Source organism: Theobroma cacao, chromosome 6, assembly GCF_053813885.1.
Source record: "Theobroma cacao isolate CCN51 chromosome 6, ASM5381388v1, whole genome shotgun sequence".
Lineage (NCBI taxonomy): Eukaryota > Viridiplantae > Streptophyta > Magnoliopsida > Malvales > Malvaceae > Theobroma > Theobroma cacao.
The window spans coordinates 25,755,580-25,825,453 of NC_142644.1; the positions used below are offsets into that span (position 1 = coordinate 25,755,580).

Sequence of the window (69,874 nt, forward strand, 5' to 3'; positions counted from 1 at the left end):
TGAAATGGTAGCATTTGGTGAACTGACAGTGTATAAAAACCTACACACTGTATATTGTTAATGTATCAAATATTAATTCTATCTTTATTATTAATGTAAATTAATTTTATATTTTATACATACATCAAATGATTCTATGCTGAACACATAGCACGGATTACACTCTAGTAAAATTAAAGTAGTTGTCCACCGTGAAACCAAATCCTAATTATGTATTTTTGAAGCAAAGATAATTGAAACACACAACATATTGTCAATGAGATTCAGAAGCATTTTTTTTCTTTTTGTTTTTTTTACTAGTATTTTTTTGAAGGACCAAAAGCCAAAATAATGAGTCTTATATCAAGGTCTTGAGACAATATTATTATTAATATTAGGTATAATACTTTTAAAAAAATTATTAAATTATTTAAAAATATAAAAGAAAAATATTTATTTTTTATTACATTTAATTAAATTTTTTTACATATTTTAAGTTAAATAAACCCAATTGATCGACTCAAGTTTTAAAAAATCCATAAACTGGATTGATTTTATTTGGTGAACTTTAAAATCGATTCGATCTAGTTTGATGAACCCTAAAACCGATTCAACAAATCTTAAAATCAATTCAATTCAACAAACCCTAAAATCAATTTAATTCAACTCAACAAACCCTAAAATCAATTCTATTCAATTTGAAAAAACCTTAAATAATTCAAAAGTGTTTTTTTTTATATTATACTTAAAATAATAACTTGCCATATCTCTTGGACTGGCGGGCCCAATAAATTAGTAAAGCCCTTTCAGTTTGTTAGAGCACAACCCAGTCTTGAAAACTTAGTCAGACGATTTGTCACTTAAGCCCAAACTTGGGCTTAGGGCACAAGATAGGTACAATCTCATGGGCCATATCCCATCTTTTTTTATATGACGGGTCGATTCCATTTGAACGAGTTTTAGTTTTTTTTAAAGAAGTGAAGAGAAGGTTTTTATTTGTAATTTTTTAAAATTTTGTTTTTTTTAAAGTTGTTTATTTTTTAAAAAACTTCTTAAAATCCTAGTTGATCTTATCTTTGCTTATAAAAGATAAATGAACTGAAAAAAAAAAAAAAGATCAAACAGATAACCCTACTTGCATCCATCTCCACGAATATCAATCATTCTAATGGCTGCTTTGCATGCATGCACAGGTATGTATGTGTCTGTGTGTTTTGTGACATCCATCTCATTTTTGGTCTAATCAATAAGATACTCTCAATCAAGATACTAGTCTCTCTGTGTAAATCCTCCAGTCATAATGAACCCGGAGCACAAGGCAAAGGCAGACAAAAGCTACCCCAACAAAGTCAATCTGAAAAAAGCAGTGTCTGTCTTACATTGAGTCGGAAGGCTGAAGTGTGAACCAGAGTGACACAGGCATAGCAGTCCAAGGACAAGGAAAAATGGGCTCAACTCTCCAATTAAAACGGATGCCCTACTCTTTCTCCATCTGAAACCCCGACAATACTTGATAAGATGTGAGTAGGAGAGCTAGTCCTAGCGTAGATATTGTGGGTCTGGATTGGATTTTTGTGAATGTGATGAAGCAAATAATATTACCATATTATATACGCAATTACATCATGAAAGCCATTTGGATATTTTTTTTATTATATATTTTCCCCAAACTAATACTTTTAATTACCCACTTGCTCTTTTATTCTTATATTTGGGACAGGGTTAGCAACCAAAATAATTAATTATGTTGTCCGGAGGTGGAATGTGATCTTGCTTTGTGCTTGTCTTTTGTTTTAAGCATGAGATTAATTTTTTGTATATAATTTATTGTATTGATATGGAATGAGAGCAATAAGAATAAATAACTATTATTTAAAATTGAAAACCATGCTAAAGTTTATTAAAATAGTGTTATTCTCTCTCTTTCTCTTTCATTATTTTAAGTGGGTGCAAAGAGTCAATTTTAGACACCCAAATTTCTTCTTTTCCTTAGCAACGTGAAGACTTAACAATCAAAAAGGCAAAGACCAAAATAAAGTAACGCAATTCATTTCACATTGCAATTTGCAAAGTTAATGTGGTGATGTTTACTTCGCTTTTGACAACTGATTAAACAACTGGTGGCCCAAAAATAATGCCACATTGTACACATTTCATCATAGTAATCCACTCCTGTCAATTTTGGAAGCAAGCCAACCCACAGCATGAAAAAGAGGCTTTAACCTACAGCCTAGGTCCAGAAAGAAACAACAAGATCATAATAGTATATAGTGCATGTATGATGTCTCTACTCAAACTCATCAATTCATGCCTGGCTGTGTTGAGGCAATCTTCAAGCCAATTTCTTCTATACATCATGTGGGTCCTCTAGAGTTCTGATATTCCAATCTCGATGATGATCCGACGGTTGACATGAGGGGAAGTATCTAGCTAAAGCCGTTTTCACCTTTCCTATTTTCAACAAAATGTTTGGCATCATAGGACCACAATCATCAGGACGGTGGTGGTCCTGAGAGTAGCAGATTGATTAGAGGCCCCTTCGTATTTATTAGGTAGCCGGAAAGCATGGCAGTAATTTTCTGTTTCATTTTCATGTCAGTAAAGTTCACAGTTCACTTAAACTCTGGAGTCAAGTTTCTTTCGAGGAGGTGGGATAATCGTATGTGTATGGTCCCATGCAAATTTTCATGGGATCAACAGCGGATTATTTAGAAGTTAATTATAAAAGTAATTGTGTTGTTCAAATGCTTGTCAAGTTGGGAATTTAACACTGTTAACTCTATCTTTTCCCCGTAATCAAAGGAAAACAGATCTCATGTTGCCTACAAATTGATGAGTCATGCCGCCATGGCTTTTTCCATAAATTAAAGACTCAAAAGTACGTGGTCAAAGTCTAGCACTGTTAGATCTAATAAAATAGAAAAGAAAAAAGATTTAACATATGGCTTCGATGCACTTCAATTATTTAATTTTAGCACCGGAGCAATCATTTTCTGCCTATGCACGTAGCAAACCCAAATAAAGTATGCAGTAAACCCCAAGCGACTACTAATAAACTATGGTCAATCAAAATGATTAAAGTTAATTAATCCATGTGATGCGTGACAGAACACATTGGAATCCCATGGACGGTTCAATCAGCCACTTCATTAGCAAACAAAAAAGTTATTGATTAGAAAAAAAAGCAACATGAATCCCTCCTTAACTTGCCAGCATCTTATTGGCTCTCGTAGAAGTTATAATTTTCCTTAATGTACAGGATTTCTACCCGAAAAAGTGCATCCGTAGTCGTGTAGTCATCTGCTGAAACACCCACCTCAACACTTCTGCATGTGGCGATGTGTAATTGGTTTTATTTCCAGTTTAAAACATTAATTTCCGAAAAGTCACTGCTCATAACTGCATTTCAAAAATTTAGCTGTTACTTACCACCATCTTCATTTAAAGAACTCTCCAACTCTCTTTCTGATCCATTTTCATTTTTTTTCCCTTTTCAATCCCTACATCCTCCTTACTTATCGGAAAAAAAACCACCATGGCGGGCGAGTTCTCGACGTCTGTCACTTGCGGCATCATGTTATCAAAGCGACTATACTACGGCAGGGGAGCTTCACCGGCGCCGCCGGTGATGTCGAGGTCGTTGTCGTCGACGGAGAGTTACCGTCCGACGGGGGTGATGGCGTACGCTGTGGTACCCGAGCCAGCGGCGGTGGACAACCCCGACGTCCCTAGCTACCAGCCGTACGTGCATGGCCGGTGCGACCCACCGGCGTTGATTCCGTTACACATGCACGAGGTTTCCATGGAAGTGGACTGTTGTATGGACACTGCGTTCGTTACTGTTAGAGGCGCGTGGCGCGTGCACTGTATAATGTCTAGTCGGAGATGTGACTGCCGGATTGCTATTCCCATGGGGGAGCAGGTAGCTAAAGCAAAACCTTTTTTATTTTTAAAATTTAATAATTATAGTTTATTAGTGCATGGAGTAGTGAAAAAGACGACGTTTTTAGTGGTTAAGTGAAATGGTGGGGGTTAGATGAACTAATAATAACAGTTAAATAAATAGTGTGATTTTCTTTTCTTTCGGTTGGCTTAATATATAAGTGGAGAATTTGTTAGTGGAAAAATGGTTATTTTAATATTTCCAAATCCTCCCCCCACCCCCCTTCCCCAAAGAAATTGCATAGTCTAGAAAAAAAGATATGCAATTGTCTTTCTACTGTTCCTTAGTCTTTTCATGTCTAAATTATGAATAGTGTAGATTCATGTATATTCATAAGTGCCCATATATATCAGATAATGACAAGTTCATGTTATTTAAAGATTTGATGTAAACTTTTTCTTTTTATAGATTCTCAAGATAAACATGATGTGGCTAACAGGGTTCAATTCTAGGTGTTGAGGTGGACGTCTCTGGGAGGTCCTATAATTCGAAATGGGTCACATTAGCTGATTCAAAAGATACGGAAAAAGTTGCCAGAGCTGGAGATGGATGCTTCTTGACACCCCATACATATACTTTCAAAATCCCACAAGTAGTTACTCTACTTTTCTTAATTTATTACTATTACTATTAATTATAATTCTCTTCACAACATTAATATGTTCTTAATACGTGTTAGGTTGATGGAGGGTCTAATGTTTCAATTAAAGTCAGTTGGTCACAAAAGTTATCATACCAGGATGGTCAGTTTTGCCTCAATGTACCTTTTAGTTTTCCGGCATATGTCATTCCGGTTGGGAAGAAAATCCCTAAGCGAGAAAAGATTCAGTTGAATGTTAATTCTGGCACTGGAACGGAGCTTGTGATCAAGTGTACTAGCCATCCTCTAAAGGTATGACAATCTTAAAAAAATAGTATCTGGCTTCTCGATTATGAATGAAAGGTAATGCTGTTATAACTCTTCTAGGAGCTAACTCGGGAGGTTCGTAAACTAAGTTTCATTTATGAAGCAGAAGTGCCAGCATGGTCAACTTCCGACCTCAATTTTGCTTATACTGTAAGGCCTTTAACTGATAGTATTTTGATTGACTATTCTGTTGAAGAAGTTGTTTTGGACTTTTGAAGGTCATATAACATGTGATGGTGATACGTAACTAAGTGATCCTTGCTTAACTGCTGCTGTTGTTTACAGGTTTCTTCGAGTGACATTTTTGGTGGGGTTCTCTTGCAATCTCCACCCTTGCGTGATTTTGATGAAAGGGAGATGTTCTGCTTCTATCTTTACCCTGGAAATAACCAGAAGACGAAGGTTAGTTAAAAATAATCACTTATCAATGGTTTAAAATTCTTCAATTTCTATTTTTTAAGCAGTTCCTGAAAGCATCTTTTCTAGGATTTTGATCCCTTTTAGATGGGTACAGTGATGTGGTTTTTTTATTGGAAATACATCTCTGATAGGTTGCACTTAGTTTCAGACTGAGTCAACATAGATTTTGAATTCAAGCATTGGCTTTTATACTTTCTTTTCTCTTCCAGAGGAGGATTTGCCAGTTTCTTTTTAGCTAATTATAAGGAGAAATTCCACATTCCCCAAGAAAAGGAAGGTGGCTTCACAAAATCAAACAATGCTAAAATGTGGACAATTTTCTTTAGAGGATAATTAAGATGAGTAGAGAACTTATCAATCAGTGTTAAGGGGATTAAAATATAAAACTTTCTCGTACGTTGTTAAACCTGCCCAACCTGCTGTAGCTTTAATTCCATTTGAATCTTTGAGGTTGCCATAGGCTAGAGTTCTTACCATACTTGTTCAAGATTTCATTTTATTTATATCATGGCAATTCTTATACCATGGAGTGATTCTGATAGGTATTCAGAAAAGAAGTGGTTTTTGTCATTGACACAAGTGAAAGCATGCAAGGACGCCCAATTGAGAGTGTAAAGAATGCACTATTGGCATTGCTCTCCAAGCTCAATCCACAAGATTCTTTTAACATTATTGCTTTCAATAGTGAGATTCACTTATTCTCGTCAACAATGGTGCTGGCTACTCATGGATCAATCCTAAATGCTACTCACTGGCTGAGTAATAATCTAACTGCAGATGGTGGTACAAATATGATGCTGCCCCTTAAACAGGTACTTAATATTTATCAGCATTTCTTAGGTGACTGATCAATACTATCAGTTAATGCTTAATACTTCATACTTACAGCTGCCAAATCTATACATCTTTTACTATTTAATGACTCATTGAAGGATTTTATCGTCTAATTTTGTTATATTGTAGGCAATGAAGTTGTTATCTGACGCAAGCGATTCAATTCCTCTTATTTTCCTTATAACTGATGGGTCTGTTGAAGATGAAAGAGAGATTTGCAATGTCATGAAAGGTTATTTGTCAAGTGGAGGATCAGTTTCTCCTCGTATATGTACTTTTGGCATTGGTGAGTTTTTAGCTGTTTGGAAAATCTTTTCCTCTTTTTCATACTGCTTTGGCCTCAATTGTCTTTTTCAGTTGATTTGGTTTCTCATGGCATAAAAATGGAGTCTTTCTTTACATTGTAATTACGTTTCTATAAATAGGTGCTACAACACTGTGTGTCAAGTATTGAATATGCCATGTGTTCATGCCATTAGATATCCAGAGATCTGGAGACATGATTCATTTCTCCAGTAGTTTACGCTGCCTTGTAGCTAATCTGTATCCTGTGGGCCTTAACACCAAAGTGCTCGGGAGTTCCATTCAGCCTGTTTAGTCTATGCCCTATTTAGACTTTTGTCAGGCATTGGGCAAAGATCAAGTCTACACCTTCTTTCTGAAAAATCTAAAATCTGAACTTTTTATTTCTTGCTTTGTGCTACAACTGGTCTTCACTTTCTCTTCACAGTGCCCATAAATTTGGTTTTTTGCTGTAAAATATATTTCTCTGCTGCAAATAGACATGTTATGGTGGCGGGCTTAGTAGTTTTCCCTTATCTGGTCTCGTTTTGGGGTCTAGCAACCAATGCTTTGTCAGTAACTCTTTCATATTTTGTCAACTTAATCAGCCTTTTGACACATCTGAGCCATATTTGTTTGCCCATTGCATTCTTGCAGCATTATTACTTAAAAATGGTTTTTGTGTTTAATCTTTTTCTAGGTCTATATTGTAATCATTACTTCTTGCAAATGCTGGCTCAAATTGGGAGAGGCCATTATGACTGCACTTACGATGCAGGTTAGTATGAAAGAATTTGTAGTCTAGTTGAAGGAAACATCAAGAAACTCAATGCTAAACTATTGTGAACAATGTGGTCAGACTTTACGACTAAATTCACTGCCTTTCAAAAAAAAAATGTATAATAAGGGATTCTAGCAGTATCCATTCTGATTTCACCTTTTTATTGGCCAGATAACATTGAATTGCGAATGGAGAGATTATTTACAGCAGCTACTTCAGTCGTTCTAGCCAATATAACCATGGACATGCCAGGAAATCTTGATTCTCTCGAGGTACATCAGAGCTGTTTGTAGATTTCCCTGCTCATCTTTTTATCAAATATTTGTAAACTGTTGTAGGTTGATCGAAATATTACTGAATATTTTACTACAAGGTCCTTAATATAGCTTGCCCAAATATAGTATCCTTCTAGCCATGTCAGTAACATTTTTTCTCTTCGTGGTCTCGCAGTTGTTTCCATCTTATATTCCAGACCTTTCATTTGGAAGTCCTTTGATGGTGTCGGGCAGATACAAAGGAGACTTTCCAGACAATATTAAAGTTACTGGAATGTTAGCAGATATGAGCACTTTTGTAACTGACTTGAAAGTGCAAAATGCAAAGGACGTGCCATTTGATAGAGTTAACTTTTCTACTCCTGCAGTTAAAACTGCTGAACTTTTCAGAGTTTATACTTGATTTGACAACTTGTTATGATCATTTTGTTTACGGCAAGCAGTGGTTAACTTCAGTTCCAAAGAAACATATTTTTAATGCAGAAAGTACCATCTTCTTTGTGCATTTAACAAGTTTGCTTTAATTTTACTTTATTTGCCTGTGCCAGCTCTTACATGTTAAATGACCTGTCTGTATACAACTTGCGCAGTTTGCTTTAAATTTTCTTATATGCTTAATAGGCCTTCTACATGATATGATTGAAATATTTTTTGTATCCATGTAAAATAATTGTTATCAAATATGAGGGCTGTTGTCCATAAGAGTCAGTGTTGGGTAAATTGATGTTTGACCCCCTTGGTTAATTTTTTGTACTTAACACATCGTGTTTACTCCCTAGGCAGTTAACTTGTGGTTTGATTTGTTATCATAGGGAGTATGGTGTTAGTTTACTAATAATAGGACAGACCCCCCGCAATAGTAGATATATCTTTTTAGAAAGTACCTTCTAAATATGAGGGTATCTATGTGAACACTCTTCCAGTTGAAGCCTTATTTAACTATAGATCATCATCATCATTAAAATGCAGATATAGAAGGTTGGGTGGTGATGCATCTATTTTTTCTAATTGTTATGTTTGTTGGCAGATGCTTACAAGGAGGCAAATTGATATTGTTACATGTCATGCTTGGTTTTCAGAGAGTCAAGAGCTTGAAGAGAAGGTATGCCACTTCCTGAAACTTCGGTTGAGCTTATATAACAAATCAGGCCTGTCTGGCATATTTAGGCTAAGTTTGACATTGTGGGTGGGTTGTAAAACTATTGTTTGGCCTGCAAACATAATGCCAAACAAGGAGGCTGAGATGGACTTTGTTGTTATGATCATATTCACACCCTGATGAATACATATAACTTACAGAAATTATTAAGCTTTATTTGCCAATCATTCTTGCAGTCTGGTTTACATTTTTGGTCATACACCTAATTATTTTTGAGCTGTTTCTGGTGCAGGTTGCCAAAATAAGTCTTCAAACTAGTTTTCCATCCGAGTATACCTGCTTGATTTTGCTTCAAACTGATAGTGAAAAGAAAGTGCAAGAATCAATTCGCGTACAGGAGGTACGTACTTGTCTAAGGTTCTGCATGAATTATAGAGGCAGTTTCAGCATTCCCCTTGGATTCAGTTTTATAGTAGTAGTTATTACTATAACCCCCTAGCTCTTTAATTGATTACATTGATCTCATTTCCTTTATATCGCACAAGTTGAGACTCACTCTTACCATCAATCATTCTAAACGACATCAGATTAAAATTTGATAGTTTGGCTGTGGTTTTTCCAAAAATTGAAGAAACTTTCTGAATATAAGAATAGAAGTAGATGATAAACTTGCTAATTCCTGTCTGTTATATAGTTATATGTTTAAGGAGTAAAAATATGCCCATTGACTTAGTTTCTTTTAAATTTAACCAGATATTCAAAAAAATAAATATGCCAAAAAAGGGAGATATGAATGGCCAGAAGCTTGTTTTCCTGGGATGCATGGGGGTCGGCTTTGGTAACTTGACCGCAACGGCTAAGAATATCCCTCCAGGAATTGAGGAACCAAAGTCACCCGAAGGTGCAGAGATTTTGGTTCGGGCTGCTTCCAACTGTTGCAGCACGCTGCTTGATCGCTGCTGTTGCATGTGCTTCATCCAGGCTTGTTCCTATATGAATAACCAATGCTCAATCGTTTTCACACAACTCTGCACCGCTCTCGCTTGTTTTGAGTGTGTCAACTGCTGTTATGAGCTCTGCGCTTGTGTCTAGAGGTACTGGGAATGGTAGTTGAAGTCTTAAAGACGAAAACTAAGAGGAAAGGAATATGATTATTATGGGTATTGTATATAGACTCTGTTGCAGATCATGATGTTAATAGCAACATTTCAATCATAGTTACTTATACGAGCTTGCCTTATCCAGAAGTGATGACTCCCACATCATGCCAATGCCATCTTAGTCCTTGGGTGATACTCATTGAAATACGGGATTATAATATTCTATATCCACTGAGATGGAGATGTAGTTGGATTGGAGTATACACACTTTTGGAGATGAAATATAAATTAATTTTCGTCGTCCTCCTCTAATCCACTCATAATTACATGAATATATTCATAAACATTTCAAAAATTAAAATTTTTGAAAGATTGGTAATTTTTTGTTCATCAACATATAACGTCACACTAGAAAAATCTCATGCATTAACTTGATGAAAGTGTAACCATTTTCGAGCAACGATTTCAATATAATTTTTTAATTCTGAAATTTTATTATTTTTAATAAATCTTGGAGCATTATTTTAGAAAAAAATAGCCTTTTAACAGCAATCTTTTTGTTATGTTTAAAAATTTTATTAAAAGCCGATATGCTTTTGTTGGAGTGACTAAACGGGATAGTCAGGTAAATTTGTAGTGAAGCAATGAATAGATGCAATGCAAAGAATTAACACGTGATGGACAAAGATAAAGTGAATAAAATTAATTGGGCCAAATCAGGTTAAAGCCCAACCTAAAATCCGGAACGGATGACGGACCATCAGTCAATGACAACTTTAGCCAAGCCTTTTCTTTAAAAAAAAAAAAAAAACCTTTTTTTTAAGATTTTTTTTAATTTATAAGTTATTATGAAATTTTTATGAATAATAATAATTTTTAAATTTAATTTTAATTTTTTTTAAATTTACTTTTATAAATTCTTTTTATCAAATAAGCTATTTGATAAAACAACTTATATAAATTTAATTTTGATTAAAATTATTATAAAGGGTATTTAATCAATAATGTTCTATTAATCACGAATTCTTTTGTTCATAATAAAAAAAAAGTTAACTTTTTTTTATTTATTTAAAATAAAATTTTGAAAATATACAAAATATTTTTATATAACACAAAGTTTATAATTAATAATAAATTATATAAAAAATGAAAACGGATAATGTTGAGATTATTTTAATAGATGAGAACATTTTTGAAACAAAGAGAAAAGTTTTGCTAAAAAGTTGATGTGTTTTTAAAAGAAGAGAAGAGAAAGTTCTTTTTTGGAACTTTTACTGATTTTTTTTATTAATTTTTTTTCTTTAAAGCTTCTTGAAAAAATTTTTGACTGGTTTTTGTTCTTAAGAGATAAATAAGCTGAAAAAAAAAATTAAACTACTAAAAAATGTTCTTTAATTTATCTTTTTGTTTTCTTTTAGAGTTTTTATCTCATAATTTTTTGGTAAAATTATATTCTACCACATGATGAAATTAGTTATGAGCAAAGATTATAAATTGTGACGATAGATCTAAATTCAATGGAATTAACACTTGTATCCTCTTGAGAGTGTGTAATAAAAAATTGTTTTGGTGAATAAATAAATCTATGAAAACTACTTTTTAGAAAATTATAATTGATAATTTATTTATATTCATTAAGGTAAATATTTGGAAGGATAAAAGGGAAAAGAAATAGGGTTATGCAAGAGATTAAGTACACAGGGAAGAGAAATGATATTAGGCCAAGTAATAAGCCAGGCGGTCAAGTTCGGCCCACTTCCAAGGGGGATTGTAGCTATCCCCCTCTGCCTCAAGCTGCAGTGGAAGATCCGTCATCCGAATGTGCTTGCTCAAACCAAGATGTGCCATCAAAAGAGCAACGTGAGTGAGCAGCTCTTTGCCATGCCGAAGCTGCATTGTATGATCTTTCCAATCGCAATGGTTGGCAGCAGAGACCAGCATCTCCATCCAAACACAGCTGATTATTTCCCATACCTCGTCTTCATCCATCCGCTTCTCGTCTTCCCTTGACAACCATCTCAATCTTTTGGCAAGCGCACTGCCTGCGAAGAACACCGACTTCCCCTGCCCCTTCATCTGAAAAAGGAACCCTCGCCACTCTGCATCGATAGCCAGCAGCGTCGTGGCAGCCAACCGAACGCCTTTGATTTGCATTTCCTGGTCGAGAAATTTGACAGCTTCCCTGCAAGTGTCTCTGTATCTCAGCTCACCAATACCTTTCCGAAGCATAAATGGAGCCTTAACCAGGAGGTACAACATGTAATCGGACAAGTGTTTACTTATTCGGCAGCGGGCACTGAAACTTCCTCGTGGATACCTTCTTCGTTGATCATAGTAAAGAATATCCGTAGCAATATGCCAAATAAGGAGGCTGTGGGTGAACTCTAGATCCTTTAAGCTCCAACCCACCTCCTCGTGGAGTTCTTTGCTGTGTAGCAACTCATAAGCTCCCCCGTTCAGTAAACATGAGAGTGACTTGAAATCAAATTGCTTTTGTTCGTATTGCGTACGTTTCTCTTTAAGATGAAGGAAAATGAAATCCTTCAGTTCAAGGTCCACATCTATCCAATCAGGACGACGCCAATTCTGATCTAATTGATGCAGGGACTTCTCTAAAACTGTGTTTCCCAGGCGAAGTTTATTTGCAACTGTACTAATCGTGGTTGCCTTGGACTTTAGGCAATATTTTAGAAGGCTACTTTGTGCCATGGATGTGATTCCTTTCCCCTTCTTTCTATGCTTTAACCAACGATTAATAACTCGATCAACACATTTAGGAAGCTTCTTGCCGCCTGGTTTGGTCCACTGGCGCACTGTCCACTTGGAGAATAGCTGCGTAACAAGTGCAAGGGTGTCTGCAATAATAGCTACCACCAGCAGCAAGTAAGTTATGGCAACGTCGACACGTGGGTAGGGACGCTTGCTAATGAAGACTGAGAAGGCAATAAATCCTGAAATACAAGACAGTAAGCTGATGGAGAGGAGGATGAGACCCGTGACAGAGTTAAGGATGCTGGTCTTGGTGTAAAGCATGTCGTACAAGAATTCTAGTTCAATGTCTACCAACATGAAAGCCTCTTTAGCGGACATGGACTTCTGTAAAGTGAAGATGTCATTTAACTTTTTGTAAAACCGAAGCTTGAGGCCTGAAAATAGGGGCACGAACATCTTGAAGGAAAGATATGCTTGATGGAGATATTCAGCTTCTGGTCTTACGCCTTCCCTTCCCAAGTAATCCATCAGTAGCTCATGCTTAGGAAAATCGAATTTGCCCTCGAGCGTGTGTGAAATTTCAGGGGGAGGAGCTCTTAACACTGATTTTTTGTAATTCTCGAAGCTTGAGACACTGAGAATCCAAATTCGTTCCCCGCACTTGATAATCCCAGCTATGAATATCAACGTAGCTAGAAAATTGAACCCAGTATGTCTAGTTTGGAACCTCCAGTAGACATAAAATGCCATCCCAAATTGGATGAGTAGGCCAACCAAGTATCTTACCCACAATGCACTTTCTTCCAAGTAGTTAGCAGCCATGGTTTCCGCATTGCCAAGATGCAAGAGAAGGAAAGGTGCCCAGAGCACTTCAATGGCATTGATCTTCTCTATTTGGCGCTTTAGGAGGGTAGAAAGTGAAGCAGTTGCAACCCAGTCTCCCAGGAAGTATGCTAGCCAACCAACGGGTATGACCCAACGACTTGCTTTTCCCTTAATTCCATGCCCAAATCCAATGAGAACAATGTGCAGAAAGAGGCTAAGTAGAACAAGTGAGCATAGCTCCACTTTGTTCCACAAATCCTTGCCAGCACTTGGGAGCTGACTTCTGTCGGTGGCCCATCTGCTGGCCTCCGAAAAGAGCAGGCCACTGGCAACTGAATAATTCGGGGTAGGAGGAACCAAGGCAAGAAAGATTATATGAGTCCATGCAAAATGTTACGAGATTACGGATAGATGACTAATACTACAAGACAGAAATCAAAATGAGAAGCAAAATAGAGTAAAACATATTCTAGTTGCAACAAAATCAGCCCCTTAAAATTCTTCTATTTATTTATTTATTTATCTCATGATTGATAGAACATACTTGAAAGTAGCATGGAGTTCTATCTTCAATTTGTGCCCAACCAACTTAAAGTCTTAGGTATGCAGAAGTTTTCCCTGTTGGTGAATGCGTACCATTTCTCCTCCAAAAATATTGCTAGAAGCTGCAGAGTAACAAATTGATTAAAGGAACAAAAACCTTGCATTTGCACTGCTATTTGTTCTGCATGCTATTGCAATGCAGCCAAATGCATTTAAGTAGCAGCAGCGTAAGGAAGAGAAAGATTAAGGAACTGCCAAAGTAGCATGAAAACAGTATAAATTATGGTCTTGAGACAAGGGATGGATTCATGAGAGGGAATGCCCAACTTACCTGGTTCTCCAAACTTTTGGTTCAAGGTATCATTTATCATTACCAAGAACATTTAGACAAAGAATTAATTTGAAAAATTAGTGCCACTGAACTTCTCCAAAAATGGGAATTCTGTTGTAAGAAGCCCCTGCAGCTACAGCTACAGGTCTCACAATGATATTTATGGCTTCAAACAGGGGGAAGGCGCTGTAAAACACATGATACCACTTTTTAACAAGTAATCAATACTGAAACATTACGCATCAAATTGATGTGAAGAAAAGAATTTTGTCCCCATCCCATCCGTAAGCCTTGATCGACTTCTTCAATAAAATGAAGTGAGAGAAGGAAAAAGTTATCTAGGAAAGGAAAAGCCACCTCAGTTTTAAGTGTACTTACCAGAAGACGAATAAATGGGTTGCAAAAGACAACACCCATAAATGGGTTGCCTTTGGATTCTACAAAAATCAAAGGCGACACTTCCATATGCTTGTGTCTCACTTTCAAGAAAAAGCAATGCTACTAAAATGCCCGGACAACTTGCAAGCTTTAAAAGCCGGTGTCATCTGTGCTTACATTGTCAGAGCCGTAGAAGAGAATAACCACATAAAGGTGAAGGTGCATTGAAGCAATGAATACATGCAAAACAAATGACATTTTTGAACTGACGTGATTAATGGGATTCCATTTGCAAGCAAACCTTTGGAAATATTTCATATAGTTTTTCTTTTTCTTAGAGGTAACTTTTATAATATTAAAATATATCTATACAGTTTAAGAAACTGTAGTGGGATATGAACCCCGATTCACTAGACATTGCCATTTGCCAGGCTAATGATCAAGTTCCAAGCCTTACGCAAAACATTGACATTTGCCAGTTTCAGCTGACCTCATTGGCCATTACAGCCCAACGCTCAAATTTCAGTTAGGTGGCATTTGTTAAAATTAACTATATTTATTAAAATACAAGTATATTTATATTTTTTTATTATTAATTTTTATATAATATCATTTCTTAAATATATTTTTAATATCATATATTTCATTTTCAATATTTTTTATAATCTTATATATTTTATTTTCATTTTTGAATATAATTTTCTATATATATATATTTTTAATTTTTTTCCTTTAAAAGATAAAAATTTTATTGAGAGTCACCATTTACCATCCAATAGAGAATAACTACTGAGAGTAATAAAGAGATATAATTTGAAATTCATATTAAAAAAATAAATTATAACATTACAAATGTCTTTAATAAAGTAATAAAATTGAAGAATAAAAATATATTTAATAACATCGTAGAGTGCAATACAATATGATTACATTGGTTTTAAATTATAATCACATTACATCCATTAACTATAATATGATTCTATTGCAATCTTAAATTGCAGTAGTTTGTTGTAAACAAATATTGTAATGTCAAACATTGCAATATAATTTAATTGCACACATTCCAGTGAATGTGCTTTCATTTTTTTCATACCAAACGCTACTTTAATCTTTCAAAGGATACATCATACATGGTATATATACATGTTTATACAGCAAAATCGAAGAAAAGATTATGAGTTTAGCAAAAAAAATGTTAGCTTAGTTAGTAACCGACTTAAATTAGAGTAAAGTTTAGAGTCTTTTATATTTAGGTCCAAAAAGCCATTTTGAACAACATAATACAATGTCAAACAACCTTAAAATTTTCAATTCCCACTTAAATTTGAGTTTAAAAAATGTGAGTTTTCATGACATCAAGATTGAAAATTCAAAATTATTAGGAAAAGACTTTAAAGTTTGTATTAATGTCACTTTTCTTTAAAATTTTATTCGCTTTCATTGTGGTTGGACAAAAGAATTATAAGCGATAAACTTCGAGAATTTAATGATGAATTGTGTTTTATATTGACGAAATCAATCCATTGTGTATTCACTACCATATGACAAAAAAATTATTAAACTCTTATAAAGTTTTTTTATAGTAAAATAATATTGAAATAATTTGAAAAGAATTTGAAGATAGAGAGAGTGATTGCAAATTATTTCTAATTGATGCATTTTTAAAAAATTAGAGATTCTTATTTATAAATAAAGATATATCTTTTTGTATAAATTCAATTATTTGAATAAAAATAATAGTTCAAAGGATTTTTTTTATTTTCATTTTTTCTATGTGAGATTATATATCTCGTTATTATTATTGACGATATCCAACAAATAGTAAGTTTTTCAAACTATAGTTTTCCCATCCAATCACACAGCCAACACTAAGTTTAAATGAACATATATTCAAAATGAAAGTTATTCGGATTTGTTATGTACACAGAAATTAATTTATATCATGAACACAAGAGTGACTTTAATACTATAAGATATATATTAGATTAATAATCATAGCAATAAAAGTTTTAAAAATGTTGTTCAGTTTACTCAAATAACTTTTTCAGTATAATCTCTTATGCTATACTAGTTTTTAAGCATTTCATACAACAATGAGGCTAAATCTTACATGGATAATAAAAAATGTTTATGGCTGCTTGTTGATTTATTTATTCACATGTAGTTAGAGGAATAGGTAATATTTAATTTTCCAGAAGCTGCTATATATTTAATTTATTTAAATGCTATTGCTATGTTCTCTTGAATGCTCCAAGATTGTTTTTTTTCTTTATTTTCTAGAAAAAGTCCTGTTTGGTTTATATTATAATGCCTTAAAACATAAATCAAAGTCATTTTGAGACCATTACACCTTATCATGTTAAGCACCCTGACAGTAGGGGAGAGCAAGTTTCGGTTCGATCGGTTTTTGGTTTGATTTTTTGTAAAATCGACTAAAAAATTAAACTTTTCCAATTGATCGAATCATATTGTGTCAAAAGTCAGTCTCGATCAGTTTTAGAGAGTTTCGATTTGGTAGGTTTCGGGTCTGTTTTTATAGTGAGTTGACTTAGATAGTTTGGGATTGACTTGAGTTGAGTTGGGCTTTTTTTTTTTGACTTGGGCCTTTTTTATATATTTTCTTACAAATAGTTATTTAAGGTCTATTTATTTATATGTAATCTTTTTGACTTATTTATTTATTTTTCAAATGATTAATAATATTAATCTTTATATAATAAATAAACAGTAGTTTCAAAAATTCTATAATTAAATATGATCACAAAGAAATTAACATTAATCTTTATACAATAAATAAACAAAGAAGAGCTCTACAACTTAAAGCTTCACAACATAAATTACTAAATTTCAAAAGATAGATCTCCAAGGCTTCAACTTCAATTTTTAATGATTTTGCAGAACATGCTCCTAAAAAGGTTAAAAGCAAATATATAATTAGTGTAAATTTTTATGGTAAGATAACCTAAATGAATTATAAATGTAACATAAATATTGCACAATACCTAATGATAACATTACTTGAAAATGTTAGTCTAACTCAGGCTCAGACTTAGCTATTATCTCCAACGCAATATTAGTCAACTCTTAAAAATAAAATAACAAATATGGTAAATTGATTTTTGACAAATCAAATAAATTAAATTATAAATAAAACTATAAAATAAATAAAATAGTTACCAAAATCAAGTTTATCAAGCTCGTCCAAATCATCTTCAATCAAATTCGAATCACCACGTATCAATCCACGTAACCAATCTTGAGCACAAATAAGTGCTTGCATGACCTTAGGAGTTAAAGAACTCCTATATGCATTAAGCACACGTCCATCGGTATTAAAAGCGGATATCGAAGCAACTGTTGATACGAGGAACAACTAAAATATTACGAGTAATAGCGGCAAGTACAGGAAACCTAAATTGATTAAGTTTCCACCACATGAGAACATCAAACTCATCATCATCGAAACCCTTCTCATCCACAGGCTCAGATAAATATTTCTCCAATTTCATTTTCAGCTCTTTTGATCCAGTGTTTAACCGGTGCTTCTTGAACCTATCTAATCTTTTTTTTTTTTAGTACGTTTTGTGTCCTTGCCAATCAATGTCGAAGCAACACTATCACTATAACCACCACTAGTGCCTTGACCCATGGACATTTGACATGTTTGACCACTTTCCCCAACATCATGAGCTGGAGGTTGTAACATATATCTATAATAACGAAACAACTCATCCATTGTTTGTGTCACTAAAGAAAACATCATTGAAGCTTGAGTAAAAGGATACATGTCTAGCAAAGTGAATTCAACATAAGAAAACTTTTTCCTTGGATCAAGTATAGCAACAATAAATAACACCAAATTCATTTTGTCTACATTCCCCTAATATTTATCAAATTTCTCTTTCATCTTAATTACCATAGACCATAAATCAACATCATCACCATTTTGCCATTCAATCAAAGTAGTATACACATAAGAAATGGAATCCAAAAAAGAATTAGTAGTTATGTAAGATGTGCCTGAAACACTCAAGGTCAAATCATAAAATTCTCTTAAAAAATGAGAAATCCTCTTAACATTTGCTTAATCTCTGTCATCGGGCACCCCATCTCCCAACCTTATGAGCTCAAGTATGTAGCTATTATTACATAATTCAAATGATGCAAAAGCCCTTTGAAATTTCAAAGCTGTATCCAACATCAAAAAAGTAGAATTCCATCTAGTGCTCACATCCAAACATAATAAACACTTGCTCTCAACTCTTGCATTAGCAGCAGACTCCTTAAACTTGACTAATCTAGCAGGGCAATGTCTAACATATCTCATTGCCCCTCTAACACGAGCAATTGAGGTATTCATATTTTTCAATCTATCAGAGATCACAAGATTAACAATATGAGCAATGCATCTTACATGAAAAAATCTACCTCCTAAAATACTAGTTCAAGCAACATTAAATTTTTTCTTCAAATATCCTACTGCAACATCATTTGAACTAGCATTATCAACAATGATAAAAAAAATCTTTTGGATCCCCTAATTCCCCAAACATTTACTAATTGCCTTACCAATGGCTTCACCTTTGTGACTAGTGATCGGACAAAAGTTCAAAATTCTTTTTTGCAACTTCCAATCATTATCAATAAAATGGGTAGTTAGACACATATAATTAATTCTTTGTATCGAAGTCCATGTGTCAGTGGTGAGACACATTCTATCAAGATATGATCTTAACAATCTTCTCATTCGAGTTTTTTTATTAGTATAACCTTATAACAATCCTTAGCAACAGTTCATCGTGGCAGTATACGAAATCTAGGACATACTTTGTTTATGTGTTTCCTATATCCTTGATTTTCCACAAACTTAAAAGACAATTTATCTAAAATGATCATCTCAGCAAAACTCCTCATAATTGCCTGTTGATCAAACTTCCAACTATCCAACCCATCCCCTTCCGAAGCAAAAACTAATTTCATTTGCTTGTTCTCCTCACTATCACGCACCAATTTCAACTTAGGACAAACTTTAATATGATTGTTCAAAGAAGATGTTCCATTCTTTTTTGTATCAGCACACAATTCTTTACCACAATGAGAATATTTGGCCTTCTTATTACCTTTCTTATCAACAAATTTGGTGAAGTGATCCCACACAACCAATGTAGATTGAGATGGCTCCCTTTGCTTCCGCACTTTGCTTACGATTTCACATGTTTTGTTGGCTTCGGTAGAACTAACAGTAACATGAGGTGTGGATGTTGATGGTGTTGGTGTTGGTGTCTCATTAGTTGCGAAATTTGTTTTCCCATTAGTTGACATCTACAAAAAAAAAAAGTAATACCAAAATATTAATTCCAATGTTTAATTCTAGCATATTGCCAATCATTTTAATTAAAAATCTAAAAAATAATTCCCAACATTAATTTCCAAACATAATTTTGAATATTTAATTCTAGCATATTACCAATAATTTTAATTAAAAATCCAAACAATAATTCTAAACATTAATTCTCAAACGTAATTCTTAATGTTTAATTCTAACATATTACTAATCATTTTAATTAAAAATTTGAACAATAATTCTAAATATTAATTTTCAAACATAATTCTTAATGTTTAATTCTAGCATCAAATCATTTTAATTAATTATCCAAATAATAATTCTAACTATTAAAGTCTTTGAAATGTTTAACGTCAACTAAGGTTGAAATAATCTACAAATTTCTTTCCTGACCTTTTTATTATTTTTTGCGATACAATATTTTGACTAGACCCTTATGAGTTATGAAATGGTAATTTTTTTTGAAAACCATTTATATTATTAGCCTTTTCTAGCATGTAGGAGACTTTTTTTTTGAAAGATGGATTTATTTATAAGCCTCAGAATCGGGATGCTATGTAAAGTCTCATGCCTAGTTGGCTGGAGACTCTCATTGCATTAAAACCCGATTTGGGAAAAAGGCCTGTAGAGAAGTCACAAAACTGCCACTAACAAAATTTTTTTGTGGCTAATCAAAACAAAACAGGAAGAAGTCGTTGATGCTTTGGAACAAAAAATGCATCGCAACATGCTTAACTAGAGAAGGTCAGATCCTATCCAAGAGACAAACAACAACTATCCTACCAAACTTTAATTTCAAAGGTTCCAAACAAAGAAGAAAGAACAAACAAGAGCCTCTAAAAACCACACATTGGTGAAGCTGTAAGCCAAAGCCCAACTAGAGGAGCAACTGAGATCCCTTAAAAGCCATGCTAAGGAAAAGACAAAGATTCCTACCATTACCCCATCCCCCAACAAAAAATAACAAATCACAGTTGAGAGAAAAATTTAATTCCCAAAAATTAAAAATCAAACCTATTATTTTTCTAATCCTTTTGAATTATTTTTATTTACACTAAAATTATTTTTTACAAGCAAAAAACGACATATCATACTCATAATCTCTAACATATTTTCTCTCTAGCATGAATTTTAATAAAAAAAAAATATTAATAATCTCTCAAGTTTTCTTTCTCTTGTTATTTTCACAAAATAACTAACAAAAAAAAAATCTATGGTTTACCTTGCTAGAATAGATGACTGGCAGTAATTTGGACTGATAATGAAACACCAGTTGAAGAATGGAAGAGAACCAACTTGGTTGGTGGTTGCTGGTTTAGGGTTTAGTATGAGAGGGAAAGGCAGAAAGGGAAGGGAAGGGAAAATTAAGGGGGTCGAGGGAAAGAATAACAACAGATGTGCTGCTTTAGGGGGGGTTTAATAAAAGGTCATTTTGTCTTTTCTTCCCAAAAAAAAAGAGCATGTTGTTTAATCGGTCGATTCGGAAGGGGGAGGAGTCCCCCTCGACAGTCGAACTGATCGACCGATGAGGTCGATCAGAATAACCAACGGTTGTGGTTGATTTTTCGGTTGCAACCAACCGCTGCACTATCTTACCTGACAGACTATATTGGGCTTTATGATCTTTGAGATATTTTACAATGACTTCAGTATGTCATTTTTTGAGAGATCTTATTGATTCAAATTCAAATTATAACTTAGGAAAATGGCAATTAACATGAAAAGTGGAAGGGGCCTGAGAGAATTCAGATGTTTATTCTTCAATGCTTACATAATCGACTTCTAATAAATGAAGAAAAGTGTCGTAGACATCTTACTATTACTTCTTTACGTTTGCAATGCGGTGTCGAAGAGGAGACATTATTCATTTACTTAGGGATTGCCTTAAAGCTAGTGCGATATGACTGTGATTATTACCACCAAGTGCGTATCCCATGTTCTTTAATCTTTCTGCTGTCTAGTCGTTTTTGGCTAATTTAGGTAAAGCTAATGTGAATGATAACTCTATTCATTGGAATATTATATTTGGGACTAACTGTTGGTTCTTTTGGAAATGGAGGAACACATACATTTTCGAGAACACAAAAATTCCCATTGAACGACAATTGTCAATGATATACAGTGTGGTCTCAAGTTTGCAAAATGTTGCGGTGGCAAACATTGAGAATGAGGGACGCTCATCCAATTCTCAAGAAGAAATTTTGGCCAATTGGAAAGCTCTTTCCCTTGGTTGGATTTCATTAAATTCGAACAGTGCTTATAGGAAGTTGATTGGAAAAGCGGTAGCTGGTGGCGTTTCGAGAGATTCAGCTGGTTAATGGAAGAGTGGATATGCAATGAGACTTTGTAAAGGTCTAGCTTATAAAGTTGAACTTTAGGGAGTATAGTGAAGGCTTAAATATGCATGAGACTTTGGCTTTCGAAAAATAGACTTACAGGTCAATTAAAAGCTAATTGGTCAAGCACTTTCTTCTCAAAAAGATCATTCATGTGCAAATTCAGATTTGTTCAAGTTATTCAAAGTTGGATTCGAAGACATTGGGAGGATCAAATTCGTCATTTGATTTGAGAAGGTAATACAATAGCAGACTATATGACTAATGAGGGATTCTCCATTTCTCGGAAAACTTCTTAGTTTTTTCTAATCCTCCATAGAGAGCTAGAAGTTTATTATTGAATGATGTAGTAGGAGTTTCTTTTCCTAGATTGATGAGGCGATAAAAGTTTATTCTTTCCCTCAAAAAAAAAATTATTTTGAGAAAAATTAAACAATAAAGTTTAATCTATTTTTGATTTTGATAAATTAATAAGGGTTTATTTAGATTTTGTTGAATAGTTAAGGGTTTTTTTGGAATATTATGTCATAACAGTTTTATGATTGGGTACTGCTGATCTCATATTTCAATTTCACAGTTAACTGTTGACTCCCGCAGCTAATCAGACCAGCTCCAAATCGCCTTCCTGCGTTCGAACCAATATATATTCAAAAATAATTTTTCACCCCGAAATTTTCCAATTTCGTTATTCAATTTTCCCGCCCCCTCATTTTCGTGGCAAAACTTTACCGGTAAGTACCCGTCCGATCTCCCACAAAGCCCCCGAAAATCCAAAAAAAAAAAAATGGGGAATTTTTTTTTTCTCTTCTGTTGAACGAACCAACTGTTATTATCCTTTCGATTTAAGTCTTCTTAGTTTTTTATATGTTGGTTGTTAAATTCCTTTGTTAAGTAGGATTAACAAATAATTTTCTCTGTTTTACCTTTTTTCACAGTTTTGATTCGGCAAATGAAAGTTTGCATAACTCAGTTTCTCACCAGATTTCTCTTCTTTTCCGTATTGATAATTTTCAGGTAAATCCTTTTCTTTAATTAGTTAAAGAAAATTGATATATGTATGGTATTTATTGAATATATGCTATTTTAATTTATTCTAATGCTTGATTTATTGATAAAATATGTTAGGTGTTGTTCAAGTAATGGAAGTGGTGAGAAGGAGAGAACGTTAGGTATAATAAAGCCAGATGGATTATCTGGTAATTATACTGATAGAATAAGAAAAGTTATTCTGGAATCTGGTTTCCACATCAATAAGGAAATGATAATTCAACTTGATGAAGTCAATGCAGCAGATTTTTACGCTGAGCACTCTTCCAAGAGCTTCTTTACTAGTCTTATCAAATACATGACTAGGTTATTACTCTTGTCTTAGTAACTTCATGCTGTCTTTTAATTACCTCGATTATGCCTTAGTTTTTTCCTTTTTTTGTGATTTCATAGACAAAACAATGGATGCATTTTCATACTTTCATATTGTCATTACCTTAATCCAATTGGCTATGTTTAGAATATATCTCGTGCTTTTTCGATGATCAATTCTCTATGCATTTTCAATTTGGTACAACAAAAAGAATGAAGAAGAGGCAGAGATTTTCAGCATGTGAAAAAGCAGAATTATTTGTTAAATACTCCTCTTTATGATTATTTCACTTGATTATTTGAATTATCAAGCCTAATTAGAGCCTGCTTTTGTTGTTTTGAACTTTTGGTACTATTATTTTTGTTCTGTTTTTCAGCTGCGGATCAAAGAGAAGTGTCGATGCAGCATTTGTTTTAATCTTGTCTCAAACTTGAATATGTTGGCAATTGTTGATCTCATATCTTTCGAATTGCGTTTTGATTAACTATATATCATATCAATCTGCAAATTGGGGTAGCATGAAACTCAGTTGCTACATCACAATGGTTTCTATCTCTTTCTCTCACTGACATTTCTCTTTTGACAGTGGTCCAGTGTTGGTTATGATTTTGGAAAAGGAAGATGCTGTTGCTCATTGGCGACATTTGATTGGACCCACTGATGCTGGCAAGGCCAAAATTACTCATCCTCAAAGGTTATGCATGTTTCTTGTTGATCTCATACTTTGTTATTATATTCCTCTTCTCTGTGGTTTTTCTTGTATGATCTACGTAAGTTGAAAAATTGGATGCATGCAGAAACAAAGATTAGCCGTCCTCCCATTACCTCGCAAGATTTAGGTCCCTGCCAACTTTGAATTAGATCTTCTTTCCGTATCTTAATCATAGAAGAAATTTGATTGTCTGATGACATGACTCATAAGTCAACAGCATTTTATGTTGGTTGTTTCTTCTGTTTCCAGCATCAGAGCAATGTGCGGGGTAGATTTGGAAAAGAACTGTGTTCATGGTTCTGATTCCCACCAATCGGCTCAAAGGGAGATTGCATTTTTCTTCAAAGAGACACCTCCAGGTCGGCTCTTGTTCCCCTTTTCAGTCAATGTAATGATGGAAATATAACCTAGTCCATGCAAATCTATAATATACTGAGATGGGATGATATGTAATAAGTATGGAGTGAGCAAATATAACCTAGTTTCCATTGTGACTTCATTTCCTTATTAGAAAAGAAAAAAATCATCTGAATGCATGTTTTCTAAACAAGGGCTTTATATTTACTTTCATTTTCATATTTGAGCTTTCACAGATGAGGCAGTCAGAAAGCACGATGAACTGTAACTGGCAAGCGCTCAAAGCTGAAGCTATATGATGGTTAAGCCTATTGTTAGAAGTTTGTATTATAGACTTCTCTCTCTTTTTGTCTTTTGTTCTGCGAGTGGGGCAGGGGTGGGGTTGGTTTCAATGACTGCACTACAACAAGGATAGCCTGTCCTCTTCTCATAAACCATTTATCTCTGGTGAAGGCAGAATGCTATATAAACCTCTTCTCTTTGCTTCAAATGTCTTAAAATGGACTAATTTGAGGTTTATCAACAACATTAGTAGCATCAAGTGTCCTACAATCGTTCATATCCCTTTATGGCTTGCCCATGGCATCTTTCCAACATGTTCCTCATCTTTTACCATTTACAAGTTCATTGTCTTGGGTTGTCATGTGATTTGATAGGTTTATATGGTTCATATGTGCCAGGTGATCTATTGTAGGATTCTGTATGATGGATGATTTGTTGCTTGCCCTCCAAAAATGATTGTATGCAATTTGAAGGAAATGCTATAATGTCATAGATAAAGGGGAGTAAGATACTATGAAGAATATAAATTACAATATCTGTTTTGTGAGATTTTAACAATTAATTCTTGCCATTCATCTTGTTACAGCATCATAGAAAACCCTACACTGTGGACATTGGAGACACTTTATGTACGCCATTTGTGTGCATCAGCTTTAGTTTGTAAGAATTTTACGGTACTAAATTACATACTCTCTGTTGTATCTGCAAATTGGTTTGGTTTGTAACTGTAGCAACACTAGACAGCTAATTTTACCGAGTGAATATAACGGTATGTATATCTTCTTTTAAGAGCAAATTAAACATTTTCCTGATATCCTCTCAAGCAACCAAATAGAGAGTGAGCCTTCTGAAATATTTAGTGAACCAAAAGGGGTTATAGTATACTGGGTATATATATAGAGTACTGATACACTTGATATCTACTAAAGCAGTGCAAATGTTGTGTGACAAAAGACTGATAAAATTATAAATATGTAAAGGCTTAAGACTCGTATTGAAAGTATACTCTTCCCTAGGTAAAAATATCTAAAAATGCCATGAATAATAATAAAAAAAATCCTATTTGGAAATAATATTTGCAAATTCATTAATATTATGGGTATGTAAGGTCCTGCTGCTCCTGCATCATTTTATTCTCAAAACATTGCATTCGTAATTGAATAACCAGAAAATTATTGTAAGACAGAAAGTGGGGGTGGGGAGGGGCTGAAAGAAAAGAAAAACTGCAGGAAGCTAAGCAACAAGCAGGAACGCAGATCTGAGTGTAGGGTAGCTACATGTTAAGCGAAGTAAGAAGCCATCTGAGTGAGGTGATCCCAATCCCAGCAAGGCATACACACTTTGTGATCCGTTGGAGGCTTGGTCATGCGAAGATGTTTGCATAAACCAAGATGTGCCATGAGAAGGGCCACATGAGTGAGCAGCTCTCCACCCTGCCCAAGCTGGTATGCATGCTCTTTCCAGTCACAGTCATATGCCGCAGAAAACAGCATCTCCAACCACACACAGCTAATCATTTCCCATAGCTCTTCAGGATCCCACCTTGCATCCACAGTGAAAGAATGCAACTGCTTCGCAAGATCACACCCTTTGAAGAATACTGATTTCCCACCTTCACCTCCCCCCTCAGGGACAGAGAAGAAAGCTTGAAATTTAATATTGTCAAGTTCAAGCAAAGTCGGGGCAACTTGAGCCAAGTCTTGGCTATCTATTTTCATTTGCCAACCAAAAAAGTCCAAAGCTTCAAAGCAGATCTCTGTACCTTAGCTCACCAATGCCTCTGTGAAGCATAAACGAACGCATGACAAGGAGGTGCATCATGTAATCAGATAATTTCTTACTAATTTGGTTGTTATTTCTACCACAACTGCCCGGATATCTTCTTTTATGATAATGGAAAAGAATATCCGTAGCAATATGCCAAAGGAGGAGGCTGTGGGTAAATTCTACCTTGGTTAAGCTCCAGTGAAGTTCTTCATAGATTTCAATTCCTTTATCTTTTAGCACGTCGGAAGCTCCTTTCTGTACTAAATTTGAGAGACATGAGAATTTGAACTTTCCATTATCATATTTTTTACGTTTTTTTTGGAGACGAGAGAGAATGAGTTCCTTTAAACCAGGATCCACAAGGGCCCAAGTAGGTCTCACATCCACCCAAGCATGCTTCTGGATGTCCCAGAACACCTTTAAAATCCTTTTGGCGTCGACTAGCTTCTTGATGGCTGCATTAAACTTGTTTACCTTGGCCTTAAGGCAATAACTTAAGAGGCTGTGCTGTGCCATGTAATTTACTCCCTGGCCCTGCATCGACATTTTGAACTTCATACAATAAGCAATATATGGACGGACACACCTAGGGAGGCGCCCCCAATTTGTGGGAGTGGTCAACCACTGCATTGTCCAACCGGATAGTATATGTGAAATGACTGCAGTGCCATCCGCCAAAAATTCTCCAAGCAGCAGCATGTAAGTCATGATAATTTCGGGTGAAGAGTGATGCTGCTTGTGACCATAAGCATATGGGAAGGCCAATAATGCTCCAGTAGAAAGAAAGAAGTATATGAAGCGAAGGATGAAGCCTAGCAGAACATGATGCATAATAGTCTTGGTGTAAAGAACGTCGAACAATAAATTTAGTTCGAAGTCTACCATGTTGAAGGCCTCTTTTGCATCTTTATTCAGGCTGAAGATGCCACTCAACGTATTGTAAATCCTGACATTGATATCTGAAAAGAGTGGCATGAACATCATAAATGATAGATATGCTCGATGGAGATGCCTAGCTTCTGGAATTATGGATTTCCGGTCTAAATGATCATCCAGCTGCTCATACAACTGCTCACTTTGCCCCCCCGCGGGTTTGGGTTTAAACTTGTTAGGGGGAACTCCTGATAATGTGGAAATTGTAAAATCTTGGAATCGTGAGAACCTGAGAATGCAAAGCCGTTCCAGGCACTTGATAATCCCAGATATAGTTATAGGAATGGCTATGCGAGCCAAGGTGTTGTCGCTTCCCCCTTCGAACCTCCCGAAGATGTAACAAGCTATCCCGATTTGGATGATCAGGCCTAGCGTGTATAATCGGAACAATTTCTTTTTGTCAAAGAAATTAGCAGCAATGGTTTCGGTGCTGCCAAGGTGCGACAGTAGGAAGGGGGCCCAAAAAACTTGGAGTGCATTGACTCTCCCAGATGATTGGCGCTTCAGGAGGGTAATTAAAGCAGCAGTTGCCGCCAAGTCTCCAACGAAGTATCCCGCATGAGTCAGCAAGGCAACCGAAGTTTTGCCTCTTCTATTCTTTATTACATATCCAAGTGCAATCAGGACTACATTTAGAGTCAGGCTAAGTAGAACCAGTACATATAGTTGCACTCTGCTCCAACTTTCCTTAACTCCCGGGGAGGCCCAGCTGTGCGCGGTCGCCCTTGCAGCTATCCTACTGGCCTCCGTCAAAATAATGGCAATAACAACTGAAAATTCAGATTTAATTATGTTTATTTTCAAAATTTAAAGTATCAGTGTTAATATATTGACCTTGTCAGAGGTATATATATATATAATGGAAAACTATAACAACAGTATTTGATAAAACCTTTCTAGTAAGCTTATTCTCTACATGTTTTAAATAATGGGTTTTCTTCTAGTAAGGTGACCACAGGTTTTTATTTTCAGATCATATATAAAATATAAACTTTTTTTTTAATTTAAAAATAACTCTAGTAAAATAGAACCTCTTGACTGTTTTCACCTCAACGTGCAATTTAACCATCAATATCAATGAATTATAAAGCTATTTTTAAGTTTAGTTAATTAGCCAGTATCTTATGATTTGTTGATGAACATCGATACGGCTTACATAATATATAATTTTATATAAATTTGTAAAAATTCTCTTTAAAAAAGTACTAACTAAATGAAAATTTAAATATTCAACGTCTAAATCTTTTTGTTTTAAACAAATTAGACACTTGCTAATTTACAAACATTTTGGCAACCTCCACATCGTATCATAAATCTAATGGTAATTTATATTAGTTTATATTATGATAAATTGTGAGTGTACAGTTTTGCAATTCCACGGAACATATCAAAATTTATGATTAAAGATGTTTTTAGGTCTAGGGATGATAATTGGTACCTTGTTAAAGTGTACTTGTGGATACCTCATCCACTTATATAGGATTAAAGTACTCTATAATCGAGTTTAGAACGAGTTTCGGTAGTGATTTCACTATTCGTGTGAAGTTTGGGTATCACCCATTAGATACCCGTTATCAAAACTCGATTATCATTTATAAATATTTTATTATTTTAATAATTAAATTAAAAATATACAATTTTTACCAACTTTTTAAGTAATTCTTTTTGTTAAAAACTAACAAATATGTGAAAAATATGGTTACTCTAATTATTAATATGATGACATTAATAAATTTAAATTAAAAAATTATTAGATTGTTAACTATGTTTAAATAATAAGAATATCAAATCATATTATAGAAGAATATAATTATTATTATATATATACTTTTAATATAAATGTATTTACATTTTGTTTTGTGTTAACATTACCAAAATTATTATTTATAAAATTATTAATTATAATAGATATACCATTGTTTAAATTAATTGATAATATATATTTAAAAAGAGCTTTTGAGATTATAATAGTTTTGGAATTTAACTATTTTTTTTCATGAAATTAAGGACAAATTCATATAGTTAATTAAATTAATTTATGAAACTATTATCATTAATTAACTTGTAATGTCTTTTAATATATATAGTTTATATGCTGTGTTAATTTATAAGAAATATAATTACTATTATATATACTAAAATATTTTTAGTATATATATACTTTAAATATAAATATATTTCTTTTCTATTTTGTGTTAACATTACAAAATTATAACTTATAAAATTATTCATTATAATGTATATAACTTTGTTTATATAGCACCCGAGCATTTGGTTCATTGATTGATGTATAATTCTCTTACCTAAAGAGCAAGGTTTAAAACCTCCATCCCCAAATTATAAAAAAAAAATAACTTTGTTTATATAAACTTATAATATATAAACCTAAAGAGAAGTTGTGAAGTTAGAATAATTTTGAAACCTAATTATTTTATTTAATTATATGTAATCAAAGACAAATCCATATAGTTAATTAAATTAATTCATAAAACTATAATTATTAATTAACTTGTAATGTCTTTTAATATATATATTTTATATATATTAGGTTGATTTATAAGGAATATAATTACTATTATATATATTAAAATACTTTTAATGTGTGTGTGTGTATATATATATATATCTTTATTTGTATAAACTTATAATATATAAATCTAAAGGCAAGTTGTGAGATTAGAACTGTTTTGAAACCTAGTTACTTTTTTTAATTTCATGTAATTAAGGATAAACTCATATAGTTAATTAAATTAATTAATGAAATTATGATTATTAATTGACTTGTAATGTCTTTTAATATTTATACTTTATATACATTGAGTTCAATTATAAGAAATATAATTACTATTATATATATTAAAACACTTTTAGTATATATACACTTTAAATATAAACATATTTACTTTCTGTTTTATATTAACATTACAAAAATTATAACTTATAAATTAATTAATTATGTTTGAGATATTTGTTTTTGATTATTTAAATTTAAATTTTATTATTTTTATATTTTTATTAATTTAATTATTAGTAAATTATATGAAATATGTAAGAGAAATATTATTGTATATGGATAGGGGTACGAATTTAGATTTGGATAACTGGGTGTCCATGAATAGTATTTTAATAATTTTTTTACATTCTAAACGGATTAAAGTAATTATAAGATAGTGATAATGTATTAGGGTTAGGGTTACAGTAGTAATTTTAAAAAATATTCAGATAATTAATAAAGTTCAAATAGTTTATTTCCTATAGGGTAAGGTTTAGGTACCTCAAAATTAACAAGTAATCTACCCGTTGACAACTTACTTGGGTCGGATTAGGTTACGCTTATTGGACCTCTCTTTCTTAAAATCAAATTTGAGCTTGACCTAGCTTGCCTATTTAACTATTTTTATTATATTTATTAAAATAATACTTTATATTTTAATACTTTATATATTGAATATATTTTAACATTAAAATTTCCTCATAATATAATATTTATTGATAAAATAAATTAATCAAGTTGGGCTTCAACCTAAAGCCATGCTCAAGCTCAGTTCATGAGGGGCTAAGCCCACCAGATCTATAGACACGTTTACTTATTGTCTTTTCAAATAAACATTTATTATTCATAGAGATTTTAGAAACTTCTCAGGAGAGATGACAAGTTATACATAATTCTCAATTTGACAGTATATTATGAAATTACTATTGATGATGTATTAAATATAAATTCTTTTTTTTTTATCACCGTTATTCAATTTAACTAAAGCTTGATGTGCTCAAGGACTTAATGAATTAAATAGGATACATGGTGAAGTTTTAAAATGGATAAGTTAGACGGTTACTACATATCCATTAAGGTATATTAAAAAAAATTAATAAATTAATATACATGAGTAGCAATGTTAGAAAATTTTTAGATTAACGAAAATGAATATTTTTATTTATTATAGATATCAATAAAATTTACCCAATTTGTAAATTAGAACATAATTGCATTAAATGATTACTATTTTGTAAATAAAAATTTTAATTGCATTGAATGGTTTTTATTAAAAATATATAAAAAATTACATATTAAATATTGTAATTTATATTAAAATTTTAATTTAATTTTTAAATTAAAAAAATTAATTTTATAATTTATATTACAATTTTAGTTTAATTTAGAGAGAGAAGGAGATGGGTAAAGAGAGAACGAAAATGTGAAAATGAACAAATTACATCTCGTATAAGAGGATAATTTTTAAAATTGATGAAGAGTAATTTTATACAATTGTAATTTTTGGTCTATTCTCTCATATGTGAAATAGCCATTATCAAACCATTCTTCAAAACAGTCATTTCATGAACCAAATGCTAGGAATAGGGGCATGGTTACTCTATTCCCCAACCAAACATGGTGTTAGAGTTTAAAAACTTCATAGAACAATGTATAATAAATTGCATATTCAAATTTAAGGGTGAGATAATTTGTTTAAATTTTAAATTGATCTGTCCTAAAAATTATTAAAAGAAAAAAGAATTACCTTTGGTCAGCATCACAGGCTAGCTGCCGTTGACCAAAATGAGGCAATGATCTTAGATGTGGCTGCCACCAACAGTGTAGGCAAGGAGCTTGAAAACCAATTGCGAATGTAATTCAGTTTTGTGATGGTGGTGAATGCAAAGGCAGGGTGGGGTGGAAAATGGTTTTTGTAGTGAAAAGATGGGATTCTTTTTCTTCAATTCTTCTGCCTTGGTGTAAATTACACTGCTCTATAAAAGCTAACGCAAAACACGAGAGACAAACAAATGCCAAATTATTGTGAAGGGATTACCCTTTAGCTTTCAGACAATCAACTCAAGGGCCATTTTCATAGGTTTGCCTCCCACTTTTGAGGATGAAATGGAATGGAATAAAATAAAACGATGCCGTACGTGGATAACTTGTTAGCTTTAAAAGCTAGTGTATGGCATAACATAGTACGACATATGTAGTAGCAGCAAAGCTAGGAATAGATGCAAAGAAGAGAAACATGAATTTTACGCAAACAGAATGGCAGTGAAAAGGCAAATTATCTTCCATAAAAGTGTAATTAGAGAGCTCGATCGGCTCAATTCCACATCTTGAGAATTTTTGAAGTTTTTTGTTTTTTTGAAAGGCTGAAAATCATTCATTTCATTTCATTCAACAACTTTACAGAAATAGAAGGTTAAATGACTCTCTATCCTCATTCAAAACCTAATCTGCAAGCACACAAAAACAACCTGTAGACACATACCCTGAATGCCCACGAATATCAACCCCAAACAAAAGGCAAACAGACCTTAGCCAAAACCGATCAGCAGTATCAAGACAAAAGAAAAAGAGAAAAACCACTGTACACCTTTGACAAAAGGCAGAAATTCTCTGCACTCGTCTGTCCCTCGCCCTTTTCAGCACTCACTGCAACGGAAATATTCCAAGGCATGATCACGATACTTACTTGAGTTTGACTAAACAAGCACTTAAGCAATGAGTTCAAGTCTGAATCGGTTGTCCAATTCCCAACGTGTAAGGTATATCCATTTTACCATTTCTTTTCCATGAAAGAAAATGAATTAAGGAAATAATTAAGTTAAGCTCTGTTATTAACAACTAACTAGTGCATGCATGGCAAAAATGGGACACATGTCATTGGTCCACGTGGTCAGCTGGACTTGATATATAAAATTAAGCATGTAATTGAAGAGTATAAAATTTATTTATTTATTGTAAATAATTTGGTTTTACAGTTCTTTTACATTTTTAGCCCTATGTATTGTTTAGAATTACAAACTATACCAGCAATATAAATAGCTGGCTTCTAACTATTTCATTTTGAGATATATAGATGCAGAATATTTTTCTCATTCTCTATTCTTGGTTCTTCGATTCTATGAAATGGCAGATTCTTCACATGGTATCAAAGCTCCGATCCGGGGTTCTTGGACTATTTTTTCTTTGATTTCTTGAAGGCCCATTCATGTTTCTTCTTGTTATACAGTAACAATGCTTATCTCAAGGATTGCGATCGGTAATTCAGCCATTGGGAGAATCGATCCTTCGTCGTGTTTTCTGGCAAATTATTTAGTGTTTTGTGTGTGAATCAGTTTGTCAGATCAATCATTCCAGATTCTTGATCTAATCCTTCTTATTTCTTGCAGATTTGCTTGGGAATCGATTGTTATTAGAGTTTGATTCATTTTACTCAGATCTGTATTTCTTGAGGATTTTTTTGACGATTTAAATTTTTTTTTTTAGGTTTAATTCTTGTGAGAAAAATATCTTCTTAATGTGATTGATATGGCCGAGTCAGCACATGGGGGTTCTCCTTTGGACGATCCACACTCGGCTTACTTTGTGCATCACTCAAATCATCAAGGTTCAGTCTCCATTACTCCAAAGCTTAATTCAACAAATTACTCAACATGGAGAAGGTCATTTTATCTTGCCTTGTCCATATGCAATAAGCTAGAGTTTATTGATGGTACGATTCCTCAACCCTTAGTTACTGACAAATTGTATATGCCATGGATAAGATGCAATAATTTGATTGTTGCCTGGTTGCTTGAATCTTTAACACCATCAATTGCTTCCACTGTTTTCTATATGAGTAATGCTGCTCAAATCTGAAAAACCCTAAAACGAAGGTTTTCATTGCCAAATGATGTTAGAATTTGTAATTTGCAGCACACACTTAATGACATTACTTAAGGAAGTAGATCAGTTGATCTATATTTTATTGAGTTGAATTCTGTTTGGGAAGAGTTGCGTAGCTTTCGCCCCCTACCTAAGTGTACTTGTGGAGGTTTTTAGGAATTTGTTGATCAGATGGCTAAGGATAATATCTTTCAATTCTTAAATGGATTGAATGATAGCTTTTCTGCTCTAAGATCACAGATTATAATGATGAAGCCTTTTCCATCTTTGGATGAGGTATATAATCTTGTTTTAAGGGAAGAAAATCAAAGGAATTTCCATGTCACAGTTCAACCATTAAGTGAGACTGTTGTTATGTCAGTAGTTACTGGTGAAAAATCAAAGGAAAAATCTGATTTCTTATGCTCACATTGTGGAAAGAAGGGGCACTTAAAGGAGAAGTGTTATCGACTGATTGGATTTCTTGTAGATTTTAAATTCAACAAGAACAAATCTAATGGCAATAATAAAAGGAGTCAATCTTATTCTGCCAACAATGTGATTTATGTGGCCAAGTCTGATGAAGCTGGAAATGAGGGTATCAATGGTTCAATGTCTCAAATCAGCCTTTCAAGGATCAAATTCATAAGCTACTGTCTCTTATCAATGAACAACCATCAATCAATCAATATGATACTCCTACAATATCCAGTACCAGAGTAAGACTGCTTTGGTAAATTCAACCGTGGCAGGTAAGTCTTTCAATCATGTTTATCATTTCTTTAATGATTCATGTTCATATTCCTTTGTAAATAGTATAGTTGCTTCAATGAGTTCATTTTTGAATAGTGATACCTGGATACTTGATACTAGTGCTACTAATCATATAGCTTGTAATCTTAAAAATTTTACTTCATATAGGAAAGTTCATGATGTTTCTGTTCAATTGTCAAACAAAATAAATGTCTTGGTATCCCATATGGGCACTGCAAAATTAGGAGATTTGATTTTAGAGAATGTTTTGTGTGTACCGAGTTTTAAATTCAACTTGATTTCTGTTAACAAGTTAGCAAAGTGTCAAAAACAACATTTGTTTTTTACTGATTCATACTGCATTATACAAGATCTAGTTTCTTGGAAAGTGACTGGGGGTGCTAGGGTGAAGGATGACTTATATCTCTTACAAAAGGAGTTGGATGCACAACTTGTTGTACAGTTTCAAAAGGATATAAATACAATTTTCATTCTGTTAATTCTTGTAATAGTTTGTCTAATGTTTTTGATTTGTGGCACTTTAGATTAGAGCACATTCCACCCAAAAAAATAAACAGATTCATCAACATTTCCCTGGTGTTTCTTGTACAGAAATTTTTTTTTGTGATGTATGTCCTCTTGCTAAATAGAAAAGGCTTCCTTTTCCAATTCATGTACCTTCTGTTACATTTGCTTTTGAACTAATAAATGTTGATATTTGGGGACCATATGAAGTTTCTACAATTTTAGGACATAGGTTTTTCCTTACCATTGTTGATGAATACACTAGGTTTACATAGGTATTTTTAATGAAATACAAGTCAGAAGTTTCCATGATTTTACCTGCATTTTATAATATGATTTTGAATCAATTTAATGTTTCAATCAAACAAATAAGGTCAGATAATAGTTCAGAATTTAATCTCACTGATTTTTTTAGTTCTAAGGGAATTGTGCACCAACTTTTTTGTGTTGAGACCCCCCAACAAAATGGCATTGTTGAAAGAAAGCATCAGCATCTTCTAGTTGTAGCTAGATCACTTTTATTTCAAGCTAATCTTCCTTTAAAATTTTGGGGTGATGCAATTTTGGTTGCTGCTCATATAATAAATATGGTGCCCACACCTGTTTTACATGATCAAACTCCATTTGAAAAACTTTTTCATAAACCACCTTAATATTCACACCTTAAAGTATTTGGTTCTCTATGTTTTGCATAAACTTTATCACACAACAGAAAGAAGTTTGAACCTAGGGCTAGAAAATGTATTTTTTTTGGATATCTAGTAGGTATTAAAGGTTACAAGCTTTATGACCTAGTTACACATAGTATCTTTGTTTCTAGAAATGTTATATTTAGTGAATCAATATTTCCTTTTTAGCAACATCAATCAACTTCACGTTTTGTTTTTGATTTGTCTTCTTCACATGATGCTTTTTTACCTACCCACCCTTTAGTTGTTCCAGATACACATTTTGTTGATATTCCTTCTCAGCCAATATATGACAATAGTTCTGTTCCTGTTGCTGATAATTCTTTTGATTCTGTTGTTGATACTTCTGCTTCTATTTCTAATATGGATTTGCATGATTTAAATGCTAATCTGCCTGAGTTGAGTGAACCTACAGTTCTACTTGCTGAAGAACCACATCTACATAATTCACCATCCAATATTAGAAAAAGTACTAGACAAAGACACCCACCAAAATACCTTGAGGCTTATCATTGTACCTTTCCTACACAGGCCAATTTTGTTACCAAATATCCCATCACCAAATATTTGTCTAGTAATCAACTCTCACCTGATCATAAAGTTTTTACAGTAGCTTTGTCTCATATACCTGAACCCATTTATTATCATCAAGCTGTAAAACATGTTCAATGGAGGGAGGCTATGCAATCTGAATTAGATGCTTTAGAGGCAAATGGGACATGGACAATGGTACCTTTACCTCTTAATTCTCATGCTATTGGCTGTAAATGGGTCTACAAGGTTAAGCTAAATGATGATGGTTCTGTTGAGAGATATAAAGCCCGATTAGTAGCCAAGGGTTATAATCAAAGGACAAGATTTGATTATCAAGAGACATTCAGTCCTGTGGTGAAATATACCACTGTTCGGCTATTTTTAGCATTGGCAACTATTAAAGGCTGGTTTTTGACTCAGCTTGATATTAATAATGCTTACTTGAATGGGGATTTAAATGAAACTGTTTTCATGGAGCTGCCACAAGGGTATTGTTTTAAGGGGGAGTGTCCTACCAGGAGTAAGATGGTGTGCAAGTTGAATAAGTCATTGTATGGACTTAAACAAGCATCACGACAGTGGAATTCGAAATTTACCACTTGTCTACTAGCTTATGGTTTCAGCAGTCCAAAGCAGACTATTCTTTGTTTACCAAGACTACTCAAACAGGGGAATTCATTGCATTGTTGGTTTATGTGGACGATATTGTAATTGGCAGTACTTCAATAGATCTTACTAATGATGTTAAGGGCTATTTGAGTTCTAATTTCAAGCTTAAAGACTTAGGGAAACTTAAGTATTTTCTTGGCTTCGAAGTGGCAAGATCTAGTAAGGGAATTTTTCTTTGCCAAAGGAAGTATACTCTGGACATCGTAACAGAATATGGTTTATTGGGATCTAAACCAGTGTCTACACCGATTGAATATCATCATAAGTTGACAAAGGCCACAGATGAAGAACAATTGAAAGATAGTACTATGTATAGACAGCTGGTTGGAAGACTATTGTATCTTACTTTTACAAGACCAGATATATCATATGCTGTTCACATACTCTCTCAGTATATGGACAAGCCAAGTGAGGCTCATTTACAAGCACCTTTCAGAGTAATACGATATCTTAAAGCAGTTCCTGGTCAAGGCATTTTAGTTTCTAGTGATTCTGATTTATGCCTACAAGCATATAGTGATAGTGATTGGCTGGTTGCCCAGATACTAGAAGATCAGTTACTGGTTTTGGTATATTGCTGGGAAACTCATTGATAAGTTGGAAAGCTAAAAAGCAGAGGTTGGTAGCAAGGAGTTCTATTGAAGCTGAACATAGAGCAATGGCAGCAACTTGTTGTGAAGTGATTTGGTTACTGCATTTACTTATGAACTTCAGTATTGAACATTCATGTGCAGTGAAATTATTTTGTGACAATCAATCAGCTCTTCATATTTGTCGGAATCCCATATTTCATGAGCGCACAAAACATATTGAGATGGATTGCCATTTCATTCGAGAAAAGGTAGCTGCAGGTCAAATTGATCCATCTTATATTCCTACCAAGTCCCAGCTTGCATATCTTTTCACCAAAGCTTTACAACCTGGACCATTTCATTCTCTATTGCGCAAGATGAGTATTATTAACATACGTAATACTCATCTTGAGGGGGAGTGAAGAGTATAAAATTTATTTATTTATTGTAAATAATTTGGTTTTATAGTTCTTTTAGATTTTTAGCCTTATGTATTGTTTAGAATTACAAACTATACCAGCAATATAAATAGCTGGCTTCTAACTAATTCATTTTGAGAAATATAGATGCAGAATATTTTTCCCATTCTCTGTTCTTGGTTCTTCAATTCTATGAAATGGCAGATTCTTCACAATAATCACATTTGTAATTACTCTGATCTGGTAGACATTAATTAACCTCCAGAAAATAGTACACCAAGCTTAGGTTGGGGAGGGCTTGTCCTCCTATTAAACGTAAGTAAACAAACAAAGTCCTAGTTAGCGGCCAAGAATGGAGGACTACTTTTTCGCTTTATTAATTATTGAGAACAAAGGGCCGTACTTTATTACCATCCTGTTAGTAAGATACAATACATGGTGTATCTTATTCTAGCAGCTTCTCGTGGCCTTTCTGCCAACACAGAAACATTTGCTTAATCTTTTAATGCATTGGATTAGATTATAAGTGAAGATCCAATAAAAGGCGAGCTAGTCAAAAGCATGATGGCCTCCACCTCCTGGAGGATTGAGGTCCACATCACCGCAGGCCTTAGTTTATGTTAGCCAATGTTCCTAACCATTCCAGAATTAGTAAGCTTTGCAAATTTTAGTTTGGTTCCTAAACCCTAGACATCTAGTAGATGCAATAACTCACATGGCTTTGCTATCTTTTTTATTTGTCTTGGTGGGAGTGCGTCCTTGAGTTTTGACACCCTTTTCATTTCCTTATCACATGCATCTCGAGGTCATTCATTTTTCTTTTCTTTAAAAACATATTAGTTAAACCGAAAACCCTTTAAGCAGCATTACTGTGACGAGTTTGGTGACGACACAAGGTCTTTAGGCTAAGATATTTTTCTTTCCATTCGCTTTTCAAAGGTTTCATGTCCTTGCATTGGTTTAGCAATCTAATTAACCAAAGAACACTACACATAGCTCATTGTGTTCTTAATTATACTTAATTCAATGCGATTAGCCACGTAAATTCATATAAACTACACAATTAGCCAATTTGAGTTTGATAATTCTCCTTGCATGGAAGCCGGCACGAGCGCTCATGTAGGTTTTTTATTTGTGGTCCAAAACTTAATTCGTATCAAGTAATAAAAATTAGCTTAGATTAATCTAAAATTATTTTTTTTTAATCTTATTATTTATTTGTTAATTATTATCCCTGTTTATCTCTAGTTTAATTACTACTATCTTGGTTTGCCTTGGATACTGTTTGAATCTATTGATAAATCGATTGGTATAATTGAAGTACTATGTATGACAAATCATGGAAACGGGTTTTCTAATGGCGGGTCTGGGGAATAAATGGATAGTCGAGGAAAGTCAACCCGACCCCTTTGGGACACGTGTTGGACCGACAGCAGATGATGGGATTTCACTTTGTCCTTGACTGTATAACACGTAGCCTACTGCTGTCACCGAACCTAATCCAACGCCTTTTCGTGACAGCCGCTCTGACGTGGCAAGAACCCCATCCGGTTTTGTGCGAATCACGTGATTGGCTCTTGCCTAATGGGTCCTAATTTTTGCCTAGTAGAAAATTCCTAGTGGCATTTGATTGGAGAAATTTAACAGTCATTGTTGCGGGTAAATTGGAGGCACTGTGCCCCGTCCCGGGAACTTACTGCTCAGTTTCTTGCCTGGCTCTGTCTAATTGTCTCGAAGATACTCCCATTTTTTTTTCTTTGCAAGTACAAATATTTAAAGCCAAAAGGGGAAAAATTATACTAGAATCACCAAATTTTGCTTGAGTTTGTAACTTTATTCATCAAAGCAAAGAATGAATGACATGTAAACTAGCTTTGCTCTTCTTAAAGATGCTTGTACTAGAGTGATCTTGCTCAATCAACGTGGGGATTTGCAATGGAATTAATTGAAGTTTCCATTATTTCTCATCTTTAAGATAGATTTGATCGGCCCTATCTATATTTGAACAGTATTTTGCAAGGAAGTTTCGTTTTCTTTAGTACAAAGAATGAAAATTAGAATGTACCTACATATACTTAGTTTCAAGTCGACTTAAGCATTTCGGGTGTTAGACATGAAAGCCTGAAAAATTAAGTGAAATAATTTGGGACGACATGAAGAATGTAGCTCTTGCTACTGGCCCTTTCTACAAAAATCCACCCTGCATGATTGCACTACAAAATGTTGAGCCTCTTTTTCGATTTAAAGTGAAAGGAAAAGACACAATTGGTGTTACAAAACTTTATTACCAACACCATACATCTGTTACATGATAGGGAAAAGGTTTGTCTTCCCAGTGAACTTTTTTCTCATCTAGTAGCCAAATGCTAACATCCTTTCCCCTTGAAGTAACACATGGCTTTATTGATCGTGGTAAAGCATTACTCTTGTTTGTACTAAAATTGCTGTTGGTAGTTGTCATATTGTTCATGGAATCAAACAGGTAAATGGTCTTGGTGGGTTTAAGGTGCCCTACATTCAGTAGCAGGTGAGATTCGGGGACTGATTTGGTGGGTGAGGGGGACATTCCCACGAGAGAGTGGGGCTTCTTCTCTCAAAATGTTTCCCCAGTGAGTCCAAATCTCACCACCCTTAACTCCTTTATTATAACTCTGTTGCTCCATGCTTCAATGTTTGGTTAGCTGTCAGAAAATCAGTTTGGTTTTCTTTGCTGAATTTACATATAACTACTTAATTCCACTTCAATTTAACAGATACTATATATATTAGTAAAACAGAAACTACTATATAGAGAATGATTCCAAATACAGTCTGATGATAAATAAATTGTCTCTTTTACTAATTTTATCTGAAAACTCATGGCATAGCAAATCAAATTATGCAAGAAAATATAATTCACATCACACTCAAGCCCTGTGCATATGTATCCATGCATGCTTTGTTTGACAATCCACCATGTTTTGACAAGCTGCCTAACTCTCTAAATAGACAACATTTTCCTTTACCTTTACAATCGAATGAGAGGGTTGAAATAGACAATAATTTTTAAGCAAGGTATTGTTTTAAGTAATCTCTTCAACATAGGTTTTGATAGCTTTTAGTTTATAACATGTGAGAGCGTAACATCCTAGTACATGATGAAAAATTGAAAATATATATAGTTGATCATGCAAGTTAGAAGGATCATGAAAATTATGTTAACATCAAAAGGGAACAGTGATAACACAAGATTTTTTGTTATATCATATGACAAGTTGTCGTTTAAACCTTTCTTGCAACAAGATCTTCAATAACCTTCTTGTGTCACTCCCACAACCGTTGGATAATTTATAGAGATTGATTCTTGCACTTTTACTAGAAATATTGTCTTGAAATCAGCATTTTCGCGATCTAATGGACTAACTGGGGCCACGAGGGCCCCTGCAGCCGGATGTTCCTGAAGCCTGCCCACGGCATCCCCCGGCTCACGTGTTCTATACATAGATATGGACATACATGCATAGATTATATATTCAGAAGAGAATGTCTTTAAGCTATAGTGGGGGAATGGTTATATTAGTTGTACAAGGTGAGAGGGTAAGAGGTTAGGAGCTTACAGAAGAAAAGGTTGAACGCTAAGAAACAAAAGGTGGGAAGGAGGGATGAAACTGCAAAAGGCCGCTGTTTAGGAACTTGAACCAATAAAGGAATGGTCATGAAATTCATCAAAACCAAATCCATATATTTATACTTCCAAAGCTCAATTCTCATTGGCTTTTAAGATCTGCAGTTCTACACCCCCAGTTCTGCAAATACATTTCCACCACCTCCACCAGCACCTCTGTTCAAATATTCATTAGAAATCGCTCCCCAGTTTCATTCCTGGAAAGGCAGATTAGTTTCCAGTACTACATCTGAAAATGAAGGTAAGTTTGTTTGCTATGTTTCTCTACGCCTGCGTTGTTGAGAAAGAAAGTGAAGATTAATTTTTCACATCTACAAGAGGCATCCACCACACAAGTTTGATCAAGCTTTTGACATGTTTGATTGCAGTTCTTTGGTTGGATGCAAAATAAGTTTAATGGGAAACAAGGGAGCAGTAAACCAAATACAGTTTCAGCTACTCGTAAGCATTCTTTTGTCTTCTTTTTGTTTCTTCTAGTTTTAAGACTTACTTCATGCATGCACTCACGCATATATATTTTCACATTTATCGGTATATATTCTTATTTTGTTAATGTGAAGTAAAAGTTTTCTCATTCCATCCCTCATCCAAGCCAATATTAATTAATTTCAAGATATAGAAGAACCTAGCTAGCTTCAATTTGGCTTGAATAATGATCATAAATGAAATATCAGGGTGTCTAAGAGATGTCGTTTCCACAAACACTGTAGTCACTAGTGTAATTAAGCCTGATTAAGTTTCAAGCTGGAACACTATTCCAAGTCACATGAAATGTTGTTGAGTAATGTAGGTTGGCCTACATCTCTTGTTTACCAGTGGTCGATTACTCATGCACTTCCGCAAGTAAATTCTTCATGTTTGTAAAAACCGAAGAAAAAGGGACAGGGGATCTAAGTTTTTCGCACATGCATGTTCTTTTGTCGTTAAAAAACTGCACCATGGAGACTTGAAGAGCCTGATAATGCCACAGGACAAGTGGGACATGCTGCACATGTGATCTTCAATCTAGATCAAACAAAGCTAAAATAAAAAAATAGTTCTACTCTTGAATTAATATCGGGTTTCCTGTTCCTTTTTCCTTCTTCTTGTTTTTATGTAGGTCGTATGAAACAAGAGCCACGAGAAGAGTTCAGTGATTGGCCTCATGGATTGTTGGCAATAGGAACTTTTGGTAACAATGACCTTAAAGAAAACCCTCAATGCCAAAATACCATTCAACAAGATCATCCGTCCGATATTCAAGAGGAACCATCTTCCTCCGAGGATTTACAAGAGTTTACACAGGAAGAAGTTGGGAAACTACAGAAGGAACTAACAAAGCTCTTGTCCCGAAAACCGACTTCCGATGTGCAAAAAGAACTCGCAAATTTACCGTTGGATAGATTTCTTAATTGTCCATCCAGCTTGGAAGTGGACAGGAGAATTAGTAATGCACTTTGCAGTGATTCAGGGGACAGAGAGGAAGATATTGATCGGACCATTAGCGTTATCCTTGGCAGATGCAAAGACATCTGTGCGGAAAATAAGAAGAAAGCCATTGGGAAAAAATCAATTTCTTTCCTTCTCAAGAAGATGTTTGTTTGTGCAAGTGGGTTTTCACCTGCTCCAAGTTTGAGCGATACACTACAAGAATCAAGAATGGAGAAGGTATAAGCACAACATGATTTATTAATTGCACATTCTGTCTTTTCTTCTTTGATTGAATTTCTTTTGTTAATCAAAGATTGTCATCTACAGCTTTTGAGGGTAATGCTTCACAAGAAGATTTACAGTCAAAATCCTTCTCGAGCATCATCCTTGAAGAAGTACTTAGAGGACAAACAAACACCAAAACGGCAAAATAATCAAGATGAAACACGGGAGAGAAAGAGTGAAGATGGATCTAAATGGGTCAAGACAGATTCTGAATGTAAGTCATTTTTGGATTTTCATGATAGAATTTTTTTTTTGGTCAAAAACCAACCAATCATGTTTTTTAATTACTCCTTTTGACTGCTTGTTTTTTCCATATTGCAGATATTGTTCTAGAAATCTAAAATCTACCTTTATATTTGAAAGCACCAAAGCTTGCAAGGTAAGAAGAATATTTTTTACAAAAAAAAAAAAAGAAGAAGAAGGAAACCCTTCATTAATTTCTTGCTATAAATGCTTCCATGATTAGTATTCTAAAGTGTTCATTCATTTCTAACTAACTTCATGGAAATCAAACTCTGCAGCTTCCAATGTTGAAATCTAGGATTCAAGAACTTGGAACAGCTGCCTTCGTTGGTTCAGAACAGGAATTTCAAAGGAGTAAAATCTACGAATAAATTTGATGCGGTGGCTCGAAATTACAGGACCAAAAAATGTATAATTCAGACAGCAATGATCTCTATTTTGTGCTAGCTGTGCTTCCCCCACTTTTTTTTCATGGTCGTAACTGTGAATGCAGTGCAACCCATGTTCCCAGATACCTCAGACGGATGTCTGTATTAGCACTGGCACAGCTAGACATTATTTATTTTTATCCTATTTTATTTCACCCTTTTTCTTTTTTATTTGTTAAAGCTTCACCTTTTGTAAGATGAATTTGAGGTGAATAATATTTTGATTGACAATAAATTATTGAGATGCGGGAATCTTGATTATGCGAATAATGTTTCTTGAGTTCCAATCAATTGGTCTTTTAGAAGCCAAGTTTAGATTAATCTCATTTGTTGATGAAAACTTGCAAATCCAGTGTCGATGCCCAATGGGAAATTGTTAGATATTTGACATTTTGACTCAAATTTTAATTGTAAATCAGTTTGGGTTTTGCTTGAATTTTATTAAATGAGAATTATTTGATGATTTAGTTTATTTAAAGAGTAAATATACTTAATGGATATAAGATTTCTTAATGCATAGGATATGGAAAATTGCTAAAGATTTTAATGTGAAAAATGAGTTTATAGGAAGGTTTTACAAAGTTGTAGGGATGGAAGAAAAAAATGAAAAAAACACCGGATTATGTGAAATAAAAGGTTCTTCACTAGCTTAAACACTACAAAGGGTAGAAGCTGGATTTGATTCAAAACTCGAGTTTAGTGTTTTATTTTAAATGTTTTGTATTTATTGTAATTTCTACGTTTATAATAAATTAGTTTTCTCTCATTTATAGATATAGAGAATGGATGCTAATCATATTAAACATCACCTCTTCTGTCACTTATTTTTATGTTAACATCGGTGTTGAATAACTTTTACTTGAAAATTTTGATAGAAATAACATCAAAAGTGAAAAAAAATATGTATCTTGAAAATAATGTAAAATTTGGGAATTTTGTGGATGATTGAATTTTTTTCATGGTTTATAATATATATATATATATATATATATATATATATATATATATATATATATATTGTGGATACTCCAACAGCTCTAAATTTCCAAGGCAGGGTACTCCTCATTCAAGAATCCTTGTTTACTTTGGCTTTTATTCTAACAATAATCATTCAAAAAAGAAACAAAAAAAGAGAGTATGTTAGTGTTTTTAACATTTAAAAAAAAAATCAAAAGAAGACACAGAAAACTATCTTCATTTGTGTAATTCAATGAACAAACAAAAAGTCAATCCTCGATTGTTTAATTAATTAAGGAATGGTATTCTTAAAAAGAGTAATAAAATGAGCACATTACCACTTTAAAATAAAACCAAAATTTTGATACTTATCTTTTAAAATTTATAATAATGCAAATTGTCAACTTGGCAGTAGAATACAAAGAATTCTTTTGTCAAATCACCAAAAGAAAAAAGAAAAAAGAAAAAAAAAAGAAGAGTGCCCCATTGAGGCATGAATGATCCCTAGCTTTAGTATTCTTGGTACATCAAATATTGCTTTGGATTAGCTCATTAAAGCATTAATCATCATTATTCTTACCTTTGTTCTCTTTCTTCGGTAGTCTTTGTCACAAAGATTGTAGCCTTTTGTTGATTAGAGCCATTGATTGCTTCTCAAGCCTTTTTCTATCATTCAAGACCTTCAATTAGTCTTCTCACTAATGGATGTTACCACTAATCATCTTAACAATTAAAAGACAAGGGAAAATAAATACATCAAAATTCCAATAGTGTTCCATTCTTTGACCAAAGTTTCCATCATTTCTCAGTTGACTTCGCATCCTACCAATGAGCTTCACCCACGTACTCACATCCACGGTTAGTTCCCCTCGTCTGATCACTTCCACACTTCCATTAAGGATGGATATATTAAAATATAAAAATATAAACAAAAATCGAATTTTTTTTCTTTTTATTTCTTGCTTTTAACCATTCTATTCCTTTTTCTATCAAAAATACAAAAAATGAAATAGAGTTAGAAATGGAAAACCCAACAGCAAAATCTACTCAAATATATCCAATTTCCGCCATGTTAGACCCCAAACCCTAATTCCCAATCCATTTCCCCTCTTGTTCTAATTTTCCCGCATTTTATTGGGTTTCCACTTAATTTTCTCTCTCTTCCGGCACGATTGGATCTGAGTGCTCTTGTATTTTTTTCCCCAACCCCACTTAGTCCCTTCAAACCGGAAGAGAAAAAGAGACCCAATTTCCTAACTTTCCAGGGTTTTTTTAAGTTAGAGCTTTTTTGGATCTAGCAGTATAGAATTGTGGGAATTTCTTAGGGTTTTTGGGTAATTCGTGATATTTACGTCTCTGGGTTGCTTCCTTTTTTTGGGAGAGGTTTTATATTGCTATTTTTATTTGTATTTTTGGAGTTCGGGGTTAGATAAAAAAAAGGGGGAGAAATTTGAATAGCCAATGCCATATTTGGGTAATTGGTATTTGAAAGCTGTATTTTTTTCGGTGAATTTTTTGGAGAGACCGAAAAATAAGTTGATCAATGTCTTGGGCAGGCCCTGAAGATATCTACCTTTCTACTTCTCTTGCCAGTTATCTTGACAGTACGTTCTCTCTTTCTTTCTTTTGTTATTGCTGTTAAATTAATGGTGTTTTTGGATTAATATTTTGCTAAAAAAATCATGTTTTTTTGGCATTGGCTGTTGAGTTATTTCTTTAGTAAGAGCAATTGTCGCTGTCCTATGTTTACATGCTTATGGGGTGTTGAATTTGTTGTTGTATACTTAAGCTCATGAGTCTTCTTAATTTCAACGTTTATGGTGGAAGACTCTACAATCAACTTTAGATATTTTTTAGTAGTGTCTTTTAGGATGACCCATGTATTAGTTAATAATCAGCATATAGTTAGGGGAAGTTATCAGTTTGAAGTTTGTTTTGATTATGTAAAGTGTTCAGTAGGATTGGAAGATAGATAAGTTTTCAGGGTTTATTATGGAAGAAAATTGAAAATTTTTCAATTTTCAAGGGATTGGCCAGTTGCATGATTATTGATAGTCTTTCTGGTCAACACTGTCTAAATTATGATAGGCTGCTGAACTGTAATAAATCATGGTCATATTCTTGCTTAACTGTTATATCTTTTCTGGAGCTTTCTGATATTGTTACAAGGTTTTAGTGTGTTAAGTGACATCTCTTTATTTTAATCATCACTTTCAGCAAGACATGGATCTTTTGTAGAGGATTTAGATGTGATGTTTGATTCAAACATATGTTTGGAGCACTATTTTTTGTGTTACCAATGGTTGGCACCTCACTCTACTATATATGATGCAGAAAAACTTTTAGTGCTGCTGCGGGATGGTCGAAAGCTAATGGGAACATTACGTTCTTTTGACCAATTTGGTACCAATTTCTTCTTCTCACCTAAACTTATTTGACTTCACATGACAACATTTTATTCTGGTCTCTGAAATTTTTTAAATTTGTCTCAGCCAATGCTGTTCTTGAGGGTGCTTGTGACAGAGTTATTGTTGGCGATCTTTATTGCGACATTCCTTTAGGTCTATATGTAATCCGTGGGGAGAATGTTGTCTTGATTGGTGAGCTGGTATGACTTAGCTAAGTTATCTTGTTTCGTTGACTTACTTGAGTCTTTGCTGTAGTTTGTTCCATGCTTGTCCTCTTATTTGCATTTGATGTGTTAGGACTTGGAGAGAGAGGAACTTCCTCCACATATGACTTGTGTTTCAGCAGCAGAAATTAGAAGGGTAAGTCTTTCAGTCATTTTTTTGTATGCCTTACTATGTGTTTCCTTTACCAACAGAATTTCCTTTGAGACACATTTGGCTCTCCTAAAGCTCATCAGCTCTTCTTCTTTTTTTTTTGAGCATCTGCAATTTCTATGTGGACATCTATCACTTTTTAAAATGTTGCCATGTAGAAAAACTAGACAGAGTAAAACATTGATAATCTTTGAAGTCAATAAATCCAGATGCTTTGATACTTCAAAATTTTAAGCATTTACATGGATTTTGAACATGAGGATGGTGGAGAAAGGGGTGACATGATGAATGATTTTAGTGGTCATTAATATGGGTCAAATGGAGAGCATAAGCAGTTTTTTCTTGTGAATTTGTCCATATCTCCTGATGTTTTGTATAGGAAGAATAAATTATGGAAATTTTAACTATTTATAATAGGAAAACATCTTTTGTGGAAGAAATTATCATCTTCACAGATAATAAAAGCCAGCTGTTTGTGCTTGTAGCCTATATCAATTCTTTGAATGGCATGCTTATTAGTACTTGGTTTACTAATTCAATCATAAGAAGTAAAAAAGGTTTAAAAGAAATTGGCTGTGCCAGACCTGTTCCCTCAACCCAGTTTCTTGGGTAGGAATGCATGTTTCGTAATGATTGGAGTGAATCACCAATTATGTCAGCTGCATGATTTCATATGCCTAAGATGCAATTATATATATACAGAATCATTTTTTCTAGTCGGTTCATTTCTCTTCATAATCTGGAAATCAACTGCCTTACCTCTTACAGAGGCTACTTTGTTGAGAATGGTTTGACATATCAGTTAAATGTTTAAACACAATTAATTAAAATATGTTATGCTATTTTGGTAGATAACTATATTTTGTCTGGAATGTAGTTGCACTGTTTTGTTTAAAGATTTATTTATTTTATTTCTATTTTTTTTTTTTTGCAAAAACTAGTTCATTGCATGCATATATGTTGTGAAGTATTTATGGAACACACATTTTTTTTTTCTGGAATGATTGGTGGTCTATAGTTTCCCTGTTAAAAATGCCCTTTTGTTATTGGATTTTGAGTTTCCTTGATAAATAGCATTGCAACTTATGCAGGCACAGAAAGCAGAAAGGGAGGCAAGAGATCTGAAAGGTACAATGAGGAAACGAATGGAGTTCCTTGATTTGGACTAACTTATGTTTCCTGCAACCTGTTTTGCAATCCGCAAGTTTTATGGCGGTTGGTGTAGGAGATGTGTAGGCTAGAATCAGCTCCATCATCTCTTTGTTTCTCATTTCCCTTTCTGCATTAAATTCTTGTAACATTTGCAAACCATGTATCTGACAAAGCTTAGCTGCGATTTACGGGTGGTCTAATTTAGTTTTTTTATTTTTTGGCTTTTACTAAATATTCGGAGATTTAACTTGGAACTTGGAAGTCTCCATGTTATCTTGAATTCTCATAAATAATTGCTTTGCACTGCAGTAAACACTTGTTTCTTGACATTGATGCCAGAGAGAACTTCCTTTGCGTGTGGATAAAATAGAAACAGGGAAGTACAATGGAATTCAAACAGAAGATATATTGTGACAGGTCCACAATAATCAGAGGCTCAAACCCGAATCAGATAGCTGAAAGGCACTTTATGTTTAAAATGTGTGATAGATCATCAAACAGGGGAACAAAACTAGAGGCTATTGATGAATTGTGTGTTTTCTGACACCCAAGAAAAGAATACAGAGATGTAAGTTCTGTATTTAAAGGGAGACAAGGTTCCTGTGAAGAATTGTTGTGGGAGTTTTTGGGCATCTAAAATCAGAGTACTGATGACTGGATAGGAAATGCATAATTCTAGCACGTACCCTGGCATGGCCCATGGGCATGGCCTATGGCTCCTAGCCCTTGTTAAACCCATTGCCGTTAGCTTTATTGACAAAAACTGGGGAGTGGGTACAAATAAACCGACAGTGTTCCTACTTGCTCTATCAAGTAAGACCAATTCTCACTTCTATTAGTATTATCATTAATTAAGCATTAATCTAAAGCACCGCTTAAGGAAATTCAATGATGATTAGCCTTTTTCTAATCTTACATTATACCCAAAAGTCAAATATCCAACGGTCAGGATTAAATCATCATCAGCTTTGCCAGTTTCCCCCGTACCTTATCATGCTCTCATTCTTACTTGAAATAAATTCTAGTTACACACGGTTTACTGGCCCCTTTTACTTTGGCCTTAGCGTTTAGCTCTCTCCCACAAGAAGAAGGCTTCCTTTCACTCTGCAAATCAGCAGATCCAACCAAAAGCTCCATCTTTTCTTTCTATCTGACTAATAGAACTCTGGTTGGAAATGCTGAAGCTTCAAAATTCTCTATTCCTTCTATCCCTTTTGTGTTTCTTCTGCGTTTTTATCGGTGACGCTTCAGTTCATGAGTACAATGGAGAGAAATTCGTCAGTAAAGGCAACGCATTCGTCGTCCATGGCGGCAGCGAAGGCATTTATTCTTCTTTTCCTGACCCCCACAATGTAACTGCCGTCGGTGGTGACTCTTACATCCGGTAATTTTTACTTTCCCATTTTTTCTTCACAATTGCCATGTTGTATGTAAGTATATATTGGTTTTGGCTTTTAGATCTCTTTATTTTCTTGATGGTTTTAGTGGCTTTATGTTGGAAATGTGTGGGATTTGAGAACTGTTAGGATCTGATACTGAATTAGAATTGGTGGCAAGACGAAATTGGCTAGAAGCAGTGGTAACAAATTTAAAGTATATGTATTTTAAGTAAAACGGACTAAAAGATCAAACTTTTTTCTACCCGAAGAGAATAAAATATTAAATTTTCTCAAAAAACTAAGATTCCTGCTGATTTTCTTTAATTAAGTCAGTGGTCCGGTCAAGTCAAGTTAAACAGAGTACCTACGTATTAGAGCAAATAAGATTTTCAATGTGGAATTAATTTAGATGTTTGAATACCTGAGAGCATTGAAGATGTTTCTCTGTTTTTTTTTTTTTTTTTCACTTTGAATGCCTGATCTTGTGTGGTAATCTTGAACCAGTTTTGAGAAGATTTCATTCCGTAGACCCAAAGAATTTGCTAACTTTAGTTCCCAGTCGATCCAAGCAGTTGTTTTTGAGGTGGAAGATAGAGAGACAATTGGAGGTTCAGCTTATGGGGGTCAAAGAGCTGTTTGTTGCACGGCGGATCTTGCAAAACTGGGTGTTTGTTTGGAAGGAGAAGTTATTTACCGCCCTTCCACAGAGAATCCTACCTGGCCCAAAGTGTTTGGCATTTCATTTAATGGAGATGAGGAGGTTGCAACATTGCCATCAAAGTCTGTTCAAATTACTAAAACTGGGATGTATAATTTGTACTTCATTCACTGTGATTTAAATCTTAGAGATTTGACTGTGGAGGGGAAAACTGTATGGAAAAATCCTACTGGCTATCTACCTGGTAGAATGGCACCACTGATGAATTTCTATGGGTTCATGTCCCTTGCTTTTGTGATCCTTGGAATCTTTTGGTTCTCACAATATGCTAGATTTTGGAGGGAGGTTCTTCCTTTGCAAAACTGTATAACATTAGTGATAACACTTGGCATGCTTGAGATGGCTCTTTGGTATTTTGATTATGCTGAATTCAATGAGAGTGGAATCAGGCCCGTTGGGATCACCATGTGGGCAGTTACCTTTGGTACTATTAAGCGTACAATTGCACGGATTATTATTTTGATGGTTTCCATGGGTTACGGTGTTGTGAGACCTACTCTTGGTGGGCTTACATCAAAGGTAATCATGCTTGGAGCAACCTTCTTTCTGGCATCCGAAGTTCTTGAATTGGTGGAAAATGTTGGTGCAGTGAGTGATCTTTCTGGAAAGGCCAGACTGTTTTTGGTTCTTCCTGTGGCCATTTTAGATGCCTTCTTCATTCTTTGGATCTTTACTTCTCTGTCTGCAACTTTAAATAAACTTCAGGTATTTTTTTCTTTATCTTTGTCAGTGATGTCAAGTTAATAGCAATATTTGTTTTTTTTCCTTGCAACTCATTCATGTTTAAGAGTGATTTCTTTAGATCCTCTATGATAAAGATGTCCATCTTCACCCTTTGCAAGTGGATATAAACAAGTGATGATTGATACTGACAGCATTTGATCATATGAATAATTAGAATCCTCACAAAAATAGGAGAGGAGATCCTTATAAATTCCTAGATGTTTAGTTAATATGAAGGAAGTGGAGATTCTTATAAGTTCCTTCACGTTGTAAGTTAACAGCCTCCCCCAACAATATTTATTTTAATTAAATGGAAAGAAACATTGAATTTTCTGATTACGAACTTAAATAAAAAAAGCTATGCCTTGCATATTGTGCCTTCTACTGCTTTAAAATCCAGGTGCATCAATTTGTTTCTGGTAATATAAAAAATTGAAGGTGTAATAAAGAAGGTAATAATAGGCATGGTTCCTAGATAATATTTGCTACTTGATCTGTGGTCTAACACATGCTTATGCATGCATTTCATTGTCTATTGAGTTTTGGCAAATTCTATGATGCAACTTAACAACAGTAATCACCCATATTTTATTGTTTTTTTAACATTAACAGTGATGACAATTGAACTTTAAGTAAAATATTTTGCAATTTTTTCTCACTAACGGGTGCAACAGGCTAGAAGGATGGTGGTAAAGCTGGATATATACAGGAAGTTCACAAACGCATTGGCAGTAGCTGTTATTGTGTCCGTGGGCTGGATATGCTACGAGGTAGTCAAGTCCTTTATCTTGGATGCTTTTTTTTAGCTTCTTTAGCAATAGACTTAAGTTTAGCACGCAATTTACAAGAAGATAAAGAACACGAAAGCAATTTAATTGTCCAACCTTGCATCTTTACTTTAGGAAGCATGAAATGGATTAATCAGAAACTCCAATGTATAGTGTGAGCAAAATATAAATTAACATTTTAGAAATGGCATGGTTGTGTAAAACCTCTTGCATCTTACAACTTTTGTAACTCTGTATTTTCAGCTTTATTTCAAGTCAAATGATGTCTACAATGAGCAGTGGCAGAATGCCTGGATCATCCCAGCCTTCTGGCAAGTCTTATCTTTCTCTCTGCTATGTGTCATCTGTGTTCTTTGGGCACCCTCTCAGAATTCAATGCGGTAAAGATCTAGCTTGTTGAACCCTAAGCTTCTCTTTCTGCCATCCCTCTTCTAATTGTTTAAAGCATTTTATGGACATTACAAAAAAAATTCATGCTATCAAACTTTTTAAAGTATTTACTAATGTAAGTCAAGGTAATACCCAGAAACTTGAGATGACTTTATATGCTTGATTATAATGTGTTTGTCAGTTTTATCCGTGTTACTGAGATTAGAGACTTTTAGCTGTGCTGCATTGTGGCTCAATTAAAGTTCCAGCATTTTTTTAATGGTGGTTTGGTGCTTGGAGATTTATTTCAATGTCTTTACAACTTCTTGTGCACTCACCATTTGGTTGTTCTGATCTTAATAGGTATGCTTACTCTGATGAAGCAAATGAAGATTTTGACAAAGATGATACTACTTTGACACTCATACAACCCTCTCCAACACCTTCAAAAGATTTTAGAAGTGCACCAGAAGCTAGCCCAGTGCAGGGCGGTAATAGGGCATCAAATGGTGATTTGGAAGAAGACAAGACAGAGTGACCTAAAAACCCCAGCTGTGAATCTGGGATGCTTAGAACTGGGTTCAACGTTCTGATTCACTTAATTGGAGGCCTTGTTATTGTTGTAACGATGATCCAACTTTTCTTTGGACCGTAATGATATGAGGGTGGCAATCGTTACAACCAAAAGTCAGCCCTTGAGCTCTTTCTTTCACTTACCCTTTTCTCACTCTTTTTTTTTTTTTTTGCTTTACCCCAAAGGTCATATTGTTTCTTTGTATTTGTTAAGTTAGTCATTAAATTGTTCATCAGTTAGTTGTTATCAAGGGAACTCATTAAATTGTTCATCAGTTAGTTGTTATCAAGGGAACAGGCAATCCGTGCAATGTCCTCGTTGAGATTAATATAGTTTGACATGTTATTTAATTAGCTTCTTTATTATCATTATTAAACAAGTACCATCTAAGATTGGAGAATTTTCCAAAATTCTCTTGGAAAGTTAAGAGTTCATTCATAAAGAAAGGATGTTTATGTACATGCACAAGTGGGTCAAAGACTGGAAAGAGCACAGTCTGAGCCCCTCTGATCCCATACTGGTGGACAAAAACACCAGTGACCAACCCTGCCCTTCAAACTATTCACCTAAGCATTTACGTATAGCCCTTAGCCAACACTTCCCACCAGCACAAAAGATTAAAAACCATAGAAGAAGCCAGTAAGACAGGGAGACAGGGAAACATAACCAGTGTGCCTGTTTCCTTCTCTTGCTGCACCAAGCAAAAACTTCTAGAACAACAAAAATCAAACTCCCAGATTTACAAAGACCAAAAGCCCCTTGTTCCCCACCCAATCAAAAGTGAATCCTTGGCACCGAAGACCACCACCAGCAAGGCAGACTCTAGGACCACATTAAACCCCTGCACGCACAGATCAAGAATCTTAAGCAGTGAGAAGCCAGCCAGCTGCGCAGGCCACCTATCTCTTCCTGGATGTTATTTATTTTCGAGTTTAGTTAGAGCTTAATCCCTTGTTCTTAAAGTGCATTTTTTAACAAGGAGGATGTGATTTATCCTCCAGAAAGAAATGGAGAGGACATCAACGATGTTACATATTTTTTTGATTTTTTTAATTACAAAAAAAAAAATTTAATTTTTTTTAAAAATAAAAAATTATATATTAATCAATAAATCAATTCTCTTTATTAAAAAGGCATTTATTTCTTTATCTGATTGGTAACTGTTCGTTGTTTTCTAAATTGCACGTGACACTGACCCTCCTTTTTTGTGTTTCTTTTGAGAAATTGTGCAACTTCCCGGAAGAATGTAGCGTCTCTGACCAATACCAGATCCTTTTGAGAGTCACTAATTTATCTATGAAGGGTAAAGAAGGATGAAAGGTGAGGGAAGTAAGTATCCTTCATTTCAAGCATCTTATGCCACCAGAGCCCTAATCATTTTGCATGCTCATCTATTCATCAATTGCAAAGCAGCCTTTTGACCTTTTCCACTGTACTTTTGTTTGGATGATCAACGAGAGGAATTTATATATATGCCTATAAAGTAGTGCATCGGCAGGCCTTGATTTGACCTAACAGCCATCATCTGCTTGAATTTCAAGCGAATCGCCATTCTCGTGGCCAATTATTTTAGCTAGTGCATACGTCAAATACCGATCCACCACTTTGAAAGAAATCTTCATCGATAACCAATTGTAGCAGTTGGAGTGTGAATCGTAGTCATAAATTCGCCCTAAATCTCATAAGCAGACACATTAACGTAAACCAAATCTTTTTATATACTATAAAGTTGAATATTAGAAGATAAAAACCAGAGAAGTTGACTTGACAAATGACAGGCCAAGTTCCAGGTTCCAGCATCACATTTCAATTTAAGCTTGTCCCCAGTATTTGTCTCCATCCATATATGTAATTGAAGGAAAGATACCGCCAATTAAGAATGCTTACCTTAAACATCAATGCCTATGATACTTAGTTACTTACCTTTCTAGGAATACGCAAATCAAAGGGGTACGCCAACTTAAAATGTGGCAAACAAAAAAAAAGCTTCTTCATATCATACCATTAATAATAAAAGCAAACACACATATAAAATTACAAATGCAACAATAACCGTATGAACAAATGGAACAAAATCTAGAATGTGGTAACAAAACCAACATGATGCTTACAGTGCAGAAAGCATTCAGGCTCCGGATCCTGGCTACTCTGGAATGCTAACACCTGATGTTCCCAAACAACTTGTTGCTTTCTCAACGTTAAAAAATAATTCAATCAACCATTATTAAACAGATTGGAGAGCTCAGGTCAGCCCAGATTCACCAGCTCCACATGGCCCAAATACCCCCACAAAAAATTGAAAGAATGTCTCCTAGTTTCTACCATGGCAAAACTCAACTCAACTCACCTCCACTCCTTTCACTGAGATCTCCTCCTCAAGTGCTGAGACACAGGGTTTCCCTCAAAGAAATCCAACACAGCGGTTTCCAAGTCTTCAACTGAATACTTGATGTAATTCTCTGGGTGCTTTCCACTCTCTATATGACTCCTAAACCGCCCAAGAAACGACCTGTAAGCAGGGATCAACTTCTCGGATATAGAAATCCTTAGTTCCTCCCTAAGCTGAGCATCAGGTATCAACCATGTTGCTTGAGTCCTATGAACCTCCTCAAACATAACATTGAAAGTCTTAAACCTTTCCCTCAATGCACTCTTGGACACCCCAGAAGAAAAACCCCCACTCACATGCAACCCTTCATCTCTCAGACAATACAAAACCCTCACCCAAGTAGCTCTCTGATAACTCGTGGCGGCCTGCCTAAACTTCCCTGTCAACTTCCTCAAATAATCATCCCCAATCATTTCCCTCAACTCGGGCGACCCTTTAACCTTCTGAACAATGTAATGAACATTATTCATTATAAACAAATGTGCCAAAGATGCATCTCTATAATGCTTAGACTTGCCATCCAAATTGAATTGCAAAATAACAATAATCCAAATCAAATGCAAAGCTAAAGGGGTTTTGCCTTCCAACTCAGCAAACTCCATATCCGGGGTGGATGGATCACCCGAATACCTCGAACCCGTAGATGGTTTCGACATTATAAGCTCAATCAAAGTCTGTTTATAATCAGATATCAAACTGATATAATTCATAACATACCTAGTCAAAGGATGGATCGTCCCACCAGGGACAGGCACTCTCGACGGCTCTCTTAAAACTGCGTTTTCGAATTCGGACAAAATCCCTCGTGCCGCCTCGGCCAACCTGGACAAAATCTCCGCAGCCTGAACTCGAATCGAATCCGATGACTTCGAATTGAAAACCGCCTCAATATCAGGCAATAAATCCATCAAAGCATCGTGTAAGTCAAGAATCTTAAAAAGCTTTTCAGGAGATCTCCTACTTATACTTATAGCTTCCGCGAAGTTAAATAACTGAATTGCTGGCCCTTTAACCGTTTCCATAAAACACGCGTCATCGATATCCGTTCCAACACACTCAAAGATTTGTTCGCAAAGCTTCTTCTCGCTCGCAAACAAAATCCTGACGCAATCTTTCGCCGCGCGAATCCAACGCCGAATTTTACTCTCCAAAGCTTCCCATTCAAGCCTTTGGATATCTCCGATGCTGAGCTTCTCGATTCCGAGTTTCCGAAAACTCGAGTCAACGGCGGTTTTCCTCACGCTCCCGTACACTTGAATACACTCACGCAAGTAACCAGACGAGATCATCCTCATCGCAATCGCTTGTAAATCGGAAATCGCTTCGGCCGGCATCAGATCCACTTCTCGGATACTGCTCGTAAATCGGTAACTCGAACTATCCGAAGATTCACAGTGCTGAAACTGGAGAAGGTTGTTGCTACTGTTACCGTGGCTGCTTAAGCTGTCGTCTTCTTCGAGCTCGTGAAGAGACGGAGTTGATATCGAAGACGACATTGGATCGAAGAGAGAATCGGTTTCCAAAGCGGATGTGTGAGTGATAAGAATATTGCGGAACTCGTCTTCGAGACGAGCCATGGCGATCTGGATTGTGGTGTTGACTTTTGACTGGTCATCGGCGGCGTTGTTGGAAGAGGATGAGATTGACGCGTTGGATAAGGACCGTTGGATTTCATCGACGGCTTGGAGGTAAAGATCGGCTTCCTGACGATCCGTTTCGAAGATCATTCTCTCTCTTGCTTCTTCCGATGCCGTTGAATCCCACCGTAGAATTATTTTCTCCGCCAATTCGTAGCCGTGACTGTCCTTATTACTACTCTCCGGCGGCTCCATAAGTAACTTTCAGAAACTAAAAATATCGAAACTGCAGAATTTGCAAAAAGAGAAAAGAAATCCTTTTTTGGAATCTTGGGAAAGGGTTAAGGAAAAGCAAAAGACTGAATTTGTGTTCTTTTTTTGTTTTGTTCTTAAAAATATTGGAAAAGGTGGCGACTGTTATGGCGGAGACGGAAAAGATGGTGGTGGGGTGGGGCGGAGGTTTTATTTTTTTTATGGAGAGAGGAAGGGAAAGGGGAGAGAGATAGAAAGTTAATAATGAAATGTAAAGTGGGCGGTCTAGTAAGGCAGCTGATGGGATTTTTGTCTGAACGTGAATTTAGAGAGAGAGAGATGAAGAAAAGTTGGTCTCTTTTGTGGAATTTTGAAGGATTATTATTGTTGGACTTTTAATTTTGACACTTTTGACTTTTTTTCTTTATTTTCTCTTCTAGATTTTCTGCTCTTTTTCTTGCCATAATCGCCCCGATTGGGTCTTTCGCCGTCGAACCTGCCGCGAATTTTGCTCCTTCTGCCTCTTCTGGAATCTTTATTTTTACTGGACTTTCTTCCGCTTTTTCCTGTTCCCTCTGAATTCATTTTGTTGAAAATAAAAAGAAAATTGAGAATTTCCGGTGGGTCGCTCTCTGCTCGCTAATTTGATGGTCCCGATTTGATTGCCCAATAGGATCAAACCCGGGCCTTCTCTTTAAGGTTTGAAATGGGTCCAGGCCCATCCACATTCCTTGACGATCGGCTACCCTTCTTCCCCACATGTTTTTCTTTTCTCCCTCCCTCTGTTTTTTCAGTCATTTCTTCTTTGTACAATTAATGAATTTCATACAATAAAATCAGCCATCGTTCTATCAATTCTAGATCATAGCTCAATTTGTGCTGCTTCCACACCTTATTAATTATAAATTCCAAGCTGCCTATACATCAATTTTTGCTAAGTGGATCGTTATTTCCTAATTCAATTTGTCAATTGTAGTATTTTTATTTTATTTATTAATGCCCTAAACATAATTCAGAAATTTCATATGCATTTCCTGGTGGCCCAGCCAAGCAGCACCTTAATATGCTGGAAGCTAGGCTACTCCCTAATTAGCATATATTCCTGTTCACCCTTGCTGCCCCTGGCCACATACATAACATCTTAAATTAATCAAAGATTTAAATGATGAATTAAATGAAGTCAACTAATCTACTGCCAAATTAGGCCTACATTCACGTGCATGCATTCTTTGCACGTAAATTTTTCGATTTACATAAATCAAGTTTTTAATGACATGAAATATGTTGGTGTACAGTTTATTTTTATAATTAATTTGAGGATTTTATGATGAATCTTGATTAATATAGTAATAATATAACAATAACAACAATGAAGAGGAGAGAGGAATGGTTGTTAAATCGGGAGCTGCACGAGTGGCTGGCTGCAGCTTCCTTGCTGGGTAATCAAGATAGTGGAAGAAAACCTCAAGAGTTTTGTCTTTTCCTCGTGTACTTCTTCCCTGTGGTAATGCTCTTCTGGCACAAGATTTTTAAAAGATACAAGTTGGATTGATAGGTACTGCTAAAAATTTATGTACTAAATTTGTCTCATTAGGGAGAAGCCACACTTGCACTGCTGCTAAGAACTCTTGAATTTTTCACTACTTTCTCACTACATTCTCTATTTATTGACTTGAATTTCACAATTGACAGTATATTTAAATTTATGTCAATAGTTACTATAAAATTTTTAAATGAGCTCACTGGTTTTTTGTTTACTGTAAAAAGCATGGCTGTGAGTCCTGGTATGAGTTCACTATTTATATGAACTTGAAGGAGGGGAAAGCATGAAAATAACCATCAACAATATTTTTTGTCTTGGTCCTACCTCTTTTATATAGGTGTAAAAAATTTGCACTTCTAACCCATGCATTTAGTGAAAATTCCAATCGATTATAATAAGCCCAAGAATCACTGTCCTGGTTCAATGTGCAAGTATGGGAGCTTGGGAAGATGTTCAAGTTATATAATTCTATGGCAAACGTATGCTTATTGCTGTATGCCAGCTGTATTGAGCTATATGATGTAGAGATGAGTTGACTAATATAATGTTTTTAATCTGTCAGAAGCAGAGTGTTAAGGCCAAACAGTTAGGCTTGATATAATGCAGAAAATCCCAAAAATCTTGGTTTAATCAGAATTTAGATGAGACAGTGAAGCCAACCTCTATCACTTTACAGCAAAGGCCTTTTTGGGGGTTGGGACACCACCGCTTCTCCTCGACTTGCTAAATGTTGAACTTGTTGGGAAAATCTAGAGGAGATGAGCTTCATATTAGTCGATGAAAATGAGATTTTTGGAAAAAAAAAAAAAAAACCCTTTGATGTCTGGGATGGGATATTGTATTGATTGTACAGCTACAAGCCAGAACATCCTGTTTATAGAATTAATTTACTGGCATTTGCTTCTTTAATGAAGAGTTAAGGTTCAAATTTAACCTCTTTCCTTGCCCATCCTCATTTAGAGTTCCTACTAACACTAGTTTAGTGGTAGTAAACATATTCAAACAATATAGAATACTTATAAAACATGTTTCAGCAAAGTTAAAACAAGGAAAGTTATAGGCTTGAAGAAATTGGAAAGCGCTACGCTTAGATTTCAACATGTTCTTCACCCTTGTTCGTATTTAACTTAAAACCTAAAACTTCTACAAGAGGGGCCTAGAGATCGTTGTAGAAGCAGCTGGAACTCATTCTCTGTTGAGAATTAAATACAGACAGTTTCCACATCATAACATCAATACTTCTCTTTACATACTTGAGCACGTAATTGCTTTGTAGCTGGCTAGTAGAAGGCAAAGACAAACTCACCATCACGACGCCCTGACCTATCTTCAAAGCTTTATGGTCCATGTCCCGTTGTTGCGTGCTCACCTTTCCCTTCTAGGAAACTAGATGAGTTACTATTTGCTGCATCTGGAATTCCATCTCGAAGAGATGGGAAGACTTCAATTGTTCTAGCGTGAGAGTGAAACTCTATGCCTCCCTCTACCTCTATCTCCTCTATCATTCTAATGGCTTCTTTCATGTCTAATCGCTGGTCAGGACTATTTTGAGTGCAAAGTAAGCCTATATGGAGGAGCTTCTCCATGCTAGCAAGTGAATTTTGGCAGCAGGCAATCTCTGGATCAAGCAATTCAGCTTGTCTTCCTTCTGAAAATGCAGATGTCACCCATTGGACTACATCAGTCCCACCTTTTCCATCGCTAAGATATTGAGAAGGGAATTTCCCTGTAAGGATCTCAAGAATGATAATTCCTAGGCAGTATACATCACTTTTAGGGGATACCATTCCATGTTGTAACGCTTCCGGGGTCTTATATGCAAACAGGGCTTGTGCCCCGTTAGTGTTTACTAATGGCCAAAATCCATAGTCCGAGAGAAATGGATGATTATCAGGGCCGAGCAGAACATTACTTGATTTCAGATTTCCATGAGGCACATCAAGAGAAGCAAGTTCAGTGTGAAGATAATCTAGTCCCTGGGCAATTCCTTGCACAATCTTTAGTCTGGCAGGCCAATCAAGTTCAAGACAGGACGTGCCATGATCACCTGGAGAATTATATGTTTTTATCAGAATTCATGGATGATACAGTATTGCGTATAAGGACATAAAACATATATAGGAATGAAAATGCTGAATGAGTTCAAAAACGACAGCAGATTGGAGAACATTTATGCAATGATTGTGAAGCTAGAAAATGGAAAAAGCTAGTCGGTACTCCTCTAATCGACAACTAAATGACTAATGAACCACGGGGCATGTTCAGGTGTTAAGAGCAATATCACATATCAATGTCCTCAGAAACCTCTTCATCTCATTTCCCATCATGCTAGTGAACGCATCCTAATATGGATTCTCAGCCATTGTTTGCCAAACCGGAAACAGAGCAAAAGGCAAAATTCATTCATTTAAGGATTGGAGACGAATATAAGAAACAAGGGCGGAAAATATAAACTTGAGGGGAAGATAATTTTATACCATGCAATAGGTAAAGCAAACTGCCTTTAGGAAGGTACTCATAGACAAAAAGTTTTTCATCTTTCCGGTAGTGGTAAGCTAGAGGTGTCAAAATATTGGGGTGTCGTAGCTTTCCAAGCTTTCTAACATCTGTATCAAACGCATCTTTTCCTAACGCATTCATCTCCCTCATCCTTTTCGCCACCACCGCGACTCCATTAGCCATCACGGCCTTATAAGAAGATCCCAACCCTCCAACACCAAGTACTTCTGCGGCTGCCTTCATCAAATCTGGCAACCCAAAAACACCCTTTTCATCGTTTACCATCACTAGTTCAGCTACAACACCAGCACTGCCCTTTGCATGATTAGACCCTCTACGGCTAGAGCTTGCATTCTTCCTGCTTTCTTCCATTTCTCTTCTAGCTGGCACCGAAACCTGCACCGAAACTGCCCCGTCAGGGCTTCCCCTTCCAAGGACGTCGGAATCCCCTTTCTTCTTTTTCCTCCATCTAATTGCAAAGAAGAGAATCACTGAAAGTAGCATCACCCCTAGCGTTATGATTGCAGCAATGATCTTCTTGGAATCATTTTTACGTCCATGATCCTGGACAACTGGCGCAGTATTTTCTGGACTTGACATTGGCCCCGGGGATCTATCGATTGCCTTGCTACAGTCAACACCGACCTGTTCTCCGCAAAGACCTGGATTTCCCGCAAATGAATTTGCATTGAATTTTGACAAACTAGAAGGAATCTCCCCTACAAGCTTATTGTTGGACAAATTGACAGACTTCAAACTTGGGGGATTAAAAGCCGGAATATGTCCACTAAATTGATTGTTTTCGAGATGTACGTCAATGAGATGAGGCAACTGACCCAATGAATATGGAATGTTCCCTGTAAATTTGTTATGTGATAACCAAACTTTCTTCAATGACTCCATTTTGGCAAAGTACTCCGTTGGGATTTCACCCGAAAACAGATTCCGTGACAAGAATAAAGCCTTCAAAGCACCCAAACGATTGATTTCAGGAATGGTACCCGTAAAGGAATTGTTAATAACACTGAAAGAACGCAAACCCTTAATCCAGACCAAAGCATCAACATCAATATTTCCTGATAATCCCATCCCTTCAAGACGCAAACCGGTGACAATGCCATTGTGACAAAGCAGTCCGTTCCAAGTACCTTCTTCATTGCAAGGGGCCGAGCCTGGCACCCAAGAATCCAGAGCACTAGCATTGGTAAAAGACTTCTTGAGCATTAACAAGGCCTCAGAATCTGATACCGAAAATGTCAATGGCAACAGGACCAAGAATGATGACAAAAGGAGAAATGGCCTGAAAAGCCAAGCCACGGCCATTACTTTAACCGGAAACTGAAAGCCTCAGGGAGGTTTTTGGCAACGTATTTTTAGTAGTCGTATGATCGGGGAGAGTTATTGTTGTGCTAAATTTTCGTATTGGCTTAGATTGTTGTTGTGTTTTCCTCATGGTGTCGGTTTGTCTGTTTTCTTTTTTTTTTTTGTTTTTTCTTTCTGTTTGTTTGGGTGAGGGCAAAGAGAGCCTTAGAACGAGGGAGAAGGCGCAAGTTTTGAACAAGTCAAGTAGACAAAAAAACCGTTATTACAGTTAACATGTACGGATTGCAAGGACCATCACCCCCTCAAAACTTCGGCTTTCAGCCTATACTTTTGCAGTAATAAAACAGTGTCGACCTGAATAAATGGGTAGGCCATAAGCCGAATCGCGTGGAATGCTTTTTTTGGTGTTTACTTTCTACTCAATTCAATTGATGAGATTTTCACAATCTACAATTCTCTTCCTACAATATCTATCTTATTAGGCAATGTTTAACATTCCTTTCTTCTTCTTTTTTTCCCTCTTTTAATTAATCTTATTAAAACAAGAAATGAGAGATTAAATATTTATAACATAATATTAATTAATATCTTTTTTCGTTACAAAAATAAATCATTTACAGGGTTTTTTCTTCTTTTTTTTTTGCGCGTGAATTTTTTTAATGATTTAACGCATATTACTGTGAGATTTTTCTTTTTCTTTTTTTTTTATTTTTATTTTTGACACTTGTGTATATCGTGGGCTCGTGGGGCAGAATGTTTGGGTTTGGGTGAGAGGGCAGAAAAAGGGTTTTTTGGCCCAAAATTCATCATTGGAGCAATTTGTAGTCCATGTTATTGGGTGTTACGTGGATTTATGACCCAACAATCAATCTCGAGCTAGGTTTTCAAGCTTGTCATCTAAAAGTGGTCGGCATGTTTCTTGGATCAAGTAAAGAACTAAGGACTGAGGACCATGGTTTGACTTTGACATTTTTCCTATGATTACCATTTTTTGATACCGAATCAAGAAAAACTATTCGACAACAGGGGGAAAGGTATCCATTAGCACAAGCTCAAGGAATCCAAACTAGGAATCTAAGAACCACGAGCCATCGACCACAATCCGAAATAGTATAAAACAACTCAATTATGAGCTAAAGAAATAAAAGGATGAAATGATGGTGAAATGTTTAAATTCTGAATTTAATTTTTGTATTTTATTAAATGTTGGATTTAGTTTTTTTATTATAATTTGCATTAATCAAGTCTTTGTATTTTAAATTTTATTAATATCAATCCAATTATTAACCCCAGATAGTTTTGTGTGACTTTTATCACTTTGACAAAAAATCTATATCTTTTAGAGTCTAATATATTCAATGATATTAGATTCTTACACATGTTTTAGAAATAGATCACACCATCAAAAGAGTGCACAAACCCATCAAAAATTTTAACTCTCACAATTCCAAAACCCATGACTATCATAGTTGAGTTATCACCCAAAGTCAAATGTCCGACCACCATTTCTTGAAGCAAAATCAAAATATCTTTTTTGGAGCACACACGAGTGATAGAAGCAAAATCTAAACATCAACTACCACTAAAATATCTTCTGAGATTGTAAGGACAACACAATCATAATCGTAAGTAACAAAAACACATTCAACTTTGATCATATTACTCTCATCCCTTTTTGTAGGACAATGCCTCTAAATATGTCCATACCTTTCACATCGAAAATATTAAACATTGTTGGATCTAAACTTATCACCCTTAAATCTTTTACCAATTGAGTTGGACCTCTAAACCTCAACCACTGATGTCGAGTCAATTGAATTGAATCTCTACCCTTTTATTTGTTTTAAGGTTAGTGTTATTTGCAAAATAATGAATCAAATGACAACAAAAACTAGTTTGAGACATGATGCATTGTCCTTAAGGTTAATTTCGGCCTCTTCAAAGTATGAAACTCGATACAAAAGAACTGCAGTGGTTATCCTTAGGATTCAATAGAGTTTTCTTGATTAATTTGCACAAACTATCAAGGATATCAAGAATAGCAGAAATATTTAAAACAAGATAAAACCCAGCAAAATAAGGAAGTGAGGGAAGCAGAGAATAGAAAGGCAGGAGAACTGAGAAGCAAATATGAAAACTGAGGTGTGTTAGGAACTGAGGTGGAGGTAGGTATTTATAGGCTGAGGATAGAAAAGAATCAAGAATAACGTTGTAGAAAATCAAGAGAAAATTAAAAAAAAATTATAATGTTATACAATGTTTTATAAGACTAAGTCTATAAGGTTTTATAACATTTTGAGTCTATAAGATTCTATAACAATATAAAATGTTCTGAAAGACTGAGTCTGAAAGAATGATTCAATTAAAGACTAACTTTTTACCATGGTAAAAGATCAAGTCAAGTAAGGAAAAAAAAAAAAAACCACCAAGGTACAAAATATCACTTGGGCATAGCCCACGTGTACACTCACGTGTAAGGGAAAATTTACAGTTTTTCAAGGCTTGGGCGGATCTCGTGTGAGCGCAAGCCTACTTTCTTTTCTTCATTACAACAAGCCCCTAATGGGTTTACTTATATAAAACACTAATATCTTTTGTACCTTGGCAATATGGGAAATTAAAACCTTATGAGATACTATAGGTCCAACAATCACCCACATATTTTATAAGGTTTCATAATAAAAAGTTTGTACTAAGTCTAATCTCACTCAAGTGTAATACTTCGAGACTGATACTTTTTAAGCTATGAACTAGGCTTAGAAAAAATGAAACATAAATCATAAATTTTTGGTAAGCTTATAACTTATATAAACAAAAACTTATTTATGTGAAATATGATTTTCATTAATCACATTACACCCTCATAATTTCTATTATTCAACACGATTTTGTGAGAATAGGTCATGTGTGTGCCTAGTTATTCATAAGTGCTCTAGAAAATTTACACTGTTCTCACAAAAATGACTTCACTCCACACTTTTATAGGCATCAAATGTATACTACAATTTAATGCACCACCCATAAAGAATATGAAACTCATTAAGAGTTTACCTCAACCTCTCTTGCATTGCAATATTGCACTATTCACATATCATATGGGGACAATAATTTTAATAGTGTATAATTTATCAACAAATAATATGTTATTACCTATATGAACTTAATTCATGGGATCGCCACTCACATAAGTTGGGTTGCCATTATTGTTGATTTTTCTCAATTGGTTTAAATCTCATTCCATCCAATACATCATTAATTAATTTTCTTTCCAAGGGTTTAGTAAAAGGCTCGATCAAATTCAACTCCAACTTCACATAATTAATGGGCATAATTCTATCTCTAAGCAACTGCTTTACCACATTATATTTTAAACGAATGTGTCTATTCTTACCATTAAAAATTTTATTCTTTACAATGACTATTGCCGCTTGGCAATCACAATGCATTGAAACAGAATGTATTGGTTTCATTCCTAATGAATTATTTGATAAGAGGTTTCTTGATCATTTAACCTCTTTGCCAGCCAACTTTAAAGCTACAAATTCTGATTCCATTGTAGATTTAGAAATTATTTTTTGTTTGGCTGATTTCTAAGTTACAGTATCTCCACCAAAGGTGAATACATAACCACTTATGAATTTTGTCTCATTTCAATCAATGATCTAGTTAGCATCACTGTACCCTTCTAATATAATGGGAATTTATATAAAACATCATAGTTTATGATACCTCTCAAATATTTCTTTACTTTACTCAAGGCAATCCAATTTTCGCAATTGGGCCTTTGTGTATATTTGCTCAATCTAAATACAACATAAACTATATCAGGTCGAGTATAATTCATCAAATGCATTAGACTCCCAATAGTCTAAGCATATTTAGATTGAACCACACTATTACGTCTATTTTTCTTTAATTGAATATTAGTATCATAAGGAATACTTACAAGTGTGACATTAAAATTTTTAAACTTTTTAAGTAGCCTTTCAACGTAATGCTATTGTGTTAGAATTATACCACTGTCACATCTTATGATTTTAACACCCAAAATAACATTAGTTTCTCCCAAATCTTTACATATCAAATTTAGAAGTTAAAAAACATTTTGTTTTATTTACCACAACAATGCATGTACCAAAAATGAACATATCATCAACATACAAACTAATAATCACACATTCACTATCAATAGTTTTTGTATGCATACATTTATCAACTTCAACAATAAAAAATTCATTATTAACAAAAACTTAATCAAATTTCTCTTGCCATTGTTTTGGTGTTTGTTTTAAGCCATATAAAGATTTAATCAGTTTACAAACTTTGTTTTCTTAACCAGGAAGAACACATCCATCGGATTGTGCAATATAATTTTTTTTTTAAAATCACCATTTAGAAAAACTATTTTAACATCCACTTGATGAACAATAGGTTTATAAATCGAAACTAAGGCAATTAAAACATGAATAGATAAAATTCTTGTTATTGGAGTAAAAGTATTAAAATAGTCAATATTTTATTTTTGGATAAAACTCTTAACAACTAATCTAGCTTTGTATTTATCAATAAAACCATTAGGATTAAATTTCTTTTAAAAATCTATTTACAACCAATTGGTTTAGCTCAGGTGGTAAATAAATTAATTTCCAATTTTATTTTGTAAAATAGAATCAATCTTATTTTTTATAGCTTCTTTCCAAAATGTATTTTCTGTAGAAGAAATTGCATCAATGTAAGTTAAAGGATCATTATTTATAAGATAAGTGGAAAAATCATTACCAAAAGAAATTTTTTCTTTGGTCTTTTACTCCTTCTTAAATCATCATTTTATATTTCAAATCATTTTTACTGAAAGGAGCATCAGAAATAGTATTAGTTCAATGGAAAAATATGCTAAAAAAATTCAACATTTTTTATTTCAACAATTGTATTATTATTAAAAACATCACTTTTTAATATAAGAAATCTTTATGCAGTACTATGTTCGACATAACCAATAAACATACAATCAAATATCTTAGAGCCAATTTTTCTTTTCTTAAAATTAGAAAACATAACCTTAGCACAACACCCCCACACTTTTAAAAATTTTAAGTTTAGAGAATAGCCTTTCCACAATTCATAAGGTCTCTTACTAGTTTTCTTATAAGGAATTCTATTTTGAATATGATATGTAAATTATAAAGCTTCATCCCACAAATTTTCATGTGCAGTAGAACTAACAAGCATAGAATTCATCATTTCTTTTAATGCTTTATTTTTCCTTTTAGCTACATTATTTGATTCAAGAGAATATAGATGAATAATTCCAATTATTCCTATTTTTTCACAAATATCATTAATTGGTATATATTTACCCTCTCTATCTGATCAAACTCTTTTTATCTTTTTATTCAATTGATTTTCTACTTTAGCTTTATCCTTAAAAAACATGTCAAAAGCTTCGTCTTTATACCTAAGTAAATAAACTTTAGTTAATCTAGAGTAGTAGTCAATAAATGTAACATAATATTGCTAACCACTTTTAGTTATAGTTTGTTTCAAATCTCCCAAATTAGTATGAATTAAACTAAACAATTTAGATTATCTATTTATTAAAATCCAAGTTTTCTTAGTTTTTTTTTGTTTCAGCACATGTTACACATTTACAAAAGTATGCATTTTTAATATTAGAAATTAAACCTAGTTATAACATTTTCTTAATATAAGGAATGCTAACATGTTATAATCTACCATGTCATAAATCAATAGAGTTAATCATATAAGCAGAAGAACTAGCATTTTTATTCATGACATTTGCAATGTTAAGTACAAAAAGTCTCTAATTACATTATCCCTTACCCAAAAATATATTATTCTTTGTCATTATGATCTTGTCAAATTCAAATGACATTTTCACCCTAACCTTGTCCAATAAATCCACAAAAACTATATTTGCTCTTATATTAGGAATAATGCTCTTATATTAGGAACATGTAGAACATTATTTAGAGTTAGGGTCTTGCCAGATGTGAGCTTAAAAGAGACTTTTCCTTTTCCAAGAACTTGAGTAATTTGAGAATCACTGAGATATATTATTTCTTCTCTTTCCTTTACTAGAGTATAAGAGGTAAAGACGTTTCTGTTTGCATAAATATGCTTGGTAGCACTTGAGTGTACCACCCATTTCTTCACATTGGCCACCATATTGGTTTGAGAAATGATCGCAAAAATTATGTCATCAAATTCATATGCTTTAACAAAGTTGACTCTTGGATTAGCTAGTTTATCATTTCCCTTTGCTTTCTTCCTGCATTATGCTGCATGATGCCCTAGCGTTCCACAAACAAAACAAGTATCTTTCTATTTAAAGGTAGGATGAAGAGCTTTGGGTTTATAATAGAGTTTATTAATATACATGTTTTGGCGATGCTAGATTTTGCTTTGCACCAGATTGGCTTTGATTGTAATCTCTTTAGCTTTGGAGACCTTAATCTCCCTTTGGGTTCTATCTTCGATGATGATGTGCACAATCAGGTCTACA

At 34.4% G+C, this 69,874-nt stretch overlaps 9 protein-coding genes across 11 annotated transcripts; 5 read left to right on the forward strand and 4 right to left on the reverse strand.

Moving 5' to 3' along the window:
• Positions 1-3,358: 3,358 nt before the first annotated feature.
• Positions 3,359-9,932, forward strand: LOC18596244 (uncharacterized). The gene is made up of 13 exons (XM_018123784.2): positions 3,359-3,901; positions 4,362-4,514; positions 4,602-4,814; positions 4,890-4,979; positions 5,115-5,231; positions 5,792-6,061; positions 6,213-6,369; positions 7,066-7,143; positions 7,318-7,418; positions 7,597-7,767; positions 8,449-8,523; positions 8,813-8,920; positions 9,274-9,932. The coding sequence occupies exons 1-13, from the start codon at positions 3,515-3,517 to the stop codon at positions 9,610-9,612; spliced, it is 2,259 nt and encodes a 752-aa protein (XP_017979273.2). The 5' UTR covers positions 3,359-3,514; the 3' UTR covers positions 9,613-9,932.
• A 1,404-nt stretch (positions 9,933-11,336) lies between these two features.
• Positions 11,337-18,145, reverse strand: LOC18596245 (uncharacterized). Its single transcript, XM_088807664.1, has 3 exons — positions 17,989-18,145; positions 17,587-17,763; positions 11,337-13,489 (listed from the first exon to the last, which is right to left on the reverse strand). The coding sequence occupies exons 1-3, from the start codon at positions 18,143-18,145 to the stop codon at positions 11,337-11,339; spliced, it is 2,487 nt and encodes an 828-aa protein (XP_088663790.1).
• A 4,059-nt stretch (positions 18,146-22,204) lies between these two features.
• Positions 22,205-25,601, forward strand: LOC18596246 (Nucleoside diphosphate kinase family protein). 3 transcript variants are annotated; one of them, XR_001928582.2, is made up of 8 exons: positions 22,205-22,326; positions 22,667-22,820; positions 23,025-23,103; positions 23,215-23,442; positions 24,036-24,143; positions 24,411-24,520; positions 24,755-24,838; positions 25,387-25,601. XR_001928582.2 is itself a non-coding variant. In XM_018123947.2 (7 exons), the coding sequence occupies exons 3-7, from the start codon at positions 23,039-23,041 to the stop codon at positions 24,784-24,786; spliced, it is 543 nt and encodes a 180-aa protein (XP_017979436.2). In that variant the 5' UTR covers positions 22,207-22,326; positions 22,667-22,820; positions 23,025-23,038; the 3' UTR covers positions 24,787-25,601. The 3 variants fall into 3 exon arrangements, 1 of the variants encoding a protein (XP_017979436.2); XR_001928581.2 differs by having other exon boundaries at positions 22,206-22,326; positions 25,199-25,601; XM_018123947.2 differs by having other exon boundaries at positions 22,207-22,326; positions 24,755-25,601.
• Positions 25,602-25,988: 387 nt separating this feature from the next.
• LOC18596247 (uncharacterized) lies at positions 25,989-28,060 on the reverse strand. Its single transcript, XM_088807665.1, has 3 exons — positions 28,032-28,060; positions 26,573-27,930; positions 25,989-26,508 (listed from the first exon to the last, which is right to left on the reverse strand). Exons 1-3 carry the CDS (start codon positions 28,058-28,060, stop codon positions 26,081-26,083), a joined length of 1,815 nt encoding a protein of 604 aa, XP_088663791.1. The 3' UTR covers positions 25,989-26,080.
• Positions 28,061-42,144: 14,084 nt separating this feature from the next.
• Positions 42,145-44,595, forward strand: LOC18596248 (protein DEEPER ROOTING 1). Its single transcript, XM_018122705.2, has 6 exons — positions 42,145-42,200; positions 42,328-42,400; positions 43,059-43,606; positions 43,697-43,868; positions 43,976-44,033; positions 44,176-44,595. Exons 1-5 carry the CDS (start codon positions 42,195-42,197, stop codon positions 43,993-43,995), a joined length of 819 nt encoding a protein of 272 aa, XP_017978194.2. The 5' UTR covers positions 42,145-42,194; the 3' UTR covers positions 43,996-44,033; positions 44,176-44,595.
• Positions 44,596-46,247: 1,652 nt separating this feature from the next.
• On the forward strand, positions 46,248-49,430 carry LSM1B (Small nuclear ribonucleoprotein family protein). Its single transcript, XM_018123598.2, has 5 exons — positions 46,248-46,886; positions 47,617-47,685; positions 47,775-47,890; positions 47,988-48,050; positions 49,157-49,430. Exons 1-5 carry the CDS (start codon positions 46,826-46,828, stop codon positions 49,232-49,234), a joined length of 387 nt encoding a protein of 128 aa, XP_017979087.1. The 5' UTR covers positions 46,248-46,825; the 3' UTR covers positions 49,235-49,430.
• Positions 49,431-50,247: 817 nt separating this feature from the next.
• Positions 50,248-54,118, forward strand: LOC18596250 (Lung seven transmembrane receptor family protein). Its single transcript, XM_007024608.3, has 5 exons — positions 50,248-50,601; positions 51,101-52,019; positions 52,712-52,807; positions 53,069-53,205; positions 53,558-54,118. The coding sequence occupies exons 1-5, from the start codon at positions 50,393-50,395 to the stop codon at positions 53,730-53,732; spliced, it is 1,536 nt and encodes a 511-aa protein (XP_007024670.3). The 5' UTR covers positions 50,248-50,392; the 3' UTR covers positions 53,733-54,118.
• Positions 54,119-55,734: 1,616 nt separating this feature from the next.
• Positions 55,735-58,543, reverse strand: LOC18596251 (exocyst complex component EXO70A1-like). Its single transcript, XM_018123905.2, has one exon. The coding sequence runs from the start codon at positions 57,987-57,989 to the stop codon at positions 56,127-56,129; it is 1,863 nt and encodes a 620-aa protein (XP_017979394.2). The 5' UTR covers positions 57,990-58,543; the 3' UTR covers positions 55,735-56,126.
• Positions 58,544-60,524: 1,981 nt separating this feature from the next.
• On the reverse strand, positions 60,525-63,351 carry LOC18596252 (Leucine-rich repeat protein kinase family protein). The gene is made up of 2 exons (XM_007024614.3): positions 62,007-63,351; positions 60,525-61,576 (listed from the first exon to the last, which is right to left on the reverse strand). The coding sequence occupies exons 1-2, from the start codon at positions 63,349-63,351 to the stop codon at positions 60,867-60,869; spliced, it is 2,055 nt and encodes a 684-aa protein (XP_007024676.3). The 3' UTR covers positions 60,525-60,866.
• Between the last annotated feature and the right edge of the window lie 6,523 nt (positions 63,352-69,874).

Bases quoted from the DNA above. Each gene is read 5' to 3' on its own strand.
- LOC18596244 (XM_018123784.2), top strand. From the start codon at position 3,515: ATGGCGGGCGAGTTCTCGACGTCTGTCACTTGCGGCATCATGTTATCA. The intron at 4,815-4,889 runs GTATGACAATCT...TAACTCTTCTAG, and splicing joins GTACTAGCCATCCTCTAAAG to GAGCTAACTCGGGAGGTTCG. The intron at 8,921-9,273 runs GTACGTACTTGT...AAATTTAACCAG, and splicing joins AATCAATTCGCGTACAGGAG to ATATTCAAAAAAATAAATAT.
- LOC18596245 (XM_088807664.1), bottom strand. From the start codon at position 18,145: ATGGATGAGTTGTTTCGTTATTATAGATATATGTTACAACCTCCAGCT. The intron at 17,764-17,988 runs GTACTAAAAAAA...TCGTATCAACAG, and splicing joins GATTGGCAAGGACACAAAAC to TTGCTTCGATATCCGCTTTT. The intron at 13,490-17,586 runs GTAACTATTTTA...CGAATTATTCAG, and splicing joins GCTTGATAAACTTGATTTTG to TTGCCAGTGGCCTGCTCTTT.
- LOC18596246 (XM_018123947.2), top strand. From the start codon at position 23,039: ATGAAAGTTTGCATAACTCAGTTTCTCACCAGATTTCTCTTCTTTTCC. The intron at 23,104-23,214 runs GTAAATCCTTTT...AAAATATGTTAG, and splicing joins TCCGTATTGATAATTTTCAG to GTGTTGTTCAAGTAATGGAA. The intron at 23,443-24,035 runs GTTATTACTCTT...CTCTTTTGACAG, and splicing joins CTTATCAAATACATGACTAG to TGGTCCAGTGTTGGTTATGA.
- LOC18596247 (XM_088807665.1), bottom strand. From the start codon at position 28,060: ATGCGGGATACTTCGTTGGAGACTTGGCG. The intron at 27,931-28,031 runs GCAACTGCTGCT...GCACCTTGGCAG, and splicing joins ACTTCGTTGGAGACTTGGCG to CACCGAAACCATTGCTGCTA. The intron at 26,509-26,572 runs GTGAGCTAAGGT...AAATGAAAATAG, and splicing joins TATGCTTCACAGAGGCATTG to ATAGCCAAGACTTGGCTCAA.
- LOC18596248 (XM_018122705.2), top strand. The intron at 43,607-43,696 runs GTATAAGCACAA...TGTCATCTACAG, and splicing joins AAGAATCAAGAATGGAGAAG to CTTTTGAGGGTAATGCTTCA. The intron at 43,869-43,975 runs GTAAGTCATTTT...TCCATATTGCAG, and splicing joins GGTCAAGACAGATTCTGAAT to ATATTGTTCTAGAAATCTAA.
- LSM1B (XM_018123598.2), top strand. From the start codon at position 46,826: ATGTCTTGGGCAGGCCCTGAAGATATCTACCTTTCTACTTCTCTTGCC. The intron at 46,887-47,616 runs GTACGTTCTCTC...TATATGATGCAG, and splicing joins TCTTGCCAGTTATCTTGACA to AAAAACTTTTAGTGCTGCTG. The intron at 47,686-47,774 runs GTACCAATTTCT...AATTTGTCTCAG, and splicing joins ACGTTCTTTTGACCAATTTG to CCAATGCTGTTCTTGAGGGT.
- LOC18596250 (XM_007024608.3), top strand. From the start codon at position 50,393: ATGCTGAAGCTTCAAAATTCTCTATTCCTTCTATCCCTTTTGTGTTTC. The intron at 52,808-53,068 runs GTAGTCAAGTCC...CTGTATTTTCAG, and splicing joins TGGGCTGGATATGCTACGAG to CTTTATTTCAAGTCAAATGA. The intron at 53,206-53,557 runs GTAAAGATCTAG...TGATCTTAATAG, and splicing joins CCCTCTCAGAATTCAATGCG to GTATGCTTACTCTGATGAAG.
- LOC18596251 (XM_018123905.2), bottom strand. From the start codon at position 57,989: ATGGAGCCGCCGGAGAGTAGTAATAAGGACAGTCACGGCTACGAATTG.
- LOC18596252 (XM_007024614.3), bottom strand. From the start codon at position 63,351: ATGGCCGTGGCTTGGCTTTTCAGGCCATTTCTCCTTTTGTCATCATTC. The intron at 61,577-62,006 runs GTATAAAATTAT...ATAATTCTCCAG, and splicing joins TTTGCTTTACCTATTGCATG to GTGATCATGGCACGTCCTGT.